Source organism: Emys orbicularis, chromosome 3 (assembly GCF_028017835.1).
Source record: "Emys orbicularis isolate rEmyOrb1 chromosome 3, rEmyOrb1.hap1, whole genome shotgun sequence".
NCBI lineage: Eukaryota > Metazoa > Chordata > Testudines > Emydidae > Emys > Emys orbicularis.
In genome coordinates this window covers 78,678,950-78,751,038 of record NC_088685.1, presented here as the reverse complement: position 1 = coordinate 78,751,038, position 72,089 = coordinate 78,678,950, and the positions used below count along the sequence as shown (strand labels likewise).

The following is a 72,089-nucleotide window of genomic DNA, read 5'->3' as shown; positions in this document are numbered from 1 at the left end:
AATAAGCTAGTAGTACTAAAGAAATTGGTTACAAATAGTATTTCTCACTCTAGATATTGTTGCCGGCAGATTTCAGAAAGTCTTGAAAGGCAGCTGGACTGGTCTTCCTCTTGAGACCTTAGGTATTATTACTCACAAGCTAGATGTCCTTCCAGCTTGGGCTCAACTCTTCTCCCCCCAGTTCACTTCTTGCTTCCAGATCTTTTTTCAGTGTCTCTTAGGGTGGGGAGGCAGAGGAGAACCACGATGAGGTCACTCCCCTGCCTTATATAGGTCTTGTGTAAGGCGGGAACCCTTTGTCTTCTAGTGGAAAACCACTCCCATTCCAAAAGGGCAGGAGGGGTATCCAGTACCAGGTGCCTTGGACCCATGTCTCTGCATGGCTGTGGCAGCCATTGCTCATAAGCTGTCTCCAGCATCCACAGGACGACTACGCTCTTTCACAGTCCATTGTCTCTGTCTGGCTTTTCCATTGTTGTACCTGAAGCGCTGATTGGGGGTGACATCCAAAGTAACACATTTGAAATACAGAGACATAGTTAATATTCCTAACTTAAGATACAGAAATTATACAGGCATACAAATTGGATAATCGCATTCAGTAAATCATAACCTTTCCAATGATATCTCACATGCGCTATATTGCGTAAAGTATCATTGTCATTCATATCAAGCGTATTTTCATAAAAATATGGAGTGAAACATCATAGATGCCTTTCACAAATTAAAATTACTACATTCCAAAAACGTCACCAAAATGTGCTGAATATCCCCCTTTGTCTGATTATCACGCATTCAGCACATTTTGGTAAAATTACTGGAATATAGGAACTTCATCTTTGCAGGCAACCTAAAGACTTGATAGTAATTCCATACTGACAAACATGAAGTACTAAACAATGCCACCATTAAAACTGTTAAGCAGGACTTCTCCTGAACTTCCAGAGTATTAGCCTTTCAAAGTCAGGCATTACAGTACAACATAAGGCCCCAGTCCTGCACATCTGTATGCGTGTGCTTTACTTTAAAGCATGTTTCCAGGACTGAGGTTTTCTCCCATCAATGCGCATGTATAACTCGCTCTGGCATCAGTATCAATTCCCACTAACATCAAAGAGAGACGAGACCTCACCCCCACTTCCCTGAATGTTTGTGGGGAGAGACCATGTTTAAAAGAGATGTATTCATTGTCTGGCTCAGCAACATTTATCAGCTGTCCACTTCTCTGTATCCCTCCATATGTCTGAATGTTTAATAATGTATTTATTTACAATAGAATATATTGAATCAAGCATATTAATAGCACGCATCAAACCAAGTACAGCCAGTTAGAGGAGGGTATAGACTGAGTTACATGGAAGAGTTGTGGGAAGAGCCAGATTATTTAATTCTCATTCTCCCTCACCAAGTGGTGAGTCAGAGGCTTTTGGGATTAGAGCTCAGTGGGAAAGGGTTTTCCTGACCTCGGAAAATTTTGGGGATTTCACATTTTTTTCCTGTCCTGAATTGGGACAAAGCTGAAGTCTCCAAACTTTTCACAAACCAAAGTCTGAAAATATTTTTGGATTGAATCAATTGAACCATTTTGGTTTGATAATTTCAAAATGTTTTATTTTGGCTGAACTTTTTTACTATAAATTTGCTTAAACAAAAACAGAGCTTTTACATTTTGAAAATGTCAAAACAGGATGTTCCGACCATTTTGAAACTTTTTAGTCAAATGTTTTTAATATGAGAAATTCCTGCAATGCTTCCATTTCAACAAGTCATCATTTTCTGGTGAATAAACTTTTTGTTGAAAAATTCATGACTACCATTAATTGGGATGCATTTTTCCCTTTCCAGAGAAATGAGGGCACTGGTGTTTCTACTCTTCCTCCTATGTGTGGTTTGGAGACGAGAAATCCCAGTGACTCAAACACTGCTGAGTCGTTGGGCAGAGTATGGAACCTACTGAGTAGAATGCAGAACAATACACCACCCAGCACATTTTGCAAGTTACAATTCCTTGCATCAGGGAGGACGCATCACGTCCAAAATGTAATCTGTAAATTATTGGCCTCTAGGTACTCAAAAGTATGTGAGCTGATTAGTTGATCAAGGCAATAATAAGGAATACTGATATTTTATTCATTCTTTACTATTTAAAAAACAACCAATGAAGCACCTGCAGTCATCTTGCTATGGGTGAAATCCTGGTACAATCAAAGTCAATATCAAAGCTCCCATTGACATTGCTAAAGACAGGATTCCATGGTGTGTCTTTATAACACATGTTCCTAGGTCTGTTAACTTCATTTTCCCTCTTTCCACACATTGTTTGTTACACCCATTTGGTGCATCTTGTCTTCAATTAGACTGTAGGGTTTTTAACCTTGTATTTTGTGTGTGTACACTGCCTAGTACAATGGAGCCCAGATCTTAACTGAGATCTGAGTTCTACTGTAATACAAAATATTTTTCCTCTGTATATCTCAAATGGCTTTACAAAGAAATATCATTGTCCACTTTCTACAGATGGGGAAGCTGAGACAGTAAGAACATAAGAGAGCTGCTCAAGTGGCTGAGGCAAGAACTGAACCCAGGTCTTTTGCCACCCAAAACTGTAGCTCCATCCAATAGAACACAGGCAATGGGGTTACAGAGGGGGGGGGAAAGGATCAACAATGAGTCCAGTGGTTAAAAATTGATGAGTTTTTATTTCACAACATCCAGAATGCTTGACTACATAAATGTTAAACAAGCTCATTAACAACAGAGCCTTGAAAATGAAAAAGCGAGTACACCTTTCAAACGAAGAATTTGATAATGTCAAAGGCAGCAGAAAAATCAAGAATTATAACTGATATCCAACTTGGATCATAGCAACAGATAGATGCCACAATTAGCTCCTCCATGCATAAATCAGCCCATGGCAAGGTGGGGTCTATTAAGAGGGTGATATCTATTTGATTAAGTTGCCAACAATTCCTCACTCAATATAAATTAGAGGAGAAAGCAGCTAATCTCCCTGCTCCCTCTTTCTAGCTGGGAATGTGTAATGTGTTATTGAAAGCAAATCAGTGTTAGGCCAAACTCTCCCATATAATACTCCCTTACAGGTATGAGTAGTCACTTACAATGGTAGGGATATTTAAAAATATAACTATATCCTAGATCTCAAATCTATGGGCTAATTAAAAGCAAGCAGGAAGACTGTTAACCAAGGGAATATTTGTATGTAAATAGAGACAAATAAAAAATAGACAAAAAATAAATAGATAAAAAAAACAGACAAACTATTAGGCACTAAGAATAAACTCTTCGCTCTAAGAAGCCTCAAACTCTCTTTAAGGGGGCTCCACATTTAATTTAGACAAACCACTGATGGATCATTCTTCTCCGATAATTTGGCTTGCAGACCACAAAGAAATCCCTGGCTCTGTGGTCTAACAAAGGACCAGCTAGAGACTTCAGTTTCTTGCTTTCCAGGCTCTGTTTGAAGCCTAAACCACTCCACTTTTAGTCCTCTGAGTGGAAGCTACTTTTGGTATGTCTACACTGCAATTAAAAACCTGCAGCCTGAGCCCTGTGAGCCTGTCAGCTGGCATGGACCAACTTTGGGTGTCTAATTGCAGTGTAGACATAACCTGTGACATTACAGGGTGCAATCCAGACCACTAATGAGCTGTGTCACCTCTGCCCTCCAAAAGTGGGTTCCTCACAATTCTTGTTGCTGTAGCTCCCACCTGGGCTGCTCACAAATAGCCTTCCAGCATGCAAGTGACACCCTGAGTGTCTGAGTATAGCTGCAGTCTGCCAGCCACACATCAGTCACACTCTGGCTTCCGCCAGCCTTTGTTTCCACTTGCAGGGTGACCCCAACACATTCCCAGACCCAGATTTTCCCCCAAAACATGTGTTCTGCACTGTCCAGCCCTCTCCTACACAGTCCAGATATATTACATCTGTTTCCCATCTATGCAGATAAATACATATCAGTTTGCTACCATAAATGGAGTTTCCTACACAGTTCAATTTAAAGACAACACTGGATTCATTTTAATTAAAGAATAAAACAAATTTATTTAACTACAAGGAGATAAGTTTTACCTGAGTAAAAATATACGGCATTAAAGTTGGAAATGGTTACAAGAGAAATATGATAAAATGCTTCCCAATGGTAAAACTTAACAAACTAGACTTGGTTCAAGATAAAATGCTAACCACATGCTCCCAGCAACAGGACTGACCAAACCTCAGGTCAGGATCTCTCTGTAAGTCAAATAGGCTGGTTTCTTTTGTCTTCTTAGGTGTAAAAGCAAGAGCTGGACAGGGAGAGATACCTTGGAGTGTTTTTGCCCCCCACTTTATAGACCAGTTGCCATTTGAAATACATTTTCCTGTGCGTTACCCCTAGATGACGTTCATTCCTGATGTGAGAATGGAGACAAGGAATCTCTTGGTGAAAGAGGTTCCATGCTGTTGTTTGCTAAGATGTAGATCTGTTTGTTCCTGTCCCCCTTTTTTGCCGAAGAATGGCCACTGAATAGTTGATGACTCACCAGTTTTGATGGCACCTGGCTAAGGCATCAGCTTGTTCTTTGTTTTTGAGAAACTGATTTACCCACACTTGTCTGGTAAATACATTTTAGACCTAATTTCAGCATATGTTCATAATGTTGATACACACATTTCATCATATTATTGACCAAGGAGTTATTTGCTTTCAAATGAAACTTCACAAGGCATATTTTGTACAAAGATTACTACAACAGTGTGTAGGGTGTGAATATAAGGGTGCATCCCGTCACAGCCACACACACTATCAATGAAGTCCACAGCCCCAACTGACTTTACCTGACTCTTGCCAATGTCTTACATGGTGACTGAAATTTCATTTCTGGTTTCTAGGCAATTTCATCCTATTTCCCCCATGATTTACACAGGCATTTGAGACATATTCCATCACATTAAATCTTTAAAAGCTTTAAATTAAAGTAGTTTTCATGGAATTACCAACCTGAAATCCCGACTGACAGGTTTCAGAGTCGTCAAGGTCAGAGTCATGAAAAAAACATTGTCACTTGGCTCTAAGCCATACATGCAAGTACTCAAGAAATAAATGGGAACAGAGAAATGGGCTAGAAAATGTCTAAGATCTGAGGAACCAGCACAATATGGAGGGGAAAGAGCACTGCAGAAGTAACTAAAATGTGAATAGAATTTCCTTTAAATAAGTAATTTAAACAACAGCAGAGGGGGAAATTCCCGTGTTTAAAAAAGAGGTAGTAATATTGCAAGTATGTTCTGCTATAAAAGGAAAGAACAGATTCCAGAGGACCACAAATAGTTTACTGCTTTAGTTTGCTCTATGAAGCTAATGTGTGTACTAATTAAATTAGTAATGAATGAAACAGAAAACAAAGGAATTGAAAGATTGCAGGGAGCCCAGCCTAGCAGCAAATGAGCTTCTCAATTCTGTGTTTCAAAATGAAGTAGCAAACTCACTAGGAAAGGGTAGGATAAAGTAACATATCTAAGAGAATGAGAGGTACCTGTGGCACCTTAGAGATTAACAAATTTATTTGAGCATAAGCTTTCATGTGCTAAAGGCCACTTCATTAGATGAATAAATGTTAGTCTCTAAGGTGCCACAAGTACTCCTCGTTCTTTTTGCTGATACAGACTAACACAGCTACCACTCTGAAACCTATATCCAAGAGAGGTTAGACAGCAGAAGGTGTGAGAAAAACAAACAAACAAAAAAAAAACCCTGCAAGCCATTTAGGATTATGTCTGTTAGTTATATTTGTGACTTTCTAATGTGTCAGTGAAAAAAGATCACAGAAAAAGATGCTGAACAAGGAAATTTATTAGAATACATTATTATTCCTAAGCCTATTCCTCCTCTCTCTCTCTGCTTCATTATAGAACTTCTATCTAGAAATTTCTCCAGTTCTCCTTCCTCTTCATTTCCTACAAAAGAGTGTAGTATAAACAAACAATACACAGATCCCTGCAAATCTCCAACCCTCACAATTTTTTTCTTCTGTCTTTATCAAAATTAGTATTTAATAATAAATTACAGATCTTGTGAACCTCTTGTTCCCCCATACATTCACCAAACATTCTCTATTTGGGCATACTTTGTCTTGGCATTTGAAAGCCACCTAGACCAACATGCTCCAGGTTTCCAGTCATCTATGTATAACTGGAGTGGCTAACTGTAGCTGCTAACTTTGGCTGATGCAGCTGTAGCCTTGGACAAATGATAAGACATCAGCACTGGGAATTCTGTTCTATTTAGGTTCTTACACTGCACTCACCACCATGATATCTAACCTCTTCCCATAAACTAAAGTGTCATCCATATAAATTTCCACTTTTTCCAGGTTTGCAGAATCTGGCTCATTTTCCTTTGGGAGATTTCTGGGAAACTGGGATTGTAGACAGGAGGCAAGAAAAGCAATGTATTCTGAATAGCAGTATAGAAATTTTCAGTTTGGCACTCTGAGGGTGGAATGAAAGTTGCTGGAATCCTCTCTCATCCATTTCCTCCCTCATTTTGGAAAGCAGTAGGAATGGCACCATGTGGCCTGAGCTGAGTGCATAATGTACCTTTTTAAAATCAGGTAATTTTCTCTGACCACTGTCCCAACCTCCTCTGTGTGGTGTCAAAATTGATAGATACACACATTTGCCTTTGTACTATGACCTCATGGGGGCCCGACTGTGATGGGTTGGGTCACAGAAACCCCCATGGGACTGCCACCTGATGTGCCTAGACTACCTCTGAGCCTGTTTTCCCTGCCAGCTTGGGACGTCAGTCCCTTGCCTGGTTTGAGCCAGACATGCTTGCCTGCTGCAAAAACAGATCCAAGCCGGAACCATGTCCCCTACAAGCTGCAGGCTTAATTGAAAACAGCTTAAGAAGTGCTCCTGTCTCCAGCACTCAGATATCCAACTCCCAATGGGGTCCAAACCCCAAATAAATCCGTTTTAAACTCATAAATTGTTTGCCCTCTATAACACTGATAGAGAGATATGCACAGCTGTTGCCCCCCCCCCCAGGTATTAATACAAACTCTGGGTTAATTAATAAGTAAAAAGTGATTTTATTAAATACAGAAAGTAGGATTTAAGTGGTTCCAAGTAATAGCAGACAGAACAAAGTGAATTACCAAGCAAAATAAAATAAAACATGCAAGTCTAAGCCTAATACAATAAGAAAACTAAATACAGGTAAATGTCACCCTTAGAGAGGTTTCAATAGGCTTTTTTAACAGACTGGATGCCTTCCTAGTCTGGGCCCAATCCTTTCCTCTGGTACAGTCCTTATTCCAGCTCAGGTGGTAGCTAGGGGATTTCTCATGACTGCAGCTGCCTTTGTTCTGTTCTACTCCCTTATATATCTTTTGCCCAAGGCGGGAATCCTTTGTCCCTCTCTGGGTTCCCACCCTTCCTTCTAAATGGAAAAGCACCAGGTTAAAGATGGATTCCAGTTCAGGTGACATGATCACGTCACTGTAAGACTTCATTGCCCACTTGCCCAGCACACAGGTATACAGGAAAACTTACAAGTAAACAGAGCAATCTACAGTCAATTGTCCTGGTTAATGGGAGCCATCAAGATTCCAAACCACCATTAATGTCCCACACTTTGCATAATTAAAATAGGACCTCAGAGTTGCATTTCATATTTCTAGTTTCGGATACAAGAATGATACAATCATACAAATAGAATGAACACACTCAGTAGATTATAAGCTTTGAAATGATACCTTACAAGAGACCTTTTGCTTGAAGCATATTCCGGTTACATTATATTCACACTTATTAGCATATTTTCATAAAATCATATGGAGTGCAATGTCACACCGTGCACAGCTGGGTTCTGAGTCACAAACAACCATTATGTATATGAATTCCCCTCCCCAAAACTGCTCCTCTAAATGTCTTGATTCTGTTGAAAATGGAAGCCTTCCATACCGTAGACATGAGGACAGGAGTTGTCATTAAGAGTAAAAATTCAGTGTCCTAATATCTTGGATTTTTGTGCTTTTTGACTCTTGCTGTACTTGCTAAAGTTTGGTCCTTTGCTAGTGTTTGTGTGGGACTGAGAAGTATGGCAAGGAATATGCCACAATTCCAGTATCACTTGGAATAAAAAATTGTTTTTGTCCATTTTAGCAAAGCAGAGATTATGCAGTTTTGTCTTTGTAGTTGAGTGCTGACTTATGTTATATGACACCAGACATAGATGATTTGATTATGCATTAGTTTTATGACTCATCCAGCCATTTGTAAGGTAATGTGTTGTCAGACTGAGTATCCTAGATATGGAACAGAACTTTAGAATTTGAGGTTACAAAGAGAAGCTGGCAAACTTGAACTCTTTGAAATCAGCTCTTTTTTTAATGTCGACTTTCTAATACAACACTTAGAATAATATGTCCTGAATTTGGGGGGGGGGGGGACTTTTAAAATGATGAGTTTTCCCGCTCCGCTGTTGATGTTTAGAAGAGTTCTAGTGCTGTCAAAGGCATAGATTAAACAAACAAATTTCTTTTCTGCTAACTTCTTTCAGGTACCGTAATTTTAGGTGTTACATGTAACTACAGTAGATCGAAAATTTTGAGACAGAAGTGTGCATTTGAAGCTGCCTGTGTCCCTTTAAACATTCAGAGCTCAGTCCTGCACCACATTGGCATACAGAACCCCTAATGATGTCAGAAGATGCACCAGACACACAAAATTCCCTTTTTAGTCAAAGGGAGTTGTTTAAATTGAATGGTTATAGGACTGAGAAATGTAGTTCAAATGAAACAAACAAAACATTCTACTTTTTACAAAATTTCCTATCAACTGTAGTCCTCTAATATATTTAGTAGTAGTGCCTCTAATGTATTTAATACACTTTTGAGTAATGTACAGTATATGAGCAAAAACTAGACGTTTTGTAATAGTCAATCTTTATTTAGCTTGACAGAGTGTGAGGTTTAATGGTTAGAACAGGAGACTGGCTATATTTTATACACAACATGGACAAGTTACTTAAGCTCTTTGTCCCTCAGATCACTCATCACTTACATGTGTGTAATATTTACTTATCTCCTGGGTGGTTTCCTTGTGATCCCAATCTGATTGTATGTATCCATCTGTTGTCTCCTGTTTTGTACTTAAATAGTAAGCTCTTTGGGGCAGGAACTGTCTTTTTGTTCTGTGTTTGTATAGCACCCATATATAGTGGGGTCCTGGTCAATGACCAAGGCTCCTAGATGCCATTGTACAAATAATAAATAATTAGTAATTAATGTTTGAAAAGTGCTCTGATAATTTCGAATTAAAGGCAATATAGAGGTGTAAATAATTGTTACATTAATTGTTCACATGAATGTTAGCAGTAGCAAGTGTATTATTCTGGTGTATCTTATTTATATACAGCATTAATAAATAGGAAAGGAAGCTTTTTATGTGCATTAGGAATGCTGCAGAAGATTTTTAGCAATTTTTAGATGATGTGTTTTAGAAATCTTCGTGCCTTTCAGTTTGATTAATTTGTTCTATTGGTGGTGTATGGCTCCTGGTTTTTGCAAGAAAATTACACCTGTGCATTTTCATTAACTAGTGCCTGACTCACATTTCATATAATGCTAATAGTACCAAGTCCTGGGCTTTTGGTGACAATGAATGGCAGTGAAACTCTTCCCCTTGAAAACTGGTAACAGGGTGCTTTTATTCTCCAAAACAAAGGAATTTTAAATTTCCAGTCAGAAACATTTTGCCCTATCTTAGTGAGATAGAATATTTGATTATGTATGCGGTGTACACTAATGTAGTTTGGCATGAGCAATTCAAGTGTCACTGCCTCCTCCAACGAGAAAGTATCATTCTAATAATGAACCCAACTGAATACAAATTCTTTAGTGAGTGGAAACATACTGCATAGCGGGGATTTTTTGGTTGGTTGTTTTTTATTTTATTGTATTGTAAATGTTTCTCACAATCTACAAAAAACATTGGTTTCTCATTGCAGACTTTTATTATAGTTTATATTGCAGTACCATCTAGAGGCCCTAGTCAGGACTGGGGCTTCATTGGACTAGGCACTGAACACATGTACAAGATGGCCTCTGCCCTGAAGAACTTGTAACCAACATAGATGTACAGTGTCTCTCATCATGTATTATTGTATAGTTATTATAATGTCTTTGGCCCAGATCCCCAGACATATTTAGGCTCTTAAATGCCATTGATTTCATTGAAAGTTAGGAACCTAAATGCCTTTGAGGATCTGGGACTTTGCTCTTATACTCTGAGGGCCAGATTCTCTGTCGGCCCTTTGCACTGCTCAGGCAGAGTAGAGGGGCCAGGTGCAGCCAGATCTGGCCATCTGAGATCCCACACCCCACACACCTGTGAATAAGCTCTCAGGTGGCTCCAAGTTGATGTAGCCAGCACCTGTACCTCCAGCCCATCCCTCACTCACTTCTGGCATTGGCATTGTGATGAGGACATGGCTGAAGCATATTGCACTCCTGTTAAACTCAACTGGTGTACAGTCCCTTATGGATTGTTAGCAGCTAGCATAAATTAGCTCAGTGGCTCTCAGCCTTTCCAGACTTCAGTACCCATTTCAGGAGTTTGATTTGTCTTGCTTACACCCAAGTGTCACCTCACTTAAAAACTACTTGCTTACAAAATCAGACATAAAAATACAGAAGTGTCACAGTGCACTATTACTGAAATATTGCGTATGCTCTCATTTTTACCATATAATTATAAAATAAATCAACTGGTATATAAATATTGTACTTACATTTCAGTGTATAGAGCAGTATAAACATAAGTCATCGTATGAAATTTTAGTTTGTATTGACTTCACTAGTGCTTTTTATGTAGCCTGTTGTAAAACTAGGGAAATATCTAGCTGCATTGATGTACCCCTGGGAAGACCTCTGCGTACCCCCAGGGATACACCGTACATAGGCGCCAACTCTGTGGGTGCTCTGGGGCTGGAGCACCTATGGGGAAAAATTAGTGGGTGCTTTGCACCCACCGGCAGCCAAGCTCCCCGCCCCCCCACCTCCCCTCCACCTCCTCCTCTGAATGCACTGCACCCCTGCTTCTCCCCCTCGCTCCCAGCGCTTGCCGTCGCAAAACAGCTGTTTTGCGGCGTAACAAGCTCTGGGAGGGAGGGGGAGGAGCAGGAATGCAGCGCACTCAGGGGAGGAGGCAGGGAAGAAGGGGGGCCGGGGCTTGGGGAAGGAGTCCAATAGGAGCAGGGAGGGGGCAGAGTTGGGGTGGGGACTTTGTGGATGGGGTTGGAATGGGGCAGGGCAGGGGTAGAGTCAGGGCGGGGCTGGGGGCAGAGCGGGGTCGAGCACCCACTGGCGCCAGCAGAAGTTGGCACCTATGACACCGTACCCCTGGTTAAGTATTAGATCACCCCAGGATGATATAACCATTTCAGGGCCCAGATTAGTCTAGAGAATCAGAAAGCCATAACCAGCCCCATGTCAAGTTCCACCCACCCACCCTCCTTCCAAATCAACTGCACCAAGCAGAAACCAGGCAAAGCAGAGAATTTGAGCTGACTGTCCAATTGAAAATGTCATTGATAAAGTGATAAGAGATCTAAGTGAGACTGAGCAGAGGTGATGCCAGCGACTCCTCAGTCCTGATTGTCTGATGTAAATGGCATAGCACAGCCCATGTAACTGCAGAGTGCTATTTTTACATATGTTGCCCCACAACTTAACAGCTTAAGTGCTTCCATTTGCTTCTGCCTTGCAGGGCCGGCTCCAGGCACCAGCACAGCAAGCAGGTGCTTGGGGCGGCCAACAGAGAGAGGCAGCACGTATGGCTCTTCGGCGGTGGGTCCCTCTCTCCTTCTCGGAGGGAAGGACCTGCCGCCGAATTGCCGCTGAAGAATGACGCTGATCGTGGCTTCTTTTTTTCGCCGCTTGGGCAGCAAAAACGCTGGATCGCCTCTGCTGCCTTGCCAATAAGCTATTATATTTAGAGATGGAAGGTGGGCACAGCATGAAGGAGAAATAATTGTTCCATCCTAGAAAGACCTATGAGGTAACACAGGAGAAATCAATTAAGCTTCGTAAACAAAGAGGCGAGGGGCAGAAAAGGCACGAGAATGGTACTTCACTAAGGTGAATTCTGGCAATACCTCTGGAACCAACTCTCTTTGTAAGCTACAGAAAAATATATACCAAAGTCTATCCTATTAATCACAAGCAATTAGACACATCTTGCCCATTATACTCAAATAATCATTAGACTTAATCTTCTCTGTCATATTACAATAAAATGGCCTTTCCTTATGGAGTTAATTCTATACTTGTCTCTGTAGTGATATACCCCTGCCAGTACACTAGGAATTATGACTATAATAGTACACATCAACAGCTCTTGAATAGCTACCTGACATCTTAAAACAAATATCCATATATTTCTAGAAGACAAGAGGGGTAATTAGCATCTTATACAAAAGCATCAGCTTGGAAATAAAGATACGGGATACTCAGAAATCATAACAATACCGTCTCTTCTTATTGTGCTTTGAGTGATTTAGTTATATTTTGGTATGAGTCTCCATCTATTTGTGCTACTTAAAAATCAAATTTCTAGGTCTTGGGTAAGGCTTTACCAACCTGTTGTCATAAACTACAAGAATCTTAATGCATGAAATGCTTTAAGACAACAGAAAATCCCAAATCTGTTGATGTAATTAATCATCTAGGGACTAGATTCTATCACTCTTTTCACACTGCATGAAACAGATGTGTCTATAACTGTACTACTGGGAACAGCTTTTCTAAATGCCAGATAAATTAATACTGTTTTTCCATCTCAACATGGCCACTAAGATCAATGACTAAAGTTGACATTCATCTGCCAAGCACCAAAGCGTCCAATTTTCCTTGTATGCTTTCTACTGTTACATTTAAGAGAACTGAACACATGACACTGAAAGAGAGAACAAGATGGATAACTGGTAACTTACAGAACAGGGAGACAGAGAGAGAAATCAAATATAGCTGGGTCATTTGCTTGGTGACTGCCCCATGGCCACAATTTTCAAACTGGGAGCCTAAACTTCGGCTGTTAAACTTAGATTTTATGCATCTAAATATTGGTCTGAACTTTTATTTTAAGTGGGAGTTCTGTCAGCATCTACAGATTTCAACCTGTAATGATCCCACATAAATTGTGGGTGTGTGGCTTCCCCCTAAACATTCAACAAACAGAAGGTAGATGAAAAGCAATATGATTTATTATTTTTAAAAATCTCATGATTAAGCCAATCATGTGTTGTATTAATTTAAATGGAATATATGAGCTAAATGTGTTAACATGACCAGGACTGTCCAATATTAAACAGTATTAAACAAGGTTTGGAATTTGGTATTCAGAAACCTCAGCCTGCTTAGTCCCACGGCACACACACCATTAAAAATCCTCTTAACCTTTTATTAAAGATATATAAAAAAGAAGGAAAAACTAAAATATTAAACAGGGCTTTTATTTTAACATCGCTTGTTCCCTTTCTCTTTAGCTGGAGAGAGTTTTTCAAACGAAAAAGACCCTTGTTTGACAGTCATTTAGATGGTATCAAATATGGCAATAACTGTTCTTTATGGGAGAAAAGAGAAGAGTTGAGATGGGCTGGAGAGGTCATTGGTGCTGCAGTTGTTAAAATTTGATCCCATTTCCTAATAAGACGAAACAAGACACAAACACAAGCTGGGAGAGGAAAGAACTGCAATGATAGAAAATGCAGCTTCCATGCCTGGTGGTTGACTTTTACTAGCAATCTCACTCCAAGACCTGGCAAACTTGTACCAGCATTGAGCTATTTAGGGCACTGCTGTTAGCTGCCTCTTCCTGGTCACAGACTCACAGCAAAGTTGCAAAATAAGCCAGACTCATTTTAAACAGGAGGGAAAAGGGGAGAAAGATAGGAAAGAGAAGAAATAAGGTAGGGAAGGAAAAGGACACCTGTGGGAAAGACATAGCCTCACATCCCAGCTGGTGTTCAAGATTTAGCTGAGACTGGCAGAGATGGTGATGTCATCTGTCTCCCTCTCTCTGGCTCGGTGTGGTCAGCACATCTTTCAGGATTAGTATCGAAGAAGGCCTGGGATCCCAGAAGATGATGGGGGTAGCAGCAATGATGGTAAAACTCACTCCAGTAGCTGTTTTTTTCTCCCCAAAGTCTCTTTAAGGACCCCAAAAGGGAGCGGTGAGTGGAACAGTCCATCCCCTCATTATTTTGTCCACCGATTAGGTCTAGTTTCCAACACACCAATTTGGAGTCATTGGTTTCTGGTTCCACATTTCTCTCATTTACCAACAATGATCTTAATACAGTCCTTGAATTATATCAGTAGATTTTTTGTATGAATTAATTTAGTCCATCTATATTTATTATTATAGCTTATTTGGACATCTTATGAACTTTCACATACTTTTTACAGTTGAGTTCACAATTAGGGTAAATTTGTAGTCCAAATTATTACCACATGGTTAGGAGTGGGCTTATTCATGGTTTTTAAATGATTGAAGTTGTTAGTACTACATAAAAAGCATTTTATAGTAGAGACACAAAACTAGAATGAATGAAAACAGAAAGTTGAAAAAAAAAAACAATCAAACTAGGAATTCAGAATTAAGACTGAAAGTTCAACATTAACTGTATCCCCCTTGTTCTTCTGCCTTTCAAATAAGGTTGTTTGTAGCATTCTAAGGCGTTTGTTAAATAATGTGATTTATAATTTCATACAAACCAGAATTGTTTCTAGAACCTTGCGCACAGTGGATTGCTCAGTAGGATACACCTACTGAGCAATGGGACAAATCTTCATAGTCTCGAAATCTGACCCTCTGATGAACTTCTGCATTTCACACCTAGGCCTCCCCAAAAGTCAGGATTAGATCGGGATGGTTTTCCAACTCAGGGACATCTATATTCCTTCCACACAGAGCTGTCAGGCAAAGGTCTCAGAGGCAGAATTGAGCTCAGAAATATTTATGACACCACACAATGGCTTCTATTTTGACAGTGGTATTTCTTTGAAGTTATTTCCCTGACTTTCTTACCCTTCACTCCTCTGATGCACCCTTAGAGACAAAGAGATAGCTTTTGTCCCCTTACTGTGACCGGGACATCACAGGGCTAGATCTTTTGTAGCTGCTCCCCAGCCACTTGCTCTGAGTGACCAGGTACTGCTGTTTATCCTCCATAAAGGGGTATGCCCTGATCCCGGCTTACAGTCTGTTGGTACAGATTGGACAGTTTTCAGAAGGGGACTCCTGCAGTCAAGTTTCAAAACAACTACTCCTAGTGAAAAACCTCTCCTTGTTACCCTACAGAATCAGAAGTTTTACCCCACAGAACTCAGACCCACTCATTATTTTTACTTGCAATTGTGTTTGTGTTAAATGTGAGAGACTATGGATTGTGAATGAATTCAATGTGGTTTATTGTTAACATTTCCAATAATAATTAATAGTTAATAATACCTTGTCTCCAGCAGTTCTCACTGCTGGGATTTTTTTAAAAAATGGAATTGTTCTGCAAAATGTCTCCTTTAGGCTATAACTTTCCAAGGTTCATTCCCTGCACTCCCTCAGGGTGTCCGGCTGACAGCTTTGTGAGGACAGAATATAGATCTCTTCAGGCTGAAAGGTTTATTCCTGTTTCAATCTCTAAAACAACCTGAGGCAAACCCGCTACACCAAACTCTGCAGAATTCATGAATCCTCCTTTCCCTCTGCACAAATCCTGCCAAACTCCCCAAGTACCTCAAAGCCACTATTCTCCTTTGAACCACATCAGACAGAACACATACATTTTCTTTATAACCCTCTTTGCATTGTTTTCATATCATTTTGACAACCTGCTCCCTTAAGCTAGAAGGCATCCTTACAAATTAAATGTCCCTTTTCAGCAGCAAAAACAGCCAAATTGCATCATTGTCTCTTAGCCCAGGCCACAGGCAGCAATCCACTTCACTTCTGAAATCACTTTCCTCGTCTCAGTGAAATGGAAAATATCCCAGAATTTACATTCCAAGCACCAGAAGAAAAAAAAAAGAAATCACAATCTATGGAGAATCTGGCAAGACAAATTCTCACTGGAAATAAAGTATACACTTTTAACAGTGAAAGCAATTAACCATTGGACCAACTTACCAAATGTCTTCTAATTTTGGGAGTCTCAATTTTTGGGTACACAAGGTGAGATAATATCTGGGGATTGATTCTTGGAAGCACAAATCACCCTCAACACCAAATGAACTCCAACTGAGAGGCTGAGCACCTCTGAAAATCAGGCCCTGATTAACTCTATTGGGACACTCAAAATTAGAGCTCCCTTTTGAAAATTTGGGCCTAAGTGACTTATTCAACATTTCATAAATCTGTGGAAGATCAAGAAATAGATGCCCATGGGATTTCCATGGTCGGAATGAATGCTGTGACCTAAAATGACCCATTAAAAAAGTTCTGTATATTTTAATATAGGTACAAAACATGTCCCAGATTTTTTTTAAGCAATACTATCTAAGTCTGTTGAGTTCATTCATGAACTTAAACAACCACTTGGAAGATTTTATTCATGAAATTCAAACTGTAATTAAAAATCATGTATCCCAAGCTGCTGTGCTTGACTAATGAAACATTCAAATTGTAAGTCTATGAATAATTTATTTTCTGTTACTGTTACAGATTTAAGGATCTATCATCTCTGAAGAATGAATGAAATCCAGCCTTCCTGTTGGAATAGCACACCTGTCTTGTTCAACAAATCTTGGAGTGGAGGGCATTACTACCAAGTGATCAGTGCAGCAGAAACAATCATCCTTCCCTCTCTAATTGGGATTATCTGCTCAATGGGATTAGTTGGCAATATCCTCATTGTGTTCACCATAGTAAGGTATGGAGTTTAGCACATGTGCTGCAACAGAGATTTACTGCTGTAAACAAATCATTTGAATACATTGAGGAATGGAATTGTCCAGCAAAGACTAGTACAATCAATAATTCATGCTCTATGTAGCCATTTTGATACACAGTTCTGTCTAACCAAATTTGGGCCATGATTCAAGAAAGCACTTAAACATACGATTAGGTCCCTCCCTTCACAGGGAAGCATTTAAACACATGCTTCACTTCAAACACATGTTTACTGAGTTCAGTGGGACTTAAAAGCACACATGTAAGCTTTCTTCCTCAATAGGGATGCTTTTTTGAATTGAGAGTTTAGAAACTGATTAAGCTCCCACTGAATTCAGTGGCAAAATTCCCATTGACTTGGATAGCGTAGAGCCTTAAGCTTTATCAAAAAAATTTCATCACCTTCCCTCTCAGCTAACGATGCAGTTTGATCCAGTTAGCATTTTCTCTCCTGACTCAGAATGATTAAGAGGGATAATCTGTGCAAGAGATTTGCTACTCTGACATTCAGACAAAAAAATATAAATGCAAACATCTGACCCTTGCATACCTATTATGTTTTTTTGCTCAGACATCGGTATTGGAAGCCAAGTGACCTATTTTGAGACTTTAAGTAATGTTTTAAAAGTAATTCTATAAAAACAAAAATAAATGAAACATTCTCCATTTTCTGTCTTGAAAACAGTGTATTTTTTAGATCAGACTGCTATCTACACTCTCCTGGTTAGTAATGGCCTCCCAGGATTTCATCACTTTCCTGGGATGTTGGCTCCCAGTAACAAGAACTTTTGTGCTAGTTGAGGATTCCCCTGCATCTTTAAGTTTGCTTTGCTATGATCTAGCAATGTCAAGCAGACTTCTTGGACCTCAGGATCTGGCCCAATTATCAATTATAGTTTTGTGCAACAAGAAAATATCTTTAATCTCCTGATTCTATCAATTGTTTTATAGTGAGACTCTCAACTGCGTGATTTCACCACAGAATTGAAAGAGGTTTCATCAGAAGCTGATTTGATCTAAGCACCCGTAATGCAAATTATCATAAACGTGATAGACTAAGGCTAATACATGTCAGCATCAGCAAGATTTAATAAATGAACTCTATCCATACATTGTGAACTTTAAGGGGGGAGAGGGGGCCATTTAGGGATCTGGGGCAAAAATCTGTCTGGGGATTGGTCCTGCTCTGAGCATGGGGTTGGACTAGATGACCTCCTGAGGTCCCTTCCAACCCTGATATTCTATGATTCATTTCCAATGACACAAAAAGGAATTAGGCACCTAATAGCCTGTTCTGCCTTTGAAAATCTCCCTCTAATGCACTAAGACTACAAGTCTACATTCACAAAGGAGCTTAGGTGTGGTGACTGCATTTTAGGCACCTAGAAAATCACTGGGATTTACAAACCCTGAGTTTGGCACCTGGACATACCTATCTCTCCCCATTCATTGTATGTCAGAATGAGATTCACAAAAGCCAACACACTAGGTAGGGAGACACCTAAACTAGCCAATGGGAGATGCCAACGTGAAGGGTGTGTCCTAAGTCCTCTCTACCACCCCTCAGGGGAGTATCCTAGTCACTGGGTGATGGGATATTCTGATGTGGGACTTGCTCAGTCTCTCCTGTCAAAGCTGTTCTACTATGAATAACTAATGAAAGGCTCATTAGGCCAAAGAGAGAGGTGACTCTGTAGCCTGGTGATTAACACACACAGGATATGGGAGAGCCAGTCCCCCTGCTCCAATGACTTTAAATTATGTAGTTACAGTGGAAGAACTTCAGCAGGAGAGATTGAGGGATGCCCACAACAGAATGTCCCATAGCTCAGGGGTTGGAGCACTCTTCTGAGAAATGGCAGTGCCTAGTTCAAATTCCTCCTCCCCCCTCAGGCAGAGGGAGGATTTGAACCAGGGGTCTCCCATGGCCCAGGTGAGTACCTTATCATTGGGCTAAAAGTTATGAGGGAGGCCCTCCTCCCACCACTGTTTTGTGTAAGTTCACCTATAGTGGCCTGTGACAAGGTGCACTCACCACTGCAGCGCCTCCTGCTGGTTGTTCTGGAGACTAGCTCTGCCCACCAGTGCACCCTCATCTGCTGATGTCTTGCTGCCATCACTTCTGCTCCAGGACCCACATCACTCCCAGGACCATGATGTCTTCTTCAGGACACAGCATTGCAGATGTGCCGCACTCTGTGCTCGGGAATGTCCTGCAGTCTGATGGTCCAGCCACTTCCTCAGTGGTGAGTGGTGGTGAGAGGGGGACCCAAGCCCACCCACTACTCCAGGTCCTGGCCCAGGGACCTTGTAGATGGCAGCCATGCACTGCATCCCCTCTAACCTCTCAGTCTACTTCCCCGGTAGCTTCCCCACAGCCCCGGCATCTTCTCCACCCTTATCTCAGGGCCTAAACATGCCAGTCTTAGCAGTCATCCAGGAGCTTGCTCTCACTCCCCTGATCCTGCCCAGCACTGCTATGTCCAGGGTGCTAGCTTTCTTCCTTCTGTAAGGCAGCCCATCCTCCCTCCTCCAGCTCTAGGAAACTACTGCCTCTGCTTTGCCCTGCAGCTCTTCTTATATATATCCTACTCAACCCTGATTAGCTGCTCCTCACAACCCCTCTCCTATTGGCTGCTTTCTGTGCAGCCTCCCCAGGGCTCCATTAATCCTTTACCGGCCAGTGTGAGGTGGATGCCCCATCACAGGACCTGATCCAATAAGCAAGCTCTGAGCATGCTTACCAGATTGAGCCCCCAAGCAAGGTAGGTGGAGAAAAGCCTGGTCAGGGGCTGCATTGCGCATGCACAGAAGCAGAAACATAGGTCTCTAGGGAACTTTGACTGCAAAAATTTAGATGCCAAGTGAGATTAGATGCCTACAGAGTTCAGCAGCAGCTGAGCAGAGGTTCTGTGAAGCCCAGTGGGGCCTGATTCTGGGACTTAGGCACCTAAAATGGCAGTTTAGTGCCTAAGTCCTTTTGTGAATCTAGCCCCAAATGTCTAATGTACTGTAGAAGTTGGCACCAAAAACAGCTCCCGATCTTTGTGGAGAAGACCACAGGAGTTTGTATGGGCTGGAGTAAGGGGAATATGTCTGTGAAAATGAATGAATGGATATAAAGGAAGAGAATATTCATTGAGCTTTTAAAATTCATAATATAGTCTCTGAAATGTTATAATAAAGGAAAACTAAAAAGGAACAAAGGGTTTTTTTCCCTCTTGAAAGGCCTTTGTCTGGCATGAATAACAAGATGAGGCAGAAGAGAATAGAGACAGACAGTGACGTTAAAAACTCAATGTGGTAATTATTGACATTTAATACGCTAGATACGCAAACAGAAGAGATTGTAGCAAATTTATATTTAAAGTTTGGCTCTACCCTGCAGCATGTGAGAGGAGGGATAGCTCAGTGGTTTGAGCATTGGCCTGCTAAGCCCAGAGTTATGAGTTTAATCCTTGAGGGGGCCATCTGGGGCAAAATCAGTACTTAGTCCTGCTAGTGAAGGCAGGGGGCTGGACTCCATGACCTTCCAGTTCTATGAGATAGGTATATCTCCATATATTCTTTATTTTTTTAGGACTATATAAAATGTTCACCTTTTGCTGAAAAGATCTGCTTCCAATATGTGTCAGGTCATATCTTCTTTCTTTACTGAATACATTTTTTACTATTTTTTCTTCAGTTAGCATCAAAGAGTCAACTGCTGAAATAGAAGCTGGATTCTGTCCCTGCTATTATGTCATCAACAGGATTATTAACCAAGTTCCAGTTGCAGAATTTTTATTAATAGTGATACAAGATCCAGAAAGAATCCTGTACTTTCAGATTGCAGTTTGAGCTTGCAGGATTGGCAGTTAGAAAATACTTATTTTTACATGCAAATAAAGCTGATTTGATCTGGACCCTATGATGGGACCCTATGATGTGATTTTTAAAAGCTCCCCAAAAATGCACTTTGGGCAAAATTCATCCATATGCAGAAGGTCAGCACTAAAGTCCCATTTGAGCCCTACTAAATGGCTCATTGACCTTGTCCTGGCCTTCTAAACATGAGTGGATTTCACCCACAGGGAAGGGAGAGTAGAGCTTCTCTATACCCAAGTCCAAAGAAGCACTACAGAACATGCTAAGAAAGGTTGAGAAGGGAGGAAGGGCAAAATTATGCAAATGGCACTTCGGGTGTGCGAAGTGTGATCCTGGACTGTTTTGCTGTCTGTTCTCTGCTCAGATGGAAGAGAAATGTGCACAATTCCTCTGCACCAAAAAAAGAACTGGAAAGTATTGTTGGTTTTTCCTGTTTCTCCCTTAGATTGATTTCAGAAACAGAAGCAATAATAATGTTGGAGGCTTAGAATTCCTCATCAATATTGGAACCATTAGGTATCTATAAATGATGTTTTCTGGTTTGACTGAGATTCAGTTAATTTTGATCTGTAACCAATCCCTGGAGAGATTTCCTTGTGTGTTTTTGTATGCAATGATGTAGATCATCTGTCTGGTCTTTAAGCTGAGAGGAGCCACTGATTGGGAGCAAATCCTTTTGAGATTCAGAACATCTGCTGAGATCTCAAGGTGCTAGTTAGTGCAGGCACTTGGACTGGAATAGGATGAATTATGATTTGTGACAGCACACAGTGCACTTCCCAGGTCCCCCAAAGTTGTTATTGAAATGACAATTAGTGTATGAATTATTGCAACATCAGTTCAAAGCACTATTTAACACTCCTTTTTGTAAGAGAATTGGGATCAGTCTTTCAAATCCTTTCCTGATTAGTATGACTGGGAGGAAGAGTGTTAGCTAGAAGACTGAACTAGCTAGAGAAATGACACATTTACAGAATCTGTAGAACTGAAATCTTGATTATTTAAGTTATCTCTCATCTATATGGATGTGTCAATTATTGAACAGCAAATTGCCCATATGGCTTATCATGGCTTGGGGAGAAAGCTCTGATTGCCAATGTAATTTCTGTGGCCTTAGCAATTGCTGAAAGAGTTTTAAACTCAATAGAGGAAAAGGAAACATAACTGAAAAGAGAGAAAGAGGGTTTGCAATCAAGTCTATAGGCTGCATTTTTGATGGTGTTTCATTGATATCATAATGCCACTATATAAATCCATAGTATCCCACACATCTTGAATACTACATTCAGTTCTGGTCACCCCATGTCAAAAATGATATATTAGAATTGGAAAAGGTGCAGACAAAGGCAACAAAAATTATTAGGGGTATGGAACAACTTCCGTATGAGGAGTGATTAAAAAGATTGGAACTGTACAGCTTAGAAAAGAGATGACTAAAGGAGGACATAATAGAGGCTGATATAATCATGAATAATATGGAGAAAATGAATAGGGAAGTGTTATTTAGCCCTTCACATAACACAAGAATTAGGGATCAACCAATGAAATTAATAGGCAGTAGGTTTTAAACAAACAAAAGGAAATACTTCTTCATACAACACCCAGTCAACCTGTGGAACTCTTTGCCATGGGATGTTGTGAAGGCCAAACGTATAACTGGGTTCAAAAAAGAATTAGATAGAATCATAGAACCATAGGGTTTAGAATGGACTGCAAGAGTCATCTAATCTAACCACCTACCAAAATGCAGGATTTGTTCCTAGAGGATAGGTCCATCAATGGCTATTGATGATCAACTAAGATGATCAGGGACACAGTCCAATGCTGCAGGTGTCCCTAAACCTCCAACCACCAGAAGCTGGGACTGGATGACAGGGAATGGATCACTCGAAATTGCCTTATTCTGTTCATTCCCTTTGAAGTATCTGGCATTGGGAACTATCAGAAGACAGGATCCTGGGCTATATGGACCACTGGTCTAGGGTGACCAGAAAGCAAGTGTGAAAAATCGGGATGGGGGTGGGGGGTAATAGGAGCTTATATAAGAAAAAGACCCAAAAATCGGGACTGTCCCTATAAAATCGGGACATCTGGTCACCCTACACTGGTCTGACCCAGTATGGCCGTTCTTATGTTCTTATGATAGGGGTAGAAATGGTGGTGTTGACGGATTATAAACAAAATTTCTTAAATAAAATATAGGTAAACTGTAACCAATACATTGGTATTAAAATGATTTAGGCAATACGTGTATCAAATGTGTCTCCACTTCAGTATTGTGGTAGCTCTGACAAACTACAGGAATTTTCAGTATCTAGAGACAACTGTGCAAAATTCAGCATGCAAATAAGCTCACTCCCCCATCCTTTGTACCCTCCCATCCCCTGTCTCTAATTAAATATGCATAGATCCTTGTACCTTGCACATACAGCATGGAAGAAAGCATGTCATCTCTCCCACAACAATTACTGTGGACTCAGTATGGGGGGTGTTCTTTGTCTTACACTCGATCCCAGGCTTCAACCCTCTCTGACAAGTCCATATTGGCGCTAACAGCGGGGGGAGCCAAACAGAAACAGAGACATGTTTTCAAAACATCCAGAGAAAATATTTGCACTTGAAAGGTTCACATCTTTTATTGTCATGTATTCAAGAACTTGTCTCTTGCTCTTCAGTTACACTGCTTTTAATAGTGCTTCAGTTGCCTTGGGATGCTTGCTATACATTCTTTGCTGATTATCGTAACATAAAATTTGACAGAGTAGAGAATTTGAGCTTCCAAATGTAAGTTCAGAAATGCCTGGCAGGATCTCTCCTGTTATTATGCATGAAGCAGTGCACAAAAGCCCTACAACAAGGAAAAAGTGAATGTCACCGTTCTGGTAAACATGTTTACATGCAACATACAAAAGCTTTATTTTATCTGGAAAGTCTGAGTTTTTAAACATAATAGCACCACTGGATGCCTGAAGAGCAACGGGGTTTTCTGGAGATCTTCTAGGCTCTTTCAGCATAGACAAGGTTATAGGCTGTTTGTCTATAAACATGGGAGGAAAGAACAAACAAATACAAACAAGCATCTCCACATGCTCCAATTATCAGTGCCAGCAAACAAACATTATAGCTTTGTACCTCTGTTTTTTCCACATCACAGCCAGATGAGGTAGAAGCATACTTCATTACTTATTAGAGTTGTGTGAAACAACCATTTATATCTAGCTGGCTCCATTGAGCTAATTTGTGTCTTTAGAAATACTCTTATTTCATACATTCTAGGACGTGGTGGCTGCAGTACAAATAATAAGAAACTTGGGACACTGTTTGTGTGGTTGTTATTAATATTATTTGTGAAGTGCCAATAGTGTGGTCAGTGTGCTGAATGTGGTATGCACAGGTGGGAATGGAATTTTCTTGCCTGCAGATCTGCCTTCTTACCTTTTGTGTCTTTCAGTGAGATTGACAAATAAGCCTCTACCCTCTTCTGGAAAGTAGACTGAAAAAGAATACTATAGGCACCCACTGCTTTCAGAAAACCTTTTGAGACTGTATTGGGTTGCCTGCTCTTTGTTGGGGAGAAGATAAATACTCAGAATATGACCCTGATGCTACAAAGCACTTTAACACATGCTTAACTTTAAGCATGCAAGAAACCCAGTGTGACTGTTCTCGCCAGCTGTGGTCAGTGGGTCTATTATTTACATGCACCACGCCCGCACACCCCTCTCTCACACATACACTCTCCCCCCAACCCACAACTGAGGGCTGTGCTGAGCTAGGAACTTAATTTTTGTAAAGGACCGGATCCTCATCCTCCATTGAGGAGTTCACTAATTTACACCACCTGAGGCTCTAACCCACTGTCTGCAGATATCATTGAACACACAAAAGCTGTGCTATAGGAACCTAATTAGATTTGCAAAGTCAAGCACTCACAAGTTAGAAAATGCCAGAATTAAGGCTGCCTGTGCAACCTTAATTCAGCCCCTTTATGCATATGAATTATGATACAGTCTTTAATTACATGATCACACACAATTTTTTCCACACAACCCCTGCCTCCTTCCATGAATAGGATGGACAGTGCTCCCTGAATGAGCAGCTCTTCAATATTTTGTTTTCTCTGGATTGTTCAGTGCATGGCCCCAGGGCTTTCTTTACTGCACACTATTCAAACCCTGATCCAAAGACAGAATTATTAATTTCCTCATGGGCTTTTATTATTAGTTATTATTTCTATTATCATAGCCGTAGAGCCCCACTCATGAACTGGGACTCCATTGTGTTAGAAACTGTACTCATCACTATAATATCTGAGTGCCTCACAAACATTAATTATTATTTTTTCACAACAACCTTGTGAGATGAGATGGTGGTATTATCCCCATTTTACAGACAAGGAACTAAGGCACAGAGATTAAGGACAATTGGGTGCCCAATTTAAGATGCCTGATTTTCCAACATCTCACTGCACTATCTAGCACTTTATATATTCAAGAAACGCTCTCATTGATTTCACTTGCAGCTGAGAGTGTTTAGCCCTTCTGCAAATCAGACCCCAGGCTATCGACTTGGGCATCCAGAAAAGAGGAACGCACAACTAGTAACCACCTATGAAGAGTTTGGTTTAAGTAACTTGCCCAACATCACACAAGAACTCTGTGGCAGAGACAGGAATAGAATCCAATTGTCCAGGGCAGTATTTAGCTGCCTTAACCAGGAGACAATCCTTTCTCTCCTCCAATCCCTTTCCTGCCTCTTTCACTACACAACTTCCAACTGCAGCAATAAATAAGGCAGAGGTCCTAGAGACAACACCCTCCTTCAGTACATGACCCTGACTCACTCCTCGAAGCAGCAATACGGTGGGAAAATAATATGTGATCGTGTAATTATAGACTGTATCATAATGCATTTGCATGGGAGGGAGAGCAAATTAAGTTTATATAGGTAACCTTAATTCTGGTATTTTGCAACTTTTGAGCGCTTGACTTTGCAACCTCAATAATGCTCTTTTAACATAGTTTAACATGTGTGTAATATATTTTTAAAATGCTAAAATACGTCACCAGCCATAGAATAAAGAAGCTACCATTGAAGATGAATACATTATATGATAATGCCTCTGGGTATGAGTAGGGACATCTTTGCTAGTTGAGCCAGAAGAAGAAAAGGTACAGGAAAGGGCAACAAAAATGATTAGAGGTATGGAACAGCTTCCTTATAAGGAGACTGGGACTTTTCAGCTTGGAAAAGAGGCAACTAAGGGAAGATATGATGGAGATCTATAAAATCATGACTGGTGTGAAGAAAGTAAAGAAGGAAGTGTTATTTACTCCTTTTCATAACACAAGAACTAGGGATCACCAAATGAAATTAATAGGCAGCAGGTTTAAAACAAACTAAAGGAAGTATTTCTTCACACAATGCACAGTCAACCTGTGGAACTCTTTGCCAGAGGATGTTATGAAGGCCAAGACTATACAAGGGTTCAAAAAAGAACTAGATAAGTTCGAGGTCTAGGTCCAGCAATGGCTATTAGCCAGAATGGGCAAGGGATGCAAAACCATGCTCTGAAGTGTCCCTAGCCTGTGTTTGCCAGAAGCTGGGAATGGGTGACAGGGGATGGATCACTTGATGGTTGCCTGTTCTGCTTATTCCCTCTGGGGCACCCTCACTGTTGGAAGACAGGATGCTGGGCTGGATGGACCAGTGATCTGACACAGTATGTCCGTTCTTATGTTCTTATATAATGGGACATGGAAGGATGTATTTATGATAACTGACCAGTTGAGGCATTATGAGGGCATATGGTCAAAACAAACAATAAAACTGTTTTAATTCAAAGTACCAAAATTCACTGTCCTCTCTCATTCCTCTCGTCCCCATTATTTCCATTCTCTCTTTTAGGTAAGCAAACAAACAAATCTTGCCATGTCTCACATCCCCTTGCAGCCCTGTTAGCAAAGGAGATTCCTCTCATTCCCAGATATATAATTATACACTTTTCTTCATCTGAGGAGATATGTTCAGCATTTGTAAGTCTGCTACTTGCTTCAAGTGTGGTGGCTTGCATGGAAAACATTTTGCTGAGGGGCTACTGAAACTCATTTTCACCTGTGACCTAAACTACAGCTAGAACCCAGACCATCAGAGGTGGCCGATTAATGTTTTAGGGCCAGATTTGTAAAAGTGCTGAAAGCTGCAGAGAGGTGCCCAATGGGATTTTCAAAATTGCCCCTTTAAAAATCTAGCCCTTGGTTCACTGCATCATCTAGTACCCAGGTCAGAGGGCCTGAGTCTCGCCTCTCACTTACAGTAGCTTTACCTCATGGCGCTCCATCAACTACAGTGGAAGTATTGAGAGTGGAGAATCAGGCCCAGAGATTTTTTAAACTTTTATAAATTTTTTCAAAGAGAAATTTGGGTTACCCAGGTGGGCATTAAAAACTAAACAGCATTAGCTCAGCAACATTGATGTTGACTGTGTCAAGTAATCTGTTTTCCCCATTTATTTCAGGTCTAGAAAAAAAAACATTCCAGATATCTATATCTGCAATCTGGCTGTAGCAGATTTGGTTCATATCATTGGCATGCCCTTTCTCATTCATCAGTGGGCCCGCGGAGGAGAGTGGGTGTTTGGCAGCCCTCTGTGTACCATCATTACATCCTTAGACACATGCAACCAGTTTGCATGCAGCGCTATTATGACAGTCATGAGTTTGGACAGGTACGTGGTTTAATCTGAATATATCCTAATTCTGTACAACAAATGCAACACTATTTTAATTTCATGTTTAAAAAGAGCTTTTCACAAATCCATCTTTATTAATTCGAGAATAAGAAATATTATCTTTTCTGCAGGTGTTAGTTTACAAACAGTATGAATACCCTTTTCTTGCTATTTTAGGCCCTGGGTTAGCAAGGTACTTGAACACATGCCTAATTTTAAGCATGGAAGCAATCCCATTGACTTCAGTGGAACTATCTTGGGGTTAAAGTTAAGCACATGTTTATGCAGGTTGCTGCATTGGGGGTGCAGATTATATTAATAGTCAATTTCCCAAAGAAACGATATATATTTTAATGATTATAGTGTAATAATAATAAAAATGGCTTCATGGTGAACTACAGAAACCTTGATTTTATAATAAAACAGTGACAAATATTATATCTGTTTACATTATTTCTGAAAACCATTTTTCTTATTGAAATTCAGTGACAGTATTGACTGTACAATAGGAATCTCAACTTTAATCATGTCAACAAGTTCCAAAAGCAGTTTTTGTGTGGTTCGGATCTTAAAGAGATATGTGATCATGGACAGGAAGGGCAAGTATACATTGAACCCAGGATGCTTTTACAAGTGTAGTGGAAAGTGTGACCAAAAAAAAAAAAAACCAACAACACCGATTGAGGAACAGAAGGAAAGCATTAAGGAGATGTTAAAGAGAGATATGAGTTAGGATAATACGAGGTGAGGGTAGAAAGATTGATTTGTAAGATGTTGCTATGAAAGGTGCCAACTAAAACCATGGGCGTGGATTCTATCATCAGAGGAGAATAAAGAGAGGACTAAGGATAGAAATTTGAAGGCATATCAATGGAGAATAAAATAGAAAAATAAAATCTAGAAACAGCTTTAAAAGTAGGTAACTACAGCCAGTTTTTCATGGGATAGATAAGTGTATTAACATTAGACGTAGCAATTGAGTGACAAGGAATTGAATAAAAAAAAAAAATTATAATTGTGGCTCAAATCCAGTTTTTAAGGTAGGGACCTGGCAGGGCCGCCGACGGGGGGCGCAAAAGAGGCAGCGACGTTAAAGCGCTGCCGCGGCAAAGGGCCCTGCTTAAAGCACTGCCGCATCAGCGCTTTAATGTCATTGCCTCTTTTGCACCCCCCAGGCCGCCGACGGGGGGGGAGGGGGAAGGGGAGGGCGGGAGGGGGAAAGGAGCAGCTGCCCTGTGGCTGGTGATTTAAAAGGGCCCGGGGCTCCGGCTGCTGCTACCGCGGCAGCGGCTGGTGCCCTGAGCTCTTTAAATCACCACTGGAGCCCTGGGCGGTGCAGGCCAGGCAGCCTAGATGGGCTGGCTGGGGGACACTGATCCCCAGCCCTGCCCATTCCGCTCGAGGCCCCACCCCTGGGGGGGGCAGAGCCCGCCCCCATACCAGTAAGAGCTCAATTTTACTTTCACCCCTGACTGTGTGGCCACTTCTAAGCAAAGATAGGTTGAGCACGTTGGCTACCAGATCCTCATTTGTGTCTGTCACCTTGCTGGCTAATATTATTTCCCCCAGAAATACTTCCCCTAGCAGTGGTCCTTCATGAGCTCCATTAGAGAGCTATCCAGTCGTGGCATTGATATCATAGCCTTTACACCCTGAAAAACAACTTTATATATGAGTGCTTCAAGAAGTGACAAACAACTGCCTCTCCGTGGTTAGCTGGAAATTGTACGGGCAGCGTAGCAGGGTTTGCCTTTCACTTACTTGACTTAATATTTAATAATAAATCATTTAAGCAAAACTCTAAAAACTACTTGGGTTGCTAATGCACATTGTCATTTACAACAAGGTTTCCCACAGTGACACTGAGACATTTGTGCTGCTTAATATAGATTAATGTTGATGTCACAAGCAAATATTAAGTACATAAAACAAAGCTGAAGTCATGGCAGCAGAACTTTAGGCCTGGTCTACACTACGACTTTAATTCGGATTTAGCTGCCTTAATTCGAATTAACGCTTGACCCGTCCACACAACGAAGCCATTTAATTCGAATTAAAGAGCCCTTTAATTCGATTTCTGTACTCCACCCCGACGAGCGGAGTAGCGCCAAAATCGAATTTGTCAATTCGAATTAGCGTTAGTGTGGCCGCAATTCGATGTTATTGGCCTCCAGGAGCTATCCCACAGTGCACCATTGTGACCGCTCTGGCCAGCAATCTGAACTCGCATGCACTGGCCAGGTGGACAGGAAAAGACCCGGGAACATTTGAATTTCATTTCCTGTTTGCACAGCGTGGAGAGCACAGGTGACCACAGAGAGCTCATCAGCACAGGTAACCATGCAGGCTGATAATCGAAAAAGAGCACCAGCATGGACCGTACAGGAGGTACTGGATTTGATCTCTATATGGGGAGAGGATTCAGTGCTAGCTGAACTGCGTTCGAAAAGACGAAATGCCAAAACTTATGAAAAAATTTCCAAGGGCATGATGGAGAGAGGCCACAATAGGGACACAGATCAGTGCCGCGTGAAAGTCAAGGAGCTCAGACAAGCCTATCAAAAAGCAAAGGAGGCAAACGGTCGCTCCGGGTCAGAGCCGCGGACATGCCGCTTCTACGCTGAGCTAAATGCATTTCTAGGGGGGGCCGCCACCACTACCTCACCTCTGACTGTGGATTCCGAGCTGGGGATAATCTCATCAGGTACACCTGATGATTCCGTGGAAGGGGAAGAGGAGGAGGAGGAGGAGGACGAGCTGGCAGAGAGCACCCAGCTCTCCGTTCTCCCCAACAGCCAGGAACTGTTTCTCACCCTGACTGAAGTACCCTCCCAAGCCTCCCAAGCCAGCACCCAAGACCATGACCCCATGGAAGGGACCTCAGGTGAGTTTACCTTTTAAAATAGAAAACATGGTTTAAAAGCAAGCATTTTTAATGATTAATTTGCCCTGAGCACTTGGGATGCATTCGCAGCCAGTACAGCTACTGGAAAAGTCTGTTAACATGTCTGGGGATGGAGCGGAAATCCTCCAGGGACATCTCCATGAAGCTCTCCTGGAGGTACTCCAAAAGCCTTGCCACAAGGTTTCTGGGCAGTGCAGCCTTATTCCGTCCTCCATGGTAGGACACTTGACCACGCCATGCTAGTAGCAAGTAATCTGGTATCATTGCCTGACACAGCCTGGCAGCGTATGGTCCCGGTGTTTGCTGGCATTCAAGCAACATCCGTTCTTTATCTTGCTGTGTAATCCTCAGGAGAGTGATATCGCTTAGGGTAACCTGGTTGAAATAAGGGAATTTAATTAAGGGGACTGAGGTGGCCGTTCCTACTGGGCTGTTTGCCTGTGGCTGAAAAGAAATCCTTCCCTGCATTTAGCCAAGTGCAAGGGGGGGGGGGGAGGATTGGCCCAGAGCTTTTCGCGTTTTGCTAGCAGGGATCTTCCCTGATACCAGCCACGCGGTGGGGGGAGGGAGAAAGCAATCATCCCAGAGAATTCATGGCGGGTGGGGGTGGGGGGGTGTTAGTTTGGTTCCTGCAGGGATCTTCCCTGATACCAGCCACGCGGTGGGGGGAGGGAGAAAGCAATCATCCCAGAGAATTCATGGCGGGTGGGGGGGGGGGGGTGTTAGTTTGGTTCCTGCAGGGATCTTCCCTGATACCAGCCACGCGGTGGGGGGAGGGAGAAAGCAATCATCCCAGACAATTCATGGCGGGTGTGGGGGGGGTGGTGTTAGTTTGGTTCCTGCAGGGATCTTCCCTGATACCAGCCACGCGGTGGGGGGAGGGAGAAAGCAATCATCCCAGAGAATTGGATGGGGGGGGGGGTGTTAACCTTCAGCAGCAGAAAACAAGCTAACAGGAAAACTGCAGCACAACGGGCTTTGCTTGGTATGTGGGAAAGCAGGGCGCAGAAGCCTAAAGACAGTGGCTTACCATGGCAGCATGCAAGGTGAATTCTGTTGCCCCGACCTGCGTCTGTGATCTCTAGCAGCAAAGCCACAGGCACTCAATATTAAGAGGCAAAATGCGACCTTGCACAGAAATCACATGTGCTATGTAATGTGAATAGTATACACCGTGAAAGAGTATAAGCATTGTTCTGAAAAATGTATCTTTTAAAAAAATTCTCTCCTTTTTTCACTCCCTCCAGCAGGTGCAAATGTTTCAAGCCTCCCTCCTCCTTCCCGAAGGCTATCCCAGATAAGGCGTCGTAAAAAAAAGACGAGAGAAGAGATGTTTTCCGAAATCATGCAATCCACCAGGAATGAAAGAGCTCATCTGAATGAGTGGAAGGAGACGGTTTGCAAGTATAGGAAAGAAGCCAGTGACCGTGAGGACAGGAGGGACCAACGTGAGGACATGAGGGACCAACGTGAGGACAGAAGGGACCAACGTGAGGAGAGGAGAGACGCTCGAGATGAGAGGTGGCGGCAGGAAGATCAGAGGAGTCGGGAAGCAACGCTGGGGCTGCTGCGTGAGCAAACAGACATGCTCCGGCGTCTGGTGGAGCTTCAGGAACGGCTGCTGGAGAACCGAGTGCCGCTACAGCCCCTGTATAACCCCCCTACCTCCTCACCATGTTCCATAGCCTCCACACCCAGACGTGTAAGAACACGGGGGGGAAGGCTCCGTACACCCTCCCATTCCACCCCAGTGGACAGCCCAAGCAAAAGGCTGCCATTTTTTAACCTTTTTTTACTGGGCTTTTCCTTCCCGCAGATCCTCCTCCCAAACCCCACTCAGGTTCTGTGCCGCTACAGCCCCTGTATAACCCCCCTACCTCCTCACCATGTTCCATAGCCTCCACACCCAGACATGTAAGAACATGGGGGGAAGGCTCCATACACCCTCCCATTCCACCCCAGTGGACAGCCCAAGCAAAAGGCTGCCATTTTCTTAACCTTTTTTTACTGGGCTTTTCCTTCCCGCTGATCCTCCTCCCAAACCCCACTCAGGTTCTCTCCCTCTTTTTATAATCAATTAGTAAAGAATAAATGATTTTTAAACAATGGTGACTTTATTTCCTTTGAAAGCAAGCTGGGGGAAGGGGGAGGGTGGGTTCCTTACAGAGAATGAGTCAATAAAGGGAGCGGGTTTTCAGGAAGGATAAACAAACATAAATTTCACACTGTAGCCTGGCCAGTCATGAAACTGGTTTTCAAAGCTTCCCTAATGCGCAGCGCTTCATCGTGTGCTCTTCTAATCGCCCTGGTGTCTGGCTGCGAGTAATCAGCAGCCAGGCGATTTGCCTCAGCCTCCCACCCTGCCATAAAGGTCTCCCCCTTGCTCTCACAGAGATTGTGAAGCACACAGCAAGCAGTAATAACAATGGGGATATTGGTTTGGCTGAGGTCTGAGCGAGTCAATAAGGATCGCCAGCGACCTTTTAAACGGCCAAATGCACATTCTACCACCATTCTGCACTTGCTCAGCCTGTAGTTGAACAACTCCTGACTCCTGTCCAGGCTGCCTGTGTATGGCTTCATGAGCCATGGCATTAAGGGGTAGGCTGGGTCCCCAAGAATAACAATTGGCATTTCAACATCCCCCATGGTTATTTTCTGGTCCGGAAAGTAAGTCCCTTGCTGCAGCCGTTTAAACAGATTGGTGTTCCTGAAGACGCGAGCGTCATGAACCCTTCCCGGCCAGCCCACATGGATGTTGGTGAAACGTCCCTTGTGATCCACAAGTGCTTGCAGCACCATTGAGAAGTACCCCTTGCGGTTTATGTACTGGGTACCCTGGTGCTCCGGTGCCAAGATAGGAATATGGGTTCCATCTATTGCCCCACCACAGTTAGGGAATCCCATTGCAGCAAAGCCATCCACTATGACCTGCACATTTCCCAGAGTCACTACCTTTCGTAGCAGCACCTCCGTGATTGCTTTGGCTACTTGCATCACAGCAGCCCCCACAGTAGATTTGCCCACTCCAAATTGATTCCCGACTGACCGGTAGCTGTCTGGCGTTGCAAGCTTCCACAGGGCTATCGCCACTCGCTTCTCAACTGTGAGGGCTGCTCTCATCTTGGTATTCTGGCGCTTCAGGGCAGGGGAAAGCAAGTCACAAAGTTCCATGAAAGTGCCCTTACGCATGCGAAAGTTTCTCAGCCACTGGGAATCGTCCCACACCTGCAACACTATGCGGTCCCACCAGTCTGTGCTTGTTTCCCGGGCCCAGAATCGGCGTTCAAAGCCTATAACCTGGCCCATTAACATCATAATCTCCAAAGCACCGGGGCCCGCGGTCTCAGAGAATTCTGTGTCCGTGTCCATGTCCTCATCACGCTGGTCGCTGCGCTGCAATCGCCGCCTCCTCCTCCTCCTCGCCTCTTTTTTCTGGTCCTGTGTAAGCATAAACTCCACGAGAAAGCGCGAGGTGTTTATAATGTTCGAGACTGCGTTCTGGAGCACAACGGGATCCATGCTTGATGCAGAATGGAGTCTGCAGAGTTCACTCAGGAAAAAAGGCGCGAAATGGTTGTCTGCCGTTGCTTTCAGGGAGGGAGGGGGAGGCTGTACCCAGAACTACCTGCGACAATGTTTTTTGCCCCATCATGCACTGGGGTCTCAACCCAGAATTCCAAGGGGGGTGGAGACTGCGGGAACTATGGGATAGCTATGTAAAAGCTACCCACAATGCAACGCTCTGGAAATCGATGCTACTATGGTAGCTTGGACGCAAACCACCGAATTAATGGTGCCTAGTGTGGCCGAATACATTCGAATTTATAAAATCGGTTTCCTAAATTCGAATTATATAAATTCGAATTAATCCTGTAGTGTAGACATACCCTTAGTCTGTTGCTAAAGGGACACATCCTCAGGAACAACTCACAGCTCCTGTCCTTCTAGTGGAGGAGGAGACACACATCAGAGCTTATTCAGATGTCCTTGAAATCAAGAGTAAATCCACTGAAGTCAGTGGAGTTACATCAGTGTAAAACTGGCTTAGGGGACACCAGAATGATCTACAGAGAAGCAGATTTTTTCCCCAAAGAAGTTTTAATAGTGCTTGTGACTGTACCAAATACAGTTCTTCCTCTCTCCTTCTTTGACCACCACTTTTACAGCTCCATCTAAAGGGCAAGTTAGCTTATCTACTTCACAAGTGCTGCTGTATGAATCTGCAAGCAAAGGTTCATATAAAAACATTATTAAGTCAGCTGAGTAGCTTCCTTTCTATGACTATTTAGTCCATCAAACGATCCCAACCTCTGCCAGCATGATCTAGAACAGGGGTCGGCAACCTCTGGCACGCAGCTCGCCAGGGTAAGCACCCTGGCGGGCTGAGCCGGTTTGTTTACCTCCCGCGTCCACAGGTTTGGCTGATCGCAGCTCCCACTGGCCGCGGTTCGCCGCTCCAGGCCAATGGGGGCTGCAGGAAGCGGCGCGGGCTGAGGGATGTACTGGCTGCGGCTTCCCGCTGCCCCCATTGGCCTGGAGTGGCGGACCATGGCCAGGGGGAGCCGCGATCGGCTGAACCTGTGGACGCGGCAGGTAAACAAAGTGGCCTGGCCCGCCACGGTGCTTACCCTGGCGAGCCGCGTGCCAGAGGTTGCCAACCCCTGATCTAGAAAGACTAATATGTCCTTCTGGGGAATGTTCTTGGTGAGGACATTAGTGGAAGATTACCTGTACACTAGTATATAGGGGGCCAGAACCTTTCAGGTATTGAGTGTGGGGGGGTACTTTGTGGCTCTCTGCTCCTCTGGATATTAGACCTCATTCCAGTCTTGAGGAGTGTTTAGAACAGCCTCAAGACTGTTCTAAATTGTTCTGGCAACTGGGGTTTGCTGGAGAGGGAGGGAAAGCTGGTCCCCCATTTTCTTTAGTCACACCCCCAAACCAAGGGGAATTTCTTTATATCAGTGGAGCACACAAGACAGATTTGAAAGGCCTGAGGATCTGCTCCTGGGTGTTTGATCTTCTCAAGAAGGGCACACACCCTACACTGGTTCCACTCTACTATCTTCAGTAGACTTATTCCTGATTTGCACTGGACTATATGAGACTGGAATCAGGCCCTCATTTACAAAACTGTTAGAGATAGACCTCAGCCATGGAGCTCAGATCTAGATGTCTGCAGCAAAGCTCCTATTGATTTCAGTGGGTACAGCAGGATGAGACACTTTAGGGAAGCTCAGATTTAGATCTGAATCTAAAGTTTGGTGTTCCCATTAAGGCCCATTATAGAGATAGTCCTGAGCCATGAAGCTGAGTTTGCGATGTAAATACATATCCAAACATACCTGAAGTTCAGTGGAACAAAAATTGGTCAAGTATTCCAGTTCAGGCAGATCTCTAATTTCTACATAAGAACATAAGAATGGCCATACTGGGTCAGATCAAAGGTCCATCTAGTCCAGTATCCTGTCTTCCGACAGTGGCCAGTGCCAGGTGTTTCAAAGGAAATGAGCAGAACAGGCAACCATCAAATGTTCCATCCCCTGTTGCTATGCCAGTATTCCTGAGAAACTCTCCATTATACTCGGTTAATTCACAGTTTAAGAGAAGGCAAGTTCAGCATCTTAAAATTATCTACTGTATAATAAATACATATTAAAAATTAAACATCTAGGACTTAAAATGTTATAGTATAGGGGAGGCCAGATACTCCCCTCTGCAGAATGGCAAGAACAGAAGTAAACAGAGAAAAAAAGGCAAAGGGGCTGTAAGCTATGAGGCATATCTCCCCCACCTTAACACACTCAGAGCTGTCTGTGGCCTGCATGTGTGAATGTTCAATGGAAATGGAGGAGAGGGGTATGCAGGCAGTTGCAGGAGGAGAATGCAGCTGCTCTAACATGCTGTGCTTTCTTCGGTAGGCATTTGAGAAGGTTCCCCATAACGCTGAAGGTAACATAGCACTGGAGGTTTGCCACCTTGCTGAGGTTGGCAAGGGTTTCCACATTTGAGGAGGGCTCTCTCCTCCAAAAGCTTTGGCGAAAGGGAGGAAGAATCTTGAGAATGACCATCTTCATTGCTCCTCCTGAAGTGGAGCTCAGCCAGAGATGTTAGTACTGGGCAATGCATTCCTCTTCTCCCAGGATAGGACATCAGGGCTGTTCTGAAAAGACTCAGTTTGCCTATCCTAACACATCCTTCCCAGGAGCTCGATTGACAGTACAATTAGATTAGATGGAGTCTGCCTCCTTCTCTAGGAGTGTACACTGAATGTGAATGGCAGACAAAACTGAAATCAGTGAGAAAAGCAGCATGCACAGACATACTACAGAAAGGAAAACTATGTTAAAGCCAAGGAAATGAATAAATATCTCAGGCCAGATTCATTCTTGTTGCTATAGGAAGGGATAAGTTACACCTTCCTGCACCAGCCTGAACTCATGCCCTTCAGGGTAAGTTTTATTCACACCAAGGAAAGGAACTGCTGGTGCATACCCAAATCTAGCCACATGAGCATCATAGAATCATAGAATACAGGATTGGAAGGGACCTCAGGAGGTCATCTAGTCCAACCCCCTGCTCAAAGCAGGACCAATCCCCAACTAAATCATCCCAGCCAGGGCTTTGTCAAGCCTGACCTTAAAAACCTCTAAGGAAGGAGATTTCACCACCTCCCTAGGTAACCCATTCCAGTGCTTCACCACCCTCCTGGTGAAAAAGCTTTTCCTAATATCCAATCTAAACCTCCCCCACTGCAATTTGAGACCATTACTCCTTGTTCTGAGGATATACTCATGTCAGTCAATTTAGTGATTTCCCTTATCATGCTAGATTTCATTTGATCAGCTTTGGGTTCTGCATTGCTGAGTTCAAGGAATGAGAGCTAGAAAATTTAATGAATTTAGAAATACAGGGCAGGAGCAGTTCCTTTACAGTCAAATTTCAATTACTAAAAATGACTAAACAAGTAATTAAATGATCCAGAAATAAAATCATAAAACATTTAAAGTGATAAAAATATCTAAGGGCCAGATTGTGATATCTTTATTCACATCAAGTAGTTCATTGCCCCAGGATTAATCATATTGAAATCAATGAGATTACTGTTGGCATAAGGTACTACTCAGTCTGAGTAAGGTATTGCTATCTAAATAATTGTGAACCTGATTTGCCTGTTTAAATGTCCAGTAAATCAACTTCGGGTCTTATGGTATAGTTTATTTGGCCCATCACTTTTCCATCTGAGTTATAGAAAAAGAGATGGGCCAATCTCAAAAGCTTTAGTATTGGCATTCCAGTCTGAGGCTATGTCTACACTACGGGGGGGAGGGGGGGGAATCAATTTCAGATACGCAAATTCAGCTACGGGAATAGCGTAGCTGAATTCGACGTATCTGATCCGACTTACCCCGCTGTGAGGACGGCGGCAAATCGACCACCGCAGCTCCCCCGTCGATGGCGCGTACTCCTACCTGGGCTGGTGGAGTATGCACGTCGATTAGGGGATCGATTATCACGTCCCGACGAGACGCGATAAATCGATCCCCGAGAGATCGATTTCTACCCGCCGATCTGGACGGGTAGTGAAGACAAGCCCTAATAAGCACCCAGAACTTTGGTGGCGTCTCTAAATCACAAACACAAAACTGGGATGAGATTCATAGAACAGGCTTCTCCATAAGACTCTGTACTTCCAGTTTTGGTCCCGAAGATTCATGGGCCCAAAATAAAGAGGATGGGGTTCTTACTTCATCCAAACTGTTTCCCCAGTTCTAAAAAGGCTCTAGAATAATAATACTGATATACTTTGCACTTATGTAGCACTTTTCATACAAAGATCTCAAAGCACTATACAAAAGGTGGATAAATATTAGTCCCATTTTACAAGTTGGGCACTTGAAATACAGAGAGGTTGTGTGTCCAAGGTCATACAGACTCAGCAGCAGAACTGAGATTAGACCGAGGTCTCCTTGCTCCCAGTCCATTGCTCAACCAGAAATCTCATTTTGCCCTAAGGCTGCCTTATGCTTCTCTGGTCAGGTAAAGAGACATTAAAGTGGATGTAAATATAATTTATTCCACTTTAAAGCCCCTTTACACTGCCCTTTGTGCAAATGAAAATCAGCCTCTTCCCCTCCCCATCATGAATAAAATTGTATTAAAATGTTTAGATAGCAGACATTCACCTTTGAACTGCTTCAGAATTCTTCATCTTGGATTGAAAAAAACCTGTATGCTAAAATTAAGAAAATATAGTATAAGCTTTTTAAAAGCAATATCAGGGAGTGCTCAAATTTGCAACTACATATTTTCTTCACTTTTTATTTTGCCTTCGCTCTTACAATGAAACTCCATTCTCTATTCAAACATACAGTACACAGTAGAGAAAGGGCAGTGTATATTCTTAGAATTCAAAGTCAGAAAGGACCATTAGATCATCTAATCTGACCTCCTGTATATCACAGGCTATTAAATTTCACTTAGTTGCCTCGTACTGAGCCCAGAAACTTGTGTTTGGCTAATGCATATCTTCCAGAAAGGCATCCAGTCTTGATCTGAAGAACAAAAAAGATGGAGACTCCACCATGTCCCCTGGGAGTTTGTTTGCATCCTGACTCACCCTCACTACCATTTTCCAGTTTCAATTTGTCTGTCTTCACCTGCCAACTATTGGTCTTGTTATGGTGACAGGTTTCAGAGTGGTAGCCGTGTTAGTCTGTATCAGCAAAAACAAACTCCTTGTTGGTCTTGTTGTGCTTTTCTCCACTAGATTTAAGAGTCCTTTAGTACCCAGTATTTTATCCCCATGAAAGTATTTATACACTGTAATCAAGTCATCTCTCAGTCTTCTTTTTGATAAGCTAAAAAGGTTGCTAAACTTGCATTGCTCCTCTCTATGGTCTCAAGAATCCATTTCTTCCAAACAATAGTTGCATTGGTTAAAGAAAATTACAAAGTAACGATCTGCAAGTTTACTATAGATGCACCTGCACATTATCGTCTTCTCTAATTTAAAGCCACCTTAGAAGTAAAAGATTCATAGGCATTTACAAATCAAAGACTGTTGCATTAATTCAGTCTGTGGTGCAATGATGGTCTCCATCTCAGAATATACTGCAGATGTTTCCAAAAATTTAGAATAGAGCATGTGTGCTATAAAAAAAATAGAGGACTGATAAAAAGAATAGAAATAATGCATTTTCATAAACAGGAATTGCTTTCAAAACTCATTTATTATGATTATGTCATTATCTAGCACTACAGATGTACATCGTACTGTGAAATAGGTAAAATGTGTAAACAAGAGGCCCTCCCTGACTGTTACCAGATTTGCCCATTACTTTGAGATACGCTCATTTATTAGGGTTACTCTTCTTGGAGGGGCGGGTTCTGTAATTCTATCAATGTACTGCTTGTGTGACTTGTATTCTCATATGGAGCTCTACTTCTCCCTTCTGCAAGTTCCCTCCCAATGGAGCTATTCTGCAGGACCTAGGTTCCCCATGGCTGGGTTCTTCCAGCCCCAGAATCAGACTGACACACATACACACACATTAACAGAGTGCGTCTGAGAGGACCGGGTTAATCACACTCCCAAGCTGACCCCTTAAATGTCCTGAACTCAGCAGGCTGGGTCGAGAGCACTTCCAAGCTGTCACCCTCATATGCCATGGGCATCGCACTGGAACAGAGTATGCCTGAGCAGGCTGGGTCGAGCAGCACTTCCAAGCTGCCACCCTCATATGCCCCAGGTTCAGCCTATCCCCACTTCCATGTTACAATTGTTCTGGTAGTAACCCACTTGATGAGCAAACCCCACAGGATTCTTGAGCGCTGCAGAGATCTTTAGCTTAAGTACAAGGAGCATTGCTGCAGACACAGACACACACAGAAACAACCAGCTTAACCATAAAAGTTTTTTATTGCCAGGTAATAACCATACAAGGGGAGACAAACAAACAAAACAGTTATATTAAATCCAACTTAAATTTGATCACACAAGTCAGATTTAGAAAACTGTAACTGATCACACAAATCAGAGTCAGAAGCCTATACCAAGAGAGACAAAGTTAGGTTCTCACCACTCCGTGAAGCTTGAATCGATCGGGGTTCCCAAGTGGTGGGAAGTGAGTCAGACAGGCTGTGCCCTGGTTCCCCAAGAACACAGAGCTGATAGATAACAATTCCCCCCATTGATGGGATGAATCAATTACTCTGTAAATTTCCATTCTTGAGAAAATTATGTTAAAGAGTTGCTTAGCTGTGACCGAGGCAGTGTTGGTTTTAGTAGGAATGGCTTCCACCCATTTGGAGAAGGGATCTACTATTACCAAGCAGTACTTATTCCCTCTACTCCTCGTGGGTAACAGGGCACAGACTCACCACAGCAGCGCCTCCTGCTGGTTGGTTAGGGAATTAACTCCTTCAGCGGTGAGCCATCGCTAGTGGTGTCTCGCCCACCATTACGGTCAGTCTCCACCATCCTCACAGTTGGACCCACGTCACTCCCAGACCGCGGCATGCACTTCTGGACATTGCCCTCTGGCTGTGCCCGCTCCGCTGACTCTCCCCACCTTCCGGGGGACCGGCAGCTTCTGGTTCTATCACTCGCCTCAGTGGCTCACTGCAGTCCTTAGTATAGCCCCTTGCTCCAAGGGCAAACTGCAGTCTGGCTTAGCCACTCTCATCACTAGCAAGTAGAGGGGAAAGGGGTGGGGGAGGCAGCCCACCTGCTACTCTGGGCCCCAACCCAGGGACCCTCTAGCAGCAGCCACTTACTGCCCTCCTCCAACTCTCTTCCACTGCCTCCTTCCCTGGGCCAGCACCTTCTCTACCGCTATGTGTCAGGGCCCCAGTCTGGCAGTTGTCAGCCTAGAGCTCTCCCAGTCTCTGCAGAACCTACCCTACCCTGCCCTGTCTTAGGTTCTTCTCTCTTTGCCCTCCAGGGAGAGACTGCCTTCCTCTCTGCCCTGCAGCCTTCTTATAAGGCTCAGCCTGGCCCTGATTGGCTGCTTTCAAGCCTCCACTTGATTGGCTCCCAATAAGCCCTTCCAGGATTGGCTGGGGCTCTGCACAGCCTCTCTGGCTTGCTTTAACCCCTTCCACGCCAGAGTCAGGCAGCTGCCCCACTACACAGCTTGTGTAATCTATCTGAATCCGGGACCACGGACCCTCTATTATTTGGTGTCCCAATGCATTTTTTTGAACCTGGTGATCAGCATTAACCATGGTGCACTGCAGACAGTTATCACACCGCTGAACTATATCCACTTTCATGCCTGGCCACCACTCTGTATCTTTAACCCTATTTAAAGTATCCTGTTTTCCTCTATGCTCTTGCTGATGCACAAATTGAATCAGGTCCTCCCGTACCTGGCTGGGGACTATCCAGTGCCTTTGACCACCTGCATCCACTGCCCACGAGACATCTCCAACCTGCTCAATCCTATATTTTCCTGTGGGATCTTTCCCTGTCTTGGCTAAGGACTGGATTTCTGTATCCCCATCTCAAAGGGTACTTAAGTCCAAGATATCTATTCCTTTGCCTAAAGTTTTTCCCCTGGTAGTTACTGCCTCTATTTGTTCTACCTGGTCTGTGTCTTTAGTGTGGTTACTAGTAGCAGCAGCTTTGGCTAAGGCATCAGCTCTGTTGTTCCAGTGTTCCATTTCTTCTGAGTGATTTTTCTGATGTCCCTTTGTGTGAGTCACCCAAGTGTCTCCAGTTCTTTCCTTGATCAGATTTGCTGTCTGTCTCCATTTGTCTGAATGAGAAATGGAGCGCCCATCTGTGGCTATCATTTCTCTATTCAACCAAAGGGGGAGCAACACAGTGATTGCTCTGGCTGTCCAGTCAGTGTAAATAGTAACAGAAGTATCCCAGGATTCAGAAGCTAGGACAGCTCTAACTCCATCCACCTCGGTTGCTTGGGCAGAATGGGGGTGAGCTAGGCCTTGGAGCATCTCTCTGTCATTTTTGTGGATGGCTCCATACCCTGTTCAGGGATGACCCATATGGTAGAAACTTGAGTCATCTGTAAACCAAATTGCAAACCCCTTCTGTTTAGCATCTGCAAGCCTCATGCCTCCCTTGACTGGCCATTCAAAGTGTTTTAAAAGGGGGAGGGGGCAGGTATGCTCCTCTCCTTCTATAATTAGCCCATACAGGTCTGGTGAAATGGCTTGCTCTTTTTTAAACTTGATTCCTCGGTTTACTAGGGTGAGGATCCATTGAGCAACGCAGGGGTGTCACAGGGTTGGGACTCACCACCGCAGCACCTCCCACTGGCACATCTGGGAATTAGCGCTGTCCTCTGCGGGGCGCCCTCTGCTGGTGGTGTCCCATCCGTCGTCTGCTCCCCTGTTGGTGTCCAGACCCACGTTGCTCCTTCCTCGGCGGCGTCCTCTTCAGGACACTGCCCTCCAGCAGTGCCCACTGCTCTGGTCTCACCCCCTTCCAGGGGTCTAGTGTTATCAGCAGTCCTCCATCTGCACCTGTTCTAGTGTCTATCTGCAGCCTCAAAGTCTAGCCCCTTTGGCACAGTGGCCAGCCACAGCCTGTATCAGGCCACGCTCCTCCTCAGCCAGGTGTAGTACAAGGAGGATGGGGGGGACCCAAGCCCACCCGCTACTCTAGGTCCTGACCCAGGGACCCTCTAGCAGCAGCCACCCTGCCCTCCTTCTCTCCCCTTGTCAGACTTTGTCCCTGGGCTGCTTCCCCTTCAGTCCTGTGCACCCACTCGGCCCTTTGTAGCAAGGCCCGCAGCATGGGGTTTTCCTTGGCTGGAGCTCCCCAGCTCCTTCTGCCCTTCCCCAGCACTGCTCTGTCCAAGGTGCTGGTCTCCTGCTCCTTCCCCCATGAAGGTCTCAGACAGACTGCCTGCGCCTCTCCTAGGCAGCCTTTATATAGGGCCTAGCCTAGCCCTGATTGGCTGGCTCTAATCTCGGCCCTGATTGGCTCCAGTAGACCCTTCTCTAATTGGCTGCCAGCCTGCACAGCCACTCTGGCCTACCCTAGCCCTTTCTCTCATGGGGGTGGGGCAGCCACCCCACCACAGGGGGTTAGAGACCTGGACGTCCTGTGTTTTCCTGATATGATGTACTTGAGTGGGGAATGCACCGTCTGACCTTCAACCCTAAATTCCCAATGGGTGAGGCTCCAGACCAATGCAAGACACTCCTTTTCACAGGGGGTAAACCTTGCTCTGTTTGATCCAGGAGCCTGGAGGTATATGCGATGACTCTGAGCTTGTCACATTGCCTTTGGTTGAGAGTAGCTCCAATGCTTTTTTCTGCAGAGGCCAATTGGATCACAAAGGGCAGGGTAAGGTCAGGATAAGCCAGGGCAGAAGCAATAGCCAAACCTTGTTTCAAGGTGGCCAGGGCAGTCTATTGGTCTGGTCCCCATTTCCAAATCCTGTTGTTGTTTTTTTAAAATAATTGATACAGAGGCTTGGCTTTGTCAGAGAACATTTCAATGAACTTTCTGGAGGAATTAAAAGTTCCCAAGAGAGCTCATAGGGAGTGCGTGTCAGTGGGAGCAGGTAGCTTTCCTATCATTTCTACCCTTTGTTGATCGGAGTCCGTCCATCCTCCCCAAGACACACCCCCAGATATTTCACTTGTTGCTGTATTAACTGAGCCTTTTCTCTATTTACCTTAAATCCGGTTTCCTGCACTATAGTCAACACCTCCCTGGTGATTTCCCTGTTCATTTCCGAAGTGGGGGGGTGTATTAGGATGTCATCCACGTATGAAATTATGTGTGAGTGGTGGTCAGGATGCAAATCGTTCCGCATTTTAGTGACATGGGCATGACAAATACTAGGGGAAGCATGGAAACCTTGGAGAGTCTGGCTGGTGGCATATTGTCGTTCCCCAAAAGCAAACTTATACCAACATGAAGGATGGAGGGGTATAGCCATGAAAGCATTAGCCAAATTGATCACAGAGAACCGTTTTGAGCCAGCTGCTATGATTTCATTGTATTCAGCTACTACATGGGCTGCTGCAGGGGTGGCCACATTTAATGTATGGAAGTCTATTGTCATTCTGTAAGTGACACTGTCTGCCTTAAGGACTGACCATACTGGTGAATTGCAGATCCTTTGCATAGGCACGAGCACCCTTTGTTCCAAGAGACAGTCTATAGTATTTTTAATGCCCTCCTCTGCTGCAGCTGGGTACAGGGCCAGCTTTAAGCCGATTCGGCCGATTCCCTGGAATGGGGCCCCGCGCCTAAGAGGGCCCCGCAACGTCCGGGGCTGCCGCCAGAGCTGGGGGGGGGGGGGAAAGCCGTGTCCTGCTTCTTCCCCCTCCCTCCAGCGCTTGCACAGCCATACCGCTGATCAGCACAAGCCTGGGAGGGAGGGGTGAGGAGGAGGAATGTGGCATGCTTGGGGAAGACGCAGGGCCAGGGTGGGGATTTGGGGAGGGATCCAATGGGGCAGGGAGGGGTCGGAGTCGGGGCAGGGCTGGGGCGGCGTTGGGGCGGGGGGGCGCGAGACAATTCATGTCCCGGCATGGGGCCCCGCACCTGCTAAAGCCGGCCCTGGCTGGGTACTTATATTGCCTTTGAGGAGGGGGATCTTTTCCCTCAATCTAAACTTCAGCATCTAGTTTTCCACACTCTGCCTTATTTTTATTCCATACCCTGGGAAATTCTTGTACCAATGGATCACTAATGGAGGTTAGGATGGCTGTGGGTGCCTTTATAGCAGCACAACAATGCTCAGCAGAGATCTCTGCAGGCCCCCCCTTCTAACTTCCATAACACACCGTTAGCTAGATCCACAGTTAGCTGAAATGTTCGGAGGAAAGGAACACCTAGGATTCCCTTCTCATTTCCCTCATGAGCACAGCATTCTACTGTCCCTGTAGTCTGTCAATTTGCAAGGGAACATCCTGCCAGACCAGAGCTTCCTGGATTTCTCCGCCATACCCACTGAGCTGAACCTGTTTAGCGGTGGGTCTCCCTCCAGAGATCCACCGGGGATTTAGAATGTTTACTGATGCTCCGGTGTCCACTAGCAATTGGGCTAACATCCCTGGGTTCCCCACTGTAGCCCTCACAGTGGCTGTCCCCCATACATCACACTGAAGTCTTGCTATCAGCTGGGGAGGCCCGTGGGGAACCAGGTACCCCTACTGATCGGCCGACTCCCTCGAGAGCCTCCACTCAGAAGAGGGGGCAGGGATCTGGTTTTGACAGGGAGTGGGCATGGGGAACGCACTCTGTACCGGGCAGTGGGCTGAGGGGGGCCTCCCTGCATTAACTCTGTTCTCTGCATTATCTGAGACAAAGCATTAATCAGGATGCTGAGGGGCTGGTGATCATATTTTCCCATAGCCTCCCTAAGTTCACCAGCTCCTTCCAAATAATGTTCCTAAGGATCTCCTTGGGTCAGCGCTGCCCAGGGTTGTGGGCGGTAGGGGGATTATAATTGGGAGAGTGACTGACAGAGTGAGGACCATTATTCGCAAATGTGATAGCCTGTATGGGCTCTGAGGTAGTCTTTTTGCTGATTTGTCTTTTTAAGACACCAGTCTCTCACAACAAATCCCCTGCCTGTTTGATTTTTGCCACTAGTTCATTCCAGGTTAGGTATTCTACATCCACAGCACACATGGTCATTTTTGTCTGAGAATTTAGTCCTGCATAAGTGCTCTGTACTAATTCATGTCCCTGATAATGGGAAGTGATGTTCCCATTCTCTTCTGTATGGGGTAATGAATCAGAGAGAGCTGCCAGCATCTTCTTTGGAATTAGGTAAGCTTCTGGGGCCTCTCCTGGTTTCTGCTCTTCCATTATATATAGTTTCTTGAGGGAAGAAGCAGGCAGTAATATTTTGAGAGCACTTATCCATTCCCAGGGTCCAGCGGCAGTCCGCTCCCAAGAACCTATGCCTATGTCCAGAGCATCTGTATACAAGGAGAGGCACATAACTGAGCCAATTGGGTTAAGTCCATGCCATCAACAGAGGATTACATTTGCCAAATGCAAGCCAGCCATGCCACGGTAGTGTCACGGTTCAATGGCCCCACTCTCTGTGCAATAGCCTTGGCCTGACTAGGAGACCATCTTACTACGTCCGTGACCTGCTCCATTGTGGGAAGATCGGCTCTTGCAACTATGTGTTTAACCTCCCTTGTGGAAACAGGGGCAACATTATGCATGTGTGGCCAATCGGGGTTGAATGGGGTTTTGGGGTCAGCATCAGGGGGTATCTCTATTTTCCCAGGGGGCGCCAAATCACAATCCTTTCTCAACCTTACAGCCGCTACCACCCCCTTATGGGCGCTAAGGTGGGTACACAATTTACTAATCTCTGCCTCACACTTCTGAGGGCCTGCTGCTGCCTTGGCTGCCTTATTCTCATCTACAAGGAAGCGAGTTGCTGCTCTCGCTTCTTCTAACAAAATTTTTGTGTGTGTTAACTCTTTCCTATACTGTTCTGCATTCCTGCTGGCCTTGTCCCTCTCCTCTTGCATATTTCTAAGTAGGGTCACCATTTTAAGCTTTTCTGCTATAAATTCACACCCGTCTGTCTCACATTTGTTCAAATGCTGTTGTAACTGCTTTTTCTCTAGCTCCAGTTCATGCCTTCCCTTTACCATTTCAACCATCTCCAGACATGCATAAAATAATGCCTATGCAGCAGCCACATCCTTTGCGCTACCCCATGGCATAATGGTTGTGAAATATTATTCAAAGCTCAGACTCACTTCAACCAGCGGATTCTCACCTTAAAGCACCCCGTTTCCCAGGGGCATTTCCCCTGCTTCATTACCCATCTCTCTAACCTGTTGCTTTTCTCCTGTCTCAAGTGAGCAGCCAAGGTGTTTTTTTTCCAGCCATCTCTACTTCCCTTATCTCACTAATGGTCTCTACCAAAAGCCCTTTCATGCAGTCACAGTATTGCTCTAAAATCTTTACTTTTAAGACACAACTCTTAACAACTTATTGCACAGTCCTATAGTTATTCTAAGCATGATTCTTAACTTAAACATTACAGGACATTGCCAAATATTCTATGAGAGAGGGACCTCACTAAAGGAGCTTAGTCTTAAAAAGGAAGAGATAGTTTGCGCAGCTCAGTGCCTCAGTTTCCCCACTCCGCAGCAACTACTCAACAAGGGCCACATGATTAGGGTCACGTGCTGCCTGTGTTCCTCCACCAATTTGTTACCAGAATTGCCCATTACTTTGGGGTACACACATTTCTTAGGGTTACTCTTCGGGGGGGCGGTTCTGTAATTTTATCAATGTACTGCTTGTGTCACTCGTGTTCTCATACAGAGCTCTACTTCTCCCTTCTTCAAATTCCCTCCCAGTGGAGCTATCCTGCAGGACCTAGGTTCCCCAGGGCTGGGTTCTTCCAGCCCCAGAATCAGACAGACAGACACACAGACACACACAGACACAGACACACACACACACACACACACATTAACAGAGTGTGTCTGAGAGGACCAGGTTAATCAGCACTCCCAAGCTGACCCCTTATATGTCCTGGACTCAGCAGGCTGGGTCGAACAGCATTTCCAAGCTGTCACCCTCATATGCCATGGGCACCGCACTGGAATACAGCACGCCTGAGCAGGTTGGGTCGAGCAGCACTTCCAAGCTGCCACCCTCATATGCCCCAGGTTCAGCACATCCCTATTCCCACTTTCATGTTACAATTGTTCTGGTAGTTACCCATTTGATGAGCAAACCCCATAGGATTTTGGGGCGCTGCAGAGATCTTTAGCTTAGGTACAAGAAGCATTGCTGCAGAGAGAGAGAGAGAGAGAGAGAGAGAGAGAGAGAGAGAGAGAGAGAACCAACCAGCTTTATTGCCAGGTAATAACCATAGAAGCAGAGGCGGCTCTATGTTTTTTGCCACCCCAAGCATGGCATTCAGGCGGCCTTCGGCCTCAGAGAACACAGAGCTGATAGGTAACATGACTCAAAGAGTAAAAAGCTAAAGGTTATCATTGACAGAGTGCAGGAAAATATGAAGGAAATAGAATGAAGCATGTGCTATATATCTTGAGTGTTTTGAAGGATAGCTGAATGGTGATATCTTAGAAATATTAAAATAGGTGAGCTTGGTAGTTTTACAGTAGTTTGTGGAAAGAGGAAAGTATGAATGCTGGTGAACATTAAATGGTGGTCTGTACTAAGCATGCCAGTAAATGGTGCTTGGGAGAAAAGGTCCCAAGAAAACACTAAATTGCTCCTCTCTTCAACAAAGCCTGCAACATAAAACAAATCTGGAGTTTGTTGGCCAAACCATTTTGCAGATACAATGGGCCCTGAAAAGTTACACAATTTTGATACACTTTATAGTACAGATACATTTCACGATAGATGCATTTTGAATACACTGTAATTAAAGTACAGAAACCTTTTCCAAAAAAGGAAATGAGCATTTTTTGAAATTCCCATATCTTTACAACTCCTTATCTGATTTTTTACAAACTTCCCAGAAAAATTCTACCCATGGTTTAGAGGCAGCACGTAAAATATCAAGGGGTCTAGCTTCTTTGGGGAAAATTTGAGCAATGCAGAAGTCAGAAAACCAGACATGACATAGAAAGGTATTTCCAACCTTAGCTATGAAGTGGGAAGCACCGCTCTATTATATGACAGGTCTCGCCTTGTTTCAGCCCTGTTAATGACTCTCAGGCACTTAACAAACTTAAGAAATATATGATCACAAATACAAATAAATGCAAATACTGACTACTTGATAGCACTGCTTTGATCTAGACAACACTGTGATCCTATGACTGATGGCAACTATGGTATATTATGCTATACAGTTCTATGTGAAATACTGTGAAGAGAAGAGAATATTACTGGTCTTTTTGTAGTCGTATATTCAGCGCTTGAAGTAGATTGAAACAGTGAGGGGGAGTTCTTTCCACTCCAGCCAAAGAGAAGCAGGGGGAGCACTGAGGGGGAGCACTGAGATCTACTATATAAGTATTAGTATTATTAGTACTGTTATTATGCAAGTCAGCAGAAGAAGGAAAGCAGCACTTTGCTCTGCTCCCCCATACTTTAAACTCCTGGATATATTTAAATTCTACACTGACTTGCTCTGATTTGCAACCATTCCAAGATTTTTCATACTGTCAATCATCCCTTTTTTATGTCAGATTCTAGAAATGCCTTTGCAGCTTAGTTGCTTTCACACAAAAATACTTGGAATAATGAAAGCAAATAAAAATGTGTAAATAGGACGCTGTATTTGTGTACAGAGAATGGGCCAAATTCCAATCTCAATTATAGTGGTATAAATCCAGAGTAATTCCAAGGTTATAAGCATTGTATCAATAGGTAAAATAGAGTTAGTCCCAATTTGCACTAATGTAACTGATATCAGTGATATCAGGATCTGATTCTGTGAGCCAATAGATTAGATTAGTACAGATAGATCTACCCAAATTAGCGCAAGTCAGTGCCAGCTGCATTATAAATGTGGAGCATTTCAAACAATCCTTGGTGGATAACCCATCTCCTCTCATATCCAGATCACTCAAACAGCCTGTTATTTCTGTCTCCAGCATTGTGATTGTGAGACCATGATTAATAGTAATCATGGGGAAAACAACCGCCATAATTTTTTGTTATATGTCATATTCTGTCAGATTCCAGTGAAAAAGAGCTTGGTTTGTTACACAACTTGAAAAATGAAAGAATGGGTTTTATAGCCATAGGCATGACTGAAAAGGAAATCAGTCAGCTGAAACATGAATCTTCATTGCTCTGAAGTAAAGTAAACAATATACTGTTTATGGGATGGATCAGTGTTCTGAGGTGGTACAGAGAAGCCACTTTCTAGATGGCTGGCTGGGGTGTTCAGCTCAAATGCTCAGGGTCAAACTGATTGCCAATTTTTCCCCAACATCCGAGTGGGATGGATCTTGAGAGATTTTCTCCTTCCTCTGCAGCATGGGACGTGGTTTGCCTGCTAGGATCATCTCACCAACCAATTCCCTGCCATTGCAGGGCCTCTAACATTGGTGGCACCTCAGTCTCTTCTGTTCTCTCCCAGTGGCACACAACAGATTAAATTCCTGAGGATTTGAAATGCTGAAGTCACTGGGCTCTATATAAGGGTATCTGGATGAAATTTAATGGTATCTGATATGCAGGTGATCAAGCTACATGATCTCATGGTACCTTGTGGTCTTAAACTCTATGAAACTATGACTCTATGAAGGCTTAAGATACTTTTATATCTAGTTCACATAAAATGTAAAGATGAGTTACCTCTCTGTGTACTTTCCTGGACCTATCACTATAGTGTATGAGTGTCTAGTATAGGAAAGCTGTTACTACGTGGTTAAGCACAGTTTCAAATCATTTATAGTTAAGTTTGAACAGGAGCATTTCAGCTCATTTAACCCATCCACCTGTATTATTGAGTGATAGTGGGAGGCAATGCTAGTAATCTTAGGTTTTTATAGCATCTACACTATTAGATTCCATGAATTCACATATCAGGTTATTCCATTGTCTACTTAACCTCAAGGTTTCAATATGACCGATACTTCATCTGGTAGTTGTTTAACTCAGCCTGTGCTCTCAGTTATACTGGTGAAGATCCACAGTAACTCACTTGACTTTAGTAGAATTACTTTAGATTTGCCCCAGTGCAACTGAAAGCAGAATTTTGTGCTCAGTTTGCAGAGACTGCTGTTAAAATCATACATATATGTGGCTTGATATATTTGTTTACTGGCAAAATTCTGCTGTTATATGTATTCATGTAAATCAGGAATAACTCCACTGAGAGGATAATCTGGTCCTTTATTTGTAATAATTGTAGTATCTACATGACATTTTCCTTGTGAAACGGCATGTCAGAGATACTAGTTTTATGATAAAGAATGTTTATTGCATAAAGTTTCCTCTGTAGTTTCCCAGTTTAAAATTACAACAGTAGTTGTAAACAGTGGTCACCGACTGGTAGATCAAGATCAACAGTTCAATCGCGGAGTCTCTGCCAGTCGATTGCAATCTCCAGCCGCTAAAACTCCAGCAGTGCAGTAAGGCTAAGGCAGGCTCCTGCCTGCCCTGGCCCCGTGCCACTCCTGAAAGCAGGTGGCACATTCCTGCATGCGGGGAGACCAGGGGGATCTCCACGCACTGCTTCTGCCTGCAAATTGGACCAGATTTTCTTTCTGGATTATACTCCCTGTGCATCACTTCAGTGACAAAACTGCCATAATGCCCAACAGAGCATTCCCCTGGTAAAGAGAACTCTGCTGGCACATCTGCACTGCCTCCCCTCTTCCTGGCATAGAGGATGTGTTGTGGGGGAGGGAGCGGTGGAGCTCTGCCACAACCATTCTCCACTGCCAGAAGTTTCATTAAAGGACCTTAAACTACTGATGGATCTTAGAGGAGGCTGGCTGCTGCTCTAAATCTCATCAGGGCTGGGACTGGGCTCAGGATCAGGGAGCTCCCTGATGCCCTCCTCCTCCCTCAGAGGAGTGCTCTGGTGCAGGCGAGAATCTACCCTTGCATGTTAAATGCAGAGCTCTGGTACTGTTTGGGAGCACTGTCCAGCACATTTCCACATTTCCTAGGTTTGAAATCAAATATTTTAATTACTTGCTGTTTTTGCAAGGCATGCAGGGAGCTCTGAGACTGCCCCATTACTTTCATCATCTTCCCTCTAAGCCAGTTGCCCTAAAGCACTACTCTACAGCCATTAGTGGCAAATACAGCCTCTTTGGATGCCATCATTAGTTCTCCTTGACAAGTCAGTTGGTAAAGGGTAAGGAAACCAGAGGTTCCCTTTTCCTGACTTAGAGCAAAGATATCACCTCTGTAATGCAGCTGATCTCAACTAGAAATGGGAACTCTAAGGAATTATACCAAACCCAGCTCTTTTAATTGACAACGCAATGGGCTGTATCCTCAGGTGCAGTGTGGCTGCTTTCCACTGCACTGCTGGCATTTTGTGTCTGCAAAAGCTTTCTGACCAGCACAGTGAGAATCATGTCAGTGCAAAGGTGATTCTGTTGGGTGATTCTAATGACAGACCATCATAGAGGTTTGTACACCGTACACCCTCCCTGCAACATGCACAACAGGGAAAGGAGGGTAGATTGGCTGGGATGTAATTGTGCCACACTGACTCTTAGCTATGTTTACATCCCCTTGTGACTGTGACAAGCCAGTATATATTACAGTACCTCTCAGGCTTCTCTAATGAAGCACAATGAGGAAGAGATGCAGAAAGCAGCACCAGATTCCAGGGCAGTGCATGTGGAAGCTTTACACCATCTTTGGAGACCATACTCTGATTTGTATTCTCTGCATTTTGACCCTATTTATGGTCTGCCCCACATTTCTTGGACTCTGCCACTGCAGTGTGGAAAGATGCAGACAGAAAAGTAGAACTTAACCTTAATTGTTTTCACCAACAAAATGGAATTTCCTTGCATAGATTAGAAAATACCTGGGACCATTCTCCCCAAAGAAATTATTTACAGGTTAACCTAGCTGCGATGTTAGTAATAATGTTATCACCCTCAAGATCTGACCTTAACTGGAATGAAAAAGGATGTCAAATGCAATGTACTTAAATGTCTATCTTATACATTCCTGAGTAAACATTTAAATGTTACATCTCTGCCATATAAATTGTTTCATTTAATCTTCTGGTTTTTAGCTCAAGGAGAGACAACTTTAATCCACTTTGAGCTGACAGATGAAAGTTCCCTTTACAAAATATGTAGGTCATGAAATTTCAATTGAATTTATATTGTAGCATTTGTAAACTGTGGACAGCTGGAGGTTTACTTGTGAGTTAGTGAACTCGTTGAACAGTTAAGAATCTATTTCTTTGGCAGTAGTGATAGTAAATCTTTTAAATTCTACAGACACAACTACAGCAGATTTGAGGGATCCTATTACTCAAATATGTCAGATTGGCCTTTAATTATGTTGAAAAATGAAAGTCTTAGGTACACTGTTATATCCTCATCCCCTTCCAGGAAATAATTCAGTCTAAAGTCTTCTTTTTGTGTACTCCTTTTAGGGATGAGTCCTGAAATTGACTTCTTCCAGTACCATCATTTATTAAAAACCCCATCACAGCAGTTAAAGGATGTGGTTGTAACTGTGCCTTTGTGGGTCACAACCGAGAATACCAAGCTCAGGACAAACTGCTGAGAAATAGGGCGAACACACCCCAGAACTGGTGGTTATTCTCCCATAAGATATACCAAACCAGCAACAAAAGTAAACTTCTGTTTCACCACACTGGCTAACAAGAAGTCAGAAAAGCTGTCTCCTTTAGGCATTCCAGTCCTTATATCGCCATAAAAAACACTAGACTTACTGATGAGTGGTTATTTAAAAACAATTTCATCAAACAAAAGGGTTCTTCTGATCCCAAAGGACCAGCCACATACCCAGGGCAATATATAACTCAGATCTTACCCAATAATCATACTGTTGCCAATCCTTTAGTATCTAAAATCTAAAGGTTTATTTATAAAAAGAAAGAAAGGTGAGAGTTAAAATTGGTTAAAGGAATCAAATACATGCAAAGTTCTTGGATCAGGCTTGTAGCAGTGATGAAATAAACTGCTGGCTTGTTAAGTCTCTGGTTGGTTCCAAATACTTGGAAGGTCCTCAGTCCCTTGGTTAGAATGCTTCCATTAGTATAAATCCATATAGTCCAGAGGTTTGAGCAGGAAAGAGGCAAAATGGAGCCGTTCCCAGGGCTTTTTATAGCTTCCGCCATATGGAGGGAATCCCATTGTTCTCACTGTTGAAAATTATAGGTAACAAGATGGTGTTTGGAGTCACATGGGCAAGTCACATGTCCATGCAAGATATGGCTTAGTCATCGCAGAAGCCATTACCCATACTCCAGCTAGAAAGTTCACAGGAAAGTCCATTAAGTGTAGATAGGCGTCTTCCATTGTGTTCTTTGATGGGCCATTTAACTTGAATAGTCCCTTCAAGATGTGCAGCCTAAATACCTTGTGGATGTTAACCACAGGAGCAAACATTTGAAATTCAGGTATAGAGTCAATACTCAGAACTTCAAATACAAAAATGATACATGCATAGAGATAGCATAATCATATTCAGCAAATCATAACTTTTCTATTGATACCTTACTTGACATACTTTGTGTAAGATTTGTTGCAATTATATAACAGTGATAGCAACAATGATCTACATGGCCATATTTTAATCAGATAATGACATAGTGGTAACCAAAGTTTAATGACTCATAACTGCAGTTGTGGACTGTTCAGAGCACTGCTTGAATAAACTGCAGATTCAAAGTGCTTTTTCCTCCTGTTTGTAGCATTATATGACTTTTAAAAAGCAGCTTTCACTTTTGGCAATGGATATTTTATTTATTACTTTAAGGACAACTATATAAACTTCCTAATTCATTTTATTTTTCCATAATATTGTTCTGTTACCTGTTTTTGCAGGTACTTGGCTCTTGTCCAACCATTTCGCCTCACTAGCCTGAGAACAAGATCAAAGACTATTCGCGTTAATTTATGCCTGTGGGCAGCTTCACTGATCCTGGTGTTTCCTGTCTGGGTCTACTCAAAAGTAATCAAATTCAAAGATGGCTTGGAGAGTTGTGCTTTCGATCTAACATCACCTGATGATGTACTTTGGTAAGGTTCTAAAACTACACGTGCCAGGCCCTCAGTTGGTGAAAGAGTAGCTCCACTCACTTCAGTTCTGATTCACACCAGCTGAGGTCCAGGCCCATTTTGTCTGCAGCATTCCTGTCCCTGACATGAGGGAACAGAAGAATGAGCTGAACTTTGGTCTCCTGCTTGGCAGTTCAGAGGGCTATCTCCACTAAAGTAGTCCTAGATATTATTATTAAAATTGATGGCCTCAGCACAACTGAATGCAATGGAGCTCCACTGATGTGCAGCAGCTGAGGATATGGCCTGGAGTGCTTAGTCTCTGGCTGGAATTAGGTACCTTCTTTTCCACATAGAGATCCTCAGTGCACTGTCTGTCCAGACAGGCTATGCTCATTTGAGGCTATGGCCCATGAAAAAATTTACCTACATTCTCCAAAACACACACATGGCCCTCCAGTGTCTGGCTGTGCCCAGATTCCTGCCTTATTTATAGAATTGTCATTTTTTTTGGGGGGGGGGATAAAAGAAGGTGGTTTGGATTTTCAGATGTGCTTGGCATTAATAATAGTGCTAGGAACTAATGATACTAGAAATCAATGGAAATGTTACCACTGACTTCAATGACAGCCGAGTTAGGTCAACCCTGAGCACTTTTGAAAATGATGATGCTCTACTGAGTTCATATTTGTATGTTTCATGTTCTTTCAGAATGATGCCCAAAGTACATGACCCTCTAACTGTACACTGCGTATCTTGTCCTATAATTAAATCACAGCCAAAATGTTCAAAAGAGGCCTCTGGTTTTGTGTGCCTCTGTTTTTGAGGGCCTAGCTTGAGTGTTTTGGGAGTTTATTCTCAGAAGTGCTGAATACGCTCAACTCCCCTTGACTTCAATTGTGGTTCCAAAAGTGAGGTCCCAGGACACCCAAAATCAGAGGCCACTTTCTGAAAAATGTTGTCTATATTTTTTTCCCATTTCTGAGGTTATTTATATGCATTATGTAAACATGCTGTCTGTTCTCTCTGCATTTTGTTTTCCAGGTACACGCTTTATCTGACTATCACAACTTTCTTTTTTCCATTACCACTGATATTCATTTGCTATATATTGATTTTATGTTACACGTGGGAGATGTATCAGCAAAACAAGAAAGCAGGATGGTAACGTATGTTATATTCCAGATATGCTACTAGGGGTGGGAAGAACTTGTTTGCAGTGGGCCAGGTCCTAAAAGGCGCTGTATACCCTTCACTCCCATGATGTCAGTGGGAGTTGAGGGTACTCAGCACTTCAAACCAGATACACAGCGCCTTGTAGTCTCAGGCCCATAATTAGGTTTGGTTTGGTGGACAAACACTTTCTCAGATACGAATGCTGTCTCATGAAGCTATGTGACAGAATTATTAATAGAAACTCTTTCAAAACATAATGAATTAAGGCTCATACATACATAGAGTTTAAACCCCTAAAAGCCTTAGATCATTTTGTCTTTATCTATTATATACCTCCTTTATAACACAGGCCATTATATTTCACCCAATTACCTCTGGAATTGTCACCCTGCTACTCCCGTACTGAGCTGTGTCAGTATTTCCATTGCAAACCCCAATAGGTTCCTGGCTGCAATTGTGCATACAGGTTTTTATATCCAAAAGGAATTGTTTCGCCAAACTTTGATGGGAAATTGGTGTGGTTTTGTCTTTTGGTTGAAGCAGTTTTTTTTTAAAATGTAATGATTTCAAGTGCTGACTGAGTTAGCACTCTTGATAGAGAGGACCAAATTCTTGATTAGAGATAGCTGAAAATTTGGGGGCGGAGGGAAATAGGAAGTTCAGAAAATTTAAATGAAAATTTAAAAAATTCTAAAATTTTCCATGGAAAATTTAAACTTTTGGCAGAAATTCAAATATTAAAAAAAAAACTGACATATTTTGACCAAGACATTTCCATTTGGAAATGCTGTGGGTGCCTTACGGGAGTAGTAGCTCAGGTTTCTCAAGTTCCCATTCTCCTTTATGGGCCAGGCAACCTGGTCAAACTACATCTCCCAAAATGCACCATGATCTTCTCTCTTAGAGAGAAGAAGTGGTGTATCATGAGAATCCTTGGTCATGATGCAGGATGGAAGATGTAGTCTGGCCAAGGAGCCAGCCCATAGAAGATAAGGGGGATAGGAGACAACCAAACTACAATACCCATGAGGCTTTGCAGCAGCATTGCCAAATCAATATATTTTGGTTTTTGGACAAAATATTACAATTTTGGGGCATTCTGTTTTTCAAATTTTCCATAGAAAGCGGATGCTTTTAATGAAAAATGTGTTTAGTCAAAAACACAATTGTACATTAAAAAGAATTAGTTTCAACAGAAAATCTTCAACCAGCCCTAGTCATATCTCTCCTCAAGATCCCTTGTGTACATGGTGGGCACCACCATCTATTGCAGAGGATTCTTCCTCCCTATCCCTCTCCACTCCATTTGTCGTGTCTTCCACTCCAGCGGCTGCAGAGAGGGAACAGTGTGCATAAGTTTTTCAAAAATAGCCAACACCTGCGTAGTAGAGGGAAGTTTCCTTGCATCATTCCTATCAACCCTCTTTAGGACCACATAAGGGCCAGCCATGATCTTCTGCCCTGTATTTTTCCCCAGTTAAAACAATGCAGTCAGAAGTGTGGGCCCCAATCTGCACAGTTCCAACGCTGGAAGGGGCAGATATTTGTTCACAATATTCTGAATGATAGCAAATTGTCATCAACCAGACCTATTAAAAAAAAAAAAAAAAAACTTCTCAGTGCCACCTATACTAATGAACCCATAAGACCATATTGAGCCCTGACAGAAGCAAACACAACACAACAAATAAAAATGAAGTCCCTGGGAGTTGTGTCTGCTTCTGTCAGGACTAAATTTTGCCCAAAATACACTGTCTTCACTGATCTGTGCTTTCCTTTATATTATCTTCATTTAACAGTTACCAATCTTCACATTTATGTTGCAGTTACAATACCAGTATCCCAAGACGAAGGGTCATGAGACTGACCAAGATGGTGCTGGTGCTGGTCGGTGTATTTGTTGTAAGTGCTGCTCCATACCACGTGATACAGCTCGTGAATCTTCAGATTTCTCAGCCATCACTGACATTCTATGTGAGCTATTACTTCTCCATCTGCCTCAGCTACGCCAGCAGCGGCATTAACCCTTTCCTTTACATACTACTTAGCGGGAACTTTCGGAAGCGTCTGACTCGGTGCACAAATGTCAAGCTCAAGATGACAGAACGTGAAGTTAACAACATTGAAAACACACTGGGGTCAAGCTTTTAAAAGGAGAGTCTATTCAGTGAGAGAGATGTATTACATATGTGACTATTTTTATGGTTAAACTGACTATGCCTCATTCCCTTCTCGCTTATAGTACTGTAACTCAGGAGTGACTTCATCATAGTCAATGGACTTACATCGGTGTAAAGCTAGCGGGAGAGAAGAATCAGGCCCACTATTTGGATATTAGGGTACGTGGTGGAAGGATGCTGTGCAAAAGTATTCTTTGTTATTGTCCAGTTGCTTCCTTAATGGTGAATACTACAAGCATAAAGTCCAAAATGAGCTTCTAAAAATGTGCAGTTCACTGGCAGTTACCGGACAGAAGGACTGTCTGTGGCTGGTATGTTCAGACAAGTATTCAAGATCTGACATTGCTATTAGCGACTAACCCATCACGTCCATGACATTGTGTGCGATGTCATGCACGTGATGGGTTACTTACTTATAACAAGCCAAAAAGTACTAACTGCCAACCGGTCTGAAAGCAGCACTAGCAGCTACTGATTTTCAACAATCATACAGTGGTCTCCCCTTGGGTGCCCACTCCTGCAGCTATTAACAGACAGGGGAGAGACAAAGCAGAAGGAACTTGGAGAGGAAGGAAGGCAATGCTTTCAAATTCAGCTTTGTACATGTGCTTACAAACTATGAAATGAATGCACTGATATTTATATTAAATGTACATCTGAAAATAATAAACATATATTTGACAAAGAGCTATGTGTTTCAGGGATCACTGTTTGTTTCTTGTTTTCAAAACCACCACTTCCAAGACGGCCTTAAAAAGAATACTCACTTCTTAAAGAGCTCAAACCTGCTCCTGCTAGAGTCAATGACAAAAAAATCCATTGCCTTCAATAGGGGAAGAACTGGGCCTGACATTTCCGAATGTTGCCAGCATCTTAGCTGTTTGATTTCCTTAAGATCACCATTATATAGTAGAAAAATACTGTGGGGCCTGATCAAATGAGCAAAACTTCCACTGAAGTATTGAAATCAATGAAAGTTTTGTCTGAATAAGCAGTGCATTGGGACCATGATAATACAACTTGGTTAAACAGAAAATACTTAACTTTTACTTTGGTAATACTGAAAACAAAGCCATGCTTGATCAATAGAACATTGCTCTAGGACAGCTGTTCTCAAACTATGGGTCAGGATCCCAAAGTGGGTCACAACCCCATTTTAATGGCTTAGACTTGCTGGGGCCAAAGCCCAAGGGCTTCAGCCCTGGGCAACAGGGCTCAGATTACAGGCCCCCTACTTGGGTCTGAAGACCTTGGGCTTCAGTTTTGCCTCTCCTCCCGCACCCATGGCAGTGGGGCTCAGGCTTCGGTTCCCCTCCTGGGGTTGTGTAGTAATTTTTGTTGTCAGAAGGGGGTCAGAGTGCAATGAAGTTTGAGAACCTCTGCACTGAGTTGTAAACTATCTTTTTTTCCAGGCCCCATTGTTCTAATTTTCAGTAGCTCAAAAGTGTGGAGTAAATGTTTATTCCTTTATTAGGGTGACCAGATGTTCCGATTTTATAGGGACAGTCCCGATTTTTGGGTCTTTTTCTTATACAGGCTCCTATCACCTGCCACCCCCGTCCCAATTTTTCACATTTGCTGTCTGGTCACCCTATCCTTTATTTAATATTTAGTGGAAATTTCTATAATAAAAATTAATAAAGGAATATAAACAATTTTTAAATTTTATGTATTTTTGTTAACCACCCAGAGCTTCTGGATTTATCTAAAGTATTCCATTCTATTGAAACAAACAGTGAAACTAGCCTAATTATATGGTGAAAAAAATCTTTACAACCCTATTTAATTTTAAATTACTCTGAAAAATGAAGCCTTAGGTCCAATAGGAAATTTGGTATTACTTCCAGCTGAAATAACTTTGAAGAGGGAATATATGGATCTGAAGGAAGAATCTGTCCATGTCTACAGGGGTAAATTGTAACAGGCAATGTAATTACTTTTGTTACAATAGTCAAACTGAAACGTGTGGGGGGGGGGAGGGGGAGGATGTATGTGAGACAGCCACCTTCTTGGCCAACACACTGGGAATTGAATCAGAGACCTCCAGAGTTAAAAAGCATGAGCTGCTACAGCTTGAGCTAAAGAGGCAAACCCCCTTTGCTGGGGGCTGTAACAGCTCATATCCTCTGGGAACTGGCACAGAGTGGGACCTATAAAGCGCACTCACCAATGGGTTATATGGGTATTTCCCACCAGTGATAAATAATTTTGGTGTAATTTCTCCAAGGAGACTTTATAATTTCAGAATGCTTCCTTGAAGAAGACATTTATTTATAATTTCATTAGCAGCACTGCAGGTATTGACTATAGCTCTGTCTTCAAATAATTTGCTTTCTAAATATGTACAAAACACTGTAATTAAAACACAGCTCCTTCTGTTAGGATCTATTAATGCTATCCTGCAGCTACTGTATAACTCTGCACTGCAAGTACTTTGTTTTATTCAAAGTTATGGTAATAGCTTTAGAGAAAAACTTTGATAGTTAAATTAGAATGTTCCGCCTGAAAGGTTCCAAGGCTCAGCTGACAAAAATAAAAATCAAGCTCTTATTAGACTTGTTGTGCAGTATGCACTCAAAGGCATTATGGACCTGATCCTTTTCCTACTGAAGTAAATAGCAACACTCTGGATCTTTATAGCACATGACTTACGTGAGGTTATATTCATTATGATGCCAACAGTGATGTCATTGTCCAGACTAAGTTATTGCCAAGCAGTAGGTGGCAGGTTATTGGGTGCTTTTAAGCAGGGAACTGGAGAGTTCAGGAGTTGGTAATGGGAGGAGATATGGAGCAGTTCCCCGCTATAGCCCCCATTCAGCAAAAGCACTTAAGTACACACTGAATTGTAAGTATGCAGGTAGTCCCAGTGACAGCATGTGAGAATGTGGTTAACGGCTTTGCTGCATCAGGACCTCAAGTCATCCATCCAAATTCAGCCCAGCTCAGTGGAGTCCGAAAGCCGCCATCATCTTACAGGTGTTGGTGGGGGGAGGGGAGGGTCTGTCTGTGTGAAATGGCTTGGTGGCCTCTGTCCAGTTCCCTGGGGACAAGTATTCACAAAACAATCATAAACGTAACTGGCATCCTTGGGGGTGGTCTCAGCAGGAAGTGCAAGGATGAATGATTACAGAGACTGAAATGTTCTCACCATTAGAAGTAGTTCCCTTCAGCACTGGGTTGTCACCCTGATGGACTAATAAAGTAAGTGTGCACTGCAACTGCCTATGCTGTACTGGGCCAGGCTGTGTAGAGCAATAGTGTCTTTGTTTTCCTGCACTGTCGATCAGCATCTCTCAGATTCACTAAAAGAAAGACCACCACCATGGGCTTGGGAGGCTTTTCAGAGCAAAACAATGCAGTCAACACCAACAGCAATCTAAACAGCACACTCCCAATGATTTCCCATCAGAATTGGGTGAAGTTTCATGAAGAGGCATACAAAGTAGCAAATGTGAATGTTTCCAGAGGAGCTCTGTGCACAACCAGAATCTGTACAATGTACAACTGAAATAGCTTTGTTCTGAATATTCAAAATTTAATCAAGCTACATGTTGTGCAGTGGCACTCAGACTATATATTTTAGTTTTAATCATTGTACTAATATTGCACAAATGTACACTAGCTGAGGAAATAAATTATTATTAGGGTTTCAGATACAATTTTTGTATTCACTTAGGGGCCATGGAACATGACACAGTGAGCTCCCAACTTCTCTGGGGCAATCCACCATCCTCCTCCTGCATCCACCCCTGGGTGACCACCCTTTCCCCTCCCTAAGTCGAAATCACATACAGACTACAGTGACCAGCTGAGAGTCAGAGCCAATTGTGTATTGTTGGGAACCCTGAGAACAGAAGAAGATCCCTTCTGACTTAGACTGTGCCATTCCATCATTTGTGGATTCCTGCAGCATGGACCTAGAGACAGCAATAAGGGTAGCTACCCACAATTGCTCTTCCTTACCTACTTATCTTTCTGCAAGACCACACATAATTCAACCTTCAGATACGTTCAGGATGCAAACTATGTCTCTGGGGATGTTGCTTTACCTGGATGCACTTAAGATTAGGGTAATAGTTTTGGGATTCATTATTTGAAAATGGTTTGAAATAGGGGGAAAGGAAACTCTAGCAGAAAATTCCCCCTGTGTAGGAACTCTGACATTACAAGACATACATGTAATCATAAGACAAAGAAGATCTCTGATCCAGAAGCCTGCTGAGACCATGCATCCTACACAATCTCAGAGACTCACAGAACTACTTGAAGGATGCACGCTACTTCATGGAATATAAACTGCAAACATTCCATGCCCTCTTTGTTGGGGATGTTTCTCATGTGGGGTTGCCATTTATAATATTTTTTGTACTCATTTAAGGATTTGGATGCTGAAAGTATCTGGGAGAGCAATGACATGCTGCCTACCCCCCCGCTAACCCCCAGAAAATAATTATTACATATATACACACATGCACACATTTAGCTAGTGTTCTGTTCAGTGCCTAGTAATGAATGGCACTGGCTCAAGCACATAAATGTTTACTTTATACTTAGAACATATCAGAAAGAAAAGAACAACCTAAATTATATCTGGTTCCCTTTTGTGTCCATTCCCCCTCCACCATGGTCTCTCCCCAAACCTCTTTGTCTCCCCTTCCTTCCTCCTGAACTTCATAATGCAACAAGTGTGTTGGTCCTACTGGCACCATGTGATCCCAACAGATGAGGAGGGGAACATCCCCAGCAGTGCCTCATCTCACTTTCCACCACTTCCCAGCTCCTTGGAGGTCTGGCTGTTGTGTTCTCTGCCAGGTTATCAAACTAACTATGTTAGGTGTCTGAGACCCTCTGTCCCTATACTCTCCCCATGGGCTTTTATGTACATCCCTCGGCCCGCGCCGCTTCCCGCCGCCCCCATTGGCCCGGGACGGCGAACCGCGGCCAGTGGGAGCCGCGATTGGCCGAACCTGCTGCGTCAGCAGGTAAATAAACTGGCCCGGCCCGCTAGGGTGCTTACCCTGGCGAGCCGCATGCCGAACGTTGCCGACCCCTGCCTTAGGGGGTGATTAACCATAGGGGAAAAGTCTGCATGTCTGGTAAGAACTTGGGGGATGGATTAGGGGAAACTCTGGACGAGAGGTGATATTGGGTCACCCTGCAAGGAGTAACCAGGCAGGTGAAACCTTATGCTAGTAAGCTGGCTACTGGTATCAGAGTTCTGAACCATAGCAGCATAGCATTAAGATATCCAAAGATACAAGGCTGGTGGAGACACAACCCCTTATGGATATGGGTGAACCCTATAATGTCAAACATATGTATGTTAATGTTATGCTGCATGCCACAGATGGCAATTTTAAGTTTATAATTTTCATTTTTCTTTGTGCATTGTGATGTTGATATGGAAATTTCAACTTAATAAAAATATTAATTAAGGTTTAAGAGGCAATAAATATTCAGGGTAGGTGAGGTAATATATTTTATTGGACCACTTCTGTTGGTGGAAGGGACAAGCTTTTAAGCTACAGAGAGCTCTTCCTCAGGTCAGGAGAAGGTAACTAGAGTGTCTAAGTGAAATACAAGGTGGGACAGATGTTAAGCATAAGGAGTTCACACATACTATAAGAGACCTCTTAGAATGACATGGGCCATAAAAGATTAGCAGGCAGTAGGGTGTGTTACAAATTGTTGTAATGAGTCATAAAACCAGTCTATCTAAGTCAAGTCCATGTTTTTTAGTGTGCAGCAAAGTTATGAACTTAAGTGCCAGGCTCATCTTTTGAAGATTCACAGATTCTAAAACCAGAAGGAACCATTATACAGTTTTCCTTTGAGGACAAGGACTGAGAGGTCAGATATGGGGTGAAAGCATGATATGTGAAAAGTATTCACCCTTATGTGATATGTAGTTTTATCCATCTGTTAATCTACCACACAGCTTTTGCTAAGCAAGCACCTTCATTCTTAAGTTAAAAACATTACAAAAAAAACATTAAAACAATAAAAGAATGTACATACATTTTAATAAGCTTACTAGAGATCATCCCAACTCTAGTTTGGTGATTCGTCCTTCAAACCCCACACATGGGTTTTTCCTGTGGTCGCAAGTTCATCACAGCTTCAGCTCAGAACAGCACAGACTAGGCCAAGTCCTTCCAACCTTTCCCGGGAAGGATTGGGGCTCCCTCTTGGACACAAGGTTCTGTCCATTTGTTGTATTGGAAAGAAGGCCTTGAGTCAGCTTAACTTGTGCTATTTATCTGAAAATCCTTTCTTTGCCTCGATCTCTGGAGAATCCAACCTGAACTAATATTTGCAAGCGTTTCCAGGTAGTGGTGCTTTTATGGAGGTGTTACAACAGAGAAGAGCAATAAAATGATTAAGGATATGGAACAGATTCCATACAAGGAGAGACCAAAAAAAAAAAAAAAAAGACTGGGACTATTCAGCTTGGAAAAGAGATGACTAAGGGAGGACATAATAGAGGTCTGTAAAATCATGAATGCTGTGGAGAAAGTGAATAGGGAAGTGTTATTTACTCCTTCTCATAACACAAGAACTAAATTAATAAAATTAATAGGCAGCAGGTTTAAAACAAACAAAAGGAAGTACTTCTTCACACAATGCACAGTCAACCTGTGGAACTCATTGCCATGGGGGCCAAAAGTATAACTGGGTTCAAAAAGAGAACTGGATGAGTTCATGGAGGATAGGTCCATCAATGGAGATTAGCCAAGCTGGTCAGGGATGCAAACCCATGCTCCAGGTGTCCCTAAACCGCCAGAAACTGGGACTTGATGACAGGGGAGATATCATTCAAAATTACCATGTTCTGTTCATTCCCTCTGAAGCATCTGGCATCTGCTCCATCAGAAGACAGGATACTGGGTGAGATGGACCATTGGTCTGGTGCAGAATGGCCACTCTTATGAGTGAATTTACCTGAACAATCCACAGTGGTCTCAATTCCTGGAGGAACATTAGCTACCCTTCTTCATGGAAATACATAAATCCCTGACCCACAAGGATGCATAAATCATTTGTTTAATACAATGGAGTCCAAAGACATTAAATTTAATTCAAAGAGATTTGACTTAATTCAATAGGTTTGTCTAGAACAGGGCAGGAAATTGCCATACCTGTCACACTACTCAATGTCAGAAAGACTAAAGACTCAAGTTCTCAGTGTTTACCACTGTGTATTGTGTCAGAATGCACAGCAGCATGTATTTTGAATCAAACTACTTTTAGTTATTTCATACTTCTTCAGCATAAAACTTAATGCATTATAATGTAAGACCACAACTAAAACAGGCAGGCAGACAGGTTTTATCAAATATCTATTACCAATCAAGAAAAAGAGTGTCTATTTCTGGGGAAAGGATGAGAGAGAGAGAGAGAGAGAGAGAACAAATCATGTGACAGATGTTAGTTATGTGGCGTACAGCACTGCTGAAAGTCACTCAGATATTACTGTGCTAATGGTGGTATAAGAACCTGAATAGAATAGAAACTAGAAAAAGAAAATCATTGAGCTGTGTGGAAATTTGGATTGAGTCTTGAAGACTGTAGAAAAGTAAAGTTTTTGGTTAAGCTTTTAATACAGCAAATCAGCTTGTGATATTCTTTCCAACACACAAACAGGTCCAGCCAACAGCTTTGAAGAGCTTCCCCAGCAAAAGCAGATTCAAATGTACCTGGTGCTGTCAAATCTATAAGACATGGTCAACTAAGAAAATGGATTTGAAATGTCATGGCAGCAAAGCTAGTGAATAAAAAAGTTTTCCTTCTGAATATGATGGTCCTGCTGGAACCATTTAAGGACAAGGTTCAAGTTAGAGGAGTAGGGCCAAATGCCAACAGTTTCCAACCAGAATTCCTAGAATTAGGCACCTAAATCTGTAAATAAATAAAAGCAGCCTGATTTTTAAGAGTTGATTACTGATATGGGTTTTATGAGTCCTCACCACCTCGGAAAGTCAGGCCACTTTTATTTAGGTAACTAAATATAGATTTAGATGTCAAACTTTAGACAAACGGACTTGAAAATTCTGGCCTATAGCTCTTGGTACCTCTTGGTTCAAGTGAACCTAATAAGTTGTATTTCCCCTTCTTTTCCCCTACCCCCACCACTAATGTGTTTCTATTCAATGAATTAATACAGCCTGATATTATACACATGTATACCAACTATGCTTGATACAAGAACTTGTGAAGGCAGTCGGCAAAATTCTGCCCTTGTCTTTAATGGGGGGTCCATGAGTGAAAATGATATCAGATCGAGGGCTCGGTATTTCCTTTAGATCTTCAATGGATGGACAAAGGGCAGCATGCAAATTAATGCATGTTGGACTTGATCGTGCAAGGTGCTAAACACTCTGGTCCCCATCTACAAAGTTGGAGCATGTGCTTAACTTGATGTACATGATTTCAGTGGGGCTACTCAATGCACTTCAGAGTGCTCAGGACTTTGCCTTTGTCATTTGATATTGCTCAGGCAGAGTGTCTAGTTTTCTATTAAGGAAGTTAGGTTGTTTATACGGTGGGCAAAATGAGGTGTAATATAAAAGATTTATTAAATAAAGCGAATTATCTGAGGAAAAAGAACGAGGAGTACTTGTGGCTCGTTCTTTTGGCTGATACAGACTAACACAGCTACCACTCTGAAACCTATCTGAGGAAAGAGACTTTAAAAATGGTAACTGTGAAACAAGAGCTGATGTGTATGACCAACTCAAAAGTGCAAGATGCTGAAGTGACGAGAAATCCTAATACCAATTCAAACCATAGGCAACCCACACAGTGTATAGTGACAGATATGACAAATGTTATCAGAACATGGTTAGCCAAGAGCTACTCTATATAGCACTGAATCAAAGTCAAAACCCAGTGTGCTACAATACAGGGGGGAAAAGAAAACATTGGTGAAGAGTTCATTAACTATTTTAAACTGGCATTTAGATTTGAGCCAATTGCTATGCTAAAATGCATCTGATTTTTAAAGGAAAAGTGTATATTTCCAATGGTATGTATAGCAAATGACGATCAATCTGAAGTCCTGTGGACACCTTTGGGTGTACAAGGAATGCGGGATTGTACCCTAAGTAATTTTTAAAAATTACATTAGGAAATACATCAGTAATTAAAAGTATTGGATCAGATCTGGGCTGGTGTAGATGCCATAGCTCCATGCTGACGTACACCAGCTGAGAATCTGTGCCATTATTTGCTCATGTTTTTAACTCAGATGGGTGGGTGAGGAAATATCTTTTTTTGGACCAACTTCTGTTGGGCAGAGATACAAACTTTTGAGCCACACAGAGCTCTTCTTCAGGAAAGAAACTTTCATAAACCTGAAGAAGAGCTCTGGACGATATGTTTTTAACTGTCATATTTATAATTTACTTTGTATATTGTGTCAATTCATTATAATATTTTAATTGGTGGTATGTTTATTATTGCAATGAGTAGCCAAACCTGCAGTATGGAGCTACAGTTCAGTCAGGCCCTAATTCAACAAGGTACTTAAGCATTTGCCTCATTTTGAGCATATGAGTAGTCCTAATGACTCGAATGGGCATTAGTCTGACTTGTGATTCCATTTTAATACAGGTAATATTAAAGTTAAGAATGAATTATAGGTCTATACCTTCAAAAGAAGACCTAGCTTGTCAGGGTGTTACGCTGGTCTAGACAATTAACATGCCACATCATGGTCATCGAGGCTGGCAATAAATAATCACCTGGGAAGTAAATAGGGAGCTGCAAATGCGGACTGGAAGTCATCTGGAACACTCACATGAGTAGCAGGATTATATCATGATACCTAAGTGTAGCTAATAATTAACTTAATTTATACATATAGGGGTTAATTCTCTCCTCAGTTTCCTGATGCAGCTCCCATTGACTTAAATAGGGTTGAACTGCTACAGCTGAAAACAGAATTTGGTCCTTGATGTCTACTAAAGCTCATGTTCTGAGTTCTATGATGCATTCTAGTAACTCAGTTTAAGCTTATCAGTGTGGAACACTGGAAATCCAAATTGGAGGAGGACTGCAGATCACTGTCATTTCCCTGACTGCACACTATCTGTATTGTTACCCATGCAGAATTCTAATCCAGATCATTGAACGTCTATCATAATTAGAGCTTTATTGGATCCTGCTAAGAATAATAGTTTCAATTTTGTGCAAATCTTTTATTACTTACCTTCAAGTACCTCCAGTTGTGTTCATGGCTGGAATTATTCATCTTAATTTCCCGCCACCAGAGTCACTCTCAGGCTTCTGCAAAGGAGGAAACATCTTTATCGCTACTCTTGATATTACATTGAAGGGATGGACAGAGCCTCATAACAGAGCAGGTCAATGAGTACAGATCCCTAGTACCCGTGTCTTTCTCCAGTGAATTATGCTACTAGGGATGCCTCTGTCTGGTGCCTCCCTGGAGCAGCCCTTAAAGGGTGATTTCACTGTACAGAATATTCTTTAAACTGTTCTTTCCCTATTTTGGCTTCCATTCCTTCCACCTTGTTGTTAATACTAATTGTGTGAAGTATTTGGTCAGCATTAACCTTTTTAGTGAAGACTGAAGCAAAATAGGCATTATATACCTCAGCCTTCTTGCTATTACGAGTTATTAGCTCTCCTTCCCCCCATGTAGAGGACCAACACTTTCATTTGTCTTTCTCTTGCTTCTAATGTATTTCAAGAACCTCTTATTGCCTTTTATGTCCCTTGCTAGGCATTCTTCATTTTGTGCCTTTATCAATACTGCCTATATTAACCTACATGTGAATTCTCTGCTGGGTCAGTATGGGTGGGGAGAGGAATGATACCATAGAGGTGTGCAAGCTCCCTCATTCTGAGTGTCCTCCAGTTGGAGAGCCCCAGGGCAGGAGCCCCTTAATCCTCATAGTAATAGTGTTTAAAAATAAGGTTTTGTTTTCAGGCTATGTTGGTAATTAAATATTGGCTAACTTGGCCTTAACTTTATGTTGACTCTTTTCCAGAACTATCGAAGGAACTGAGTTTGGTGTACAGAAAGACCTGGCACTATATTCCCTGGTCCATTCCTGTGGTAAACCAAGAATATAGTCTTTGTTAACCAACACTGCATCTTGGATGCACTCAAGTGTTATTGTATATCTGAAGAAATAGATGGATCTGAACATTTCCTAATCACAATTAACTGTAATTAACTTGAAAAGAGGAGACAGGGCTATTTTTTTTTTTTTTTTTTTTAAACTCTGAAGAACGAACAAGTATTTCAGAGGCTTGGCAAAAGAGAATCAACCGCTGTGAGGAGTTCAAAGTGGATTCAGAGAGAGACACTTCAAGTTAGGTCCTCATGTGGTATAAACTCTGCCTTGTACAGCTCGTCCAAAAAAAGCTTTTTGTCAAAGTTTTTTCAACAAAAAATGTTGTTGTTTTTTTAAAACATTTTCAAATGAAAACAAAAATGGGACAAATCACCTGGTTAGGGTTAGGCACATCTTGAAGTCATTTGCTGTCTATTAGCCCTGTAGACGCTACTCCAGTGACTAGTGGCCACAGAGCCATTTCACTGCCTGTGGGAGAGGATTCAGATCAGCACCTGGTCTTACTATTTGGGCTGGGCATTGTGATGAGTAATCCACCCAAAATGGATACACTAAGCACCATCAGCAGCAAAATAAAACATTGACTCCATAACTCCATTCCCAGTGCCAAAGGTTTTAACATTAACAAAATATACCTTCTCAGACATGGAAATGGAGGGTTCTATAAAAGAAAAAAGAAGAGCCATTTTTCCTTCATGACAAATTCAGTTATATGCGTTCATAAGTCACTATGAAAGCAGAAGAGGAGAAAAACTCAGAAGGAAGAACACCTTCTTGTCACTTTAACAATAATAATAATGGAAATTTATAAAAAAGGACATATAAAAAATGCTACAGGAATTTCAACATCCAAAGCACAGACCTACTGACCCCTTGGGCTAACAACTCCTTTTGCTGTGAAGTAGTACTAAACCACATAACCATTAGGACAGCCATTACAGCGAGATAACACTCATTAGGCCAGTGTAGTTTATCTACATAACTAGAAACTATGGGAAAACATTACCTACCTAGACACATGTTATGGTAATTGTCAATCAGAATTTTTTTTCCCTGTAAGTACAGGTTAGTTACCAGCATTAATTGGTATTTTCTCACATTATACCCTAAGAGTTATAAAAAGTGACATTTTATAGCTGTTATTTACAGTTGTGATTTTCAAAGGAGCCTAAAGGAGTTAGACACCCAAATCCATTGAATTTTAATGGGATTTGGGTATTCAGCTCCCTTGAAAATCCTATTCTATAGAAATTAATATAATATGTAGGGTAAAATTCTTTGCTGGTATAAACTGGAGCACTGGCTTCCATCTATATCAGAGATTTGTACCCTAGTGTTATTTCTTACTGATTTCAAGTAATTGAACTGAATAAAAGGTCCAAGGGCATAGCAAGAAAAGATCAGAGATAGACCCATATTAAAAAGAAGCCACTCAAAAAAAGAGTTGCACCAGTTCTGTATTAAGAAACTAATGACGTGTTCTACATCTACCAACAGATAAGTCACTAGTCAACGTAGTTTTTGAGACATCTTCTCCTACTAGTTTATTTGACCTCAATTTTCAGAAACCCCAGGAGGATAATCAAAGAAGACAAAGAAACCACAGACAAAATGATTAAAATCAAACAGGATATGAACACAAAAGGGATTGGTAGAAAGAGCTATTATATGAGCAAAAAAAGATGATTTGTGGGCTAGGGAATAAATTAAAATAGTTTGATGAGATAAGTAACCATTTTTAAATGATAATCAGAAAGGAAATTACTACTGAGTAAGGACCACAGAAAGGGTGTACAATCATGGACATCATTCACTAGTATGAAAATATACATTCTAGTCAGCTTGACTTAGAATTTTAATTTATTGTCCTGTACTTGTCATTAGTCTGCTAATATTTTAAACATACAGATAACATAACTACAGCCTAACATGTCACTTAAAGAACAATTACATTGTTTTTAGAAGAAAATAGAAAGTTTTAATCCATAAGTAAACAGTGACTGGGTACAGAACTTGTGTTCCAAAATGATATAGTTGGAGCAGGCTGGAAGATAATGCTGTTTTGTGGCAATTTTGAAGTCTTTGAAATTTATTTTTGTTCTGCACTGGAATGGAAACAAGACCTTTCAAACATATGTCAAAAGGAATATGTCAAAATATCCACCTCTGTTTCTTTGCTTGTTCTTAATTCTCTCCCATAAAGGAGAATGAAAAAATATTTCAGGTGGTTTTTACTTCTGATTCACCTATCTTTAATTAAAACATTATAGCATAAGAGTGGACAATTAATACAATGATTGTAGCATAACAAGAGTATAATTATAAAGGGCAAAACTGCTGCTAGTTTTTGCACTGTGTGGGAGGACACTAGCTTTCCCTTGTTATACCAAGAAGAGTTTGCCCTCCAGAATACTGTCTCCAGAGTCCAGGAAGAGGAGAGAGCCTAGTACATAGAGAAGTGTCCAGACAACGAAGAAATTTTGTTCCTCCCAGAAAAATAACAGGAGTACTTGTGGCACCTTAGAGTC

General features: G+C 42.5%; 1 protein-coding gene across 1 annotated transcript; it reads left to right on the top strand.

Moving 5' to 3' along the window:
* The first annotated feature begins 16,754 nt into the window (after positions 1-16,754).
* Positions 16,755-58,427, top strand: MCHR2 (melanin concentrating hormone receptor 2). The gene is made up of 5 exons (XM_065402152.1): positions 16,755-16,936; positions 27,341-27,550; positions 54,927-55,121; positions 56,145-56,264; positions 58,103-58,427. The coding sequence occupies exons 1-5, from the start codon at positions 16,755-16,757 to the stop codon at positions 58,425-58,427; spliced, it is 1,032 nt and encodes a 343-aa protein (XP_065258224.1).
* The last annotated feature ends 13,662 nt before the right edge of the window (positions 58,428-72,089 follow it).

Excerpts from the sequence above, each read along its gene's own strand:
- MCHR2 (XM_065402152.1), top strand. The coding sequence starts at position 16,755 with ATGAATGAAATCCAGCCTTCCTGTTGGAATAGCACACCTGTCTTGTTC. Across the intron at positions 16,937-27,340 it reads ATTGTGTTCACCATAGTAAG|GTCTAGAAAAAAAAACATTC; the intron begins GTATGGAGTTTA and ends CATTTATTTCAG. Across the intron at positions 27,551-54,926 it reads ACAGTCATGAGTTTGGACAG|GTACTTGGCTCTTGTCCAAC; the intron begins GTACGTGGTTTA and ends CTGTTTTTGCAG.